Raw genomic sequence first — 72,089 nt, forward strand, 5'->3', positions numbered from 1 at the left:
GAAGATAACAAACATGAAAGACCGTGAGGATCAAATCAATATGCCAACAAAGAACTGCAATGAAGAAAATCATCTAGTCAAGATGAAAGCCAATGACTTTGAGGGTCAAAGTGGGAAGAAGCCATCTAGGAAGAAGGTGCCAATGAAGAAATCAAAGGTGGAAGATGATAAAACCAAGATGAATACCAATGACGCTGATGGTCAAAGCAAGAAGCCAACCAATAAGATGCTGACGAAGAAATCAAATAAAGAAGATGCCAACGAAGAAGAACATAAGATTGAGTCTCTTATCCCAGCTATGACTTTAGATGAATTCTTCGAAAAATATGGGATATCGTTGGATGAAAATGATGAAGAATATGAATATGATTATGATGATCACAATCCAAGTGTTGGTGATAGTAGTGACAGTCAACTCGGTAATGCCTTTATCCTTTTTTTTTCAATAGCAAATAGTGAAAGACATCAACCTAACTCTTGTATTTAGTTGATTACTCTTTTATTTACTTTATTAGTATTCTTGTTAATATTCTCTAGTAATGACATTGGAAATAGGTACCAAAAAGAAAAAAGTTCGTGGTCCCACCCAACTCAAGCATATTCATGCTATGGAGACACAGATAGAGTTAACATGGTGCAACGGCAGACCTATAGGCCCAACAAAGACACAGGTTCAATTGTTTAGTCGATTTTTAGGTACACTTGAAAGAAACTCTAATTTGGTAACGTTATTATATACTAGTTGGCAAGCTGTGTCAAGTGAGACTAAAACTTCAATGTTGGATTATGCAAAGGTAACTAGACCATTCTCCTTTTTAAATTATTTACAATTAGGCTTAGCATTGTATGGTAAAATAACATAATTCACTGTTTATTCATAGTTTAAATATAAAATTCCAAGTGATGCTGAGCCTTGGGTGATAGATACCATTGGAGAGTCATGGAAGCAATTTAAGAAACACATAAAAAATATCACTATACACCGTACAGCTCATTCAGAGAGATGATGAAAAATCGTCCGATTACCGTACCTGAACTATATTTTAGAAAATTAGTTCACTTTTGGAGTCTTGATATCATCAAAGTAAGTTATTTTCACAACTTTCTTGGCTTTATTAATGGTATCGTGTATTTAACTAACTTTATGTATTTTTACATTACAACAATATGTAGGTTATTTCTGAAAAAAATCGTGAAAATAGATCCAAACAAAAATGGAATCATCGAATGGGTCCAGTTAGTTTTGAATTAGTACGAGCTGAATTGGTATTATATTTGTGCTTTGCATTTAAGTATCTTTGCATCTTTCATGTCATCTGTGTTGACTTTGAGTAATCTTGATGGTTTCTTTGTAGCGTGCAAAAAAAGAGGGCAATGAAGATCCATCACAGTCTGAGATGTTTGTTGTAACTCATACTAACAAGAAAGGAGAGACTGATTCGGGAACACAAGAGACGATTGTGAGTTGTTTAGTTTCGTAGAAATGTACACTAAAAGAAATGTGTAAATCATTTTTTATATTTTCAGCATATGCGCACATGAACTTATTTCAATTTTCCTTCTGTGTAATAGGATCATCTTCAAAATTTGAAGCAAGCTGGATACAGTGATGATGAAGCGCTTCAAACAGTTTTTGGAAAGGAGAGACATGGTAGAGTTCGTTTCTATGGTCGATCAGTCACAAAATCCTCTCTTAAAAAGGATAAGCAAATCCGACAAATGCAACAACAACATGCTGAAGTGGTTTCAACTATGGAGAAAAATCAAAATAACTTAACTTCCAAGTTAGATGGTTTAACGAGCTTGATCAAAACGGTGTTGCAACAAGTTAATCCTGGTATGAGTGCGGAACAAGTGCAAGTAATGATAGAAGCTGCCCAACAATCTCCACCTGATGCAAGTAGTGCACCAAATGATGCGAGGTGAAGCATTCCTCCTTCACTGGGATCGAACCATGTGTCAAAAGATATGGAAGTAAGTACTGTCAAAATTAGTAGTTAAATTAATAGTGGCTGATTGCTGTTGATGTTAATTTTATTGTTGATTTTATTGGCTAATTGGCTCCATGAGTACGTATTGAATAGAAGGGTAAGAAACTAATTACGAACTAAGATACATAACCTACCATTGTTTCTCTTCAGAAGGTATAGAAAAATAGATAAAGCAATAATAATACATGAAGGTGAGGGGGTAGCAATCGGCATTTAATTAGTACTCAGTAATATATAGCAATCAGCATCATTATTATTTTAAAATTTACTTTGTCTATTGATTTCACACTCAATCTGGTTTTTCTGTTTCGCTGGTATTGATTAATTGATTCGTTTGATGGGTTGGAAGCTAATAATAGTATTTCGGTATTACCTTGTTTTTTAAGCTTCTATTTTGGTTGTGGTTGTTTCTTTGTGCTGGATTTTTTTCAATTTTAAGCGACTTCAACAGGGGACTTGAAGTTCCACTCAAAGATAGATTAAAAACATATAGACATTACCAAATGGCTCAAAACCACATGCAAATGCTCCTTGTTATTTAGTGGTTGAAATTTTCATATTGATTGACTTACTTAACTTGTGCTCCATATTCATTACTCAACTGCACTGCATGCATCATCAAAAACATTTGTTGTTCTGTTCTAACTTCTTTATTTCTTTTGCTAGCAAGAGGACATGATGTGAAGAAAATATGTTCTATACAAATATAAGATAGGATAGGTCTTATAGTGATTTTGGTTATCTAAATGTATTATTTTGATGTGTTCTTTACATTTTGATAAGAGACTTTATCTGATAATACATGTAATGGATAAATTACACCCTATTTTGATTAGTGTTGTAATGGATATCTACTTTTTAATGAAACTTTTATGATTTACATTTATTGAATTCTCATTCTTAGATTTATTTTGTGACTATCATCATTTTGGAATGTGATTATGCTTTAAAAAAATTCATACGAAAAAACAGGTTACCATAGATAAGTTATGGCCATGGTTTTAAGGAGGAGTGACCATAGATAAGCTAAGGCCACGGTGAAAACAATGACTATAGATAAGGTTATGGTCACGGTTTTAAGGTGGGGTGACCATAGATGCTATGGTCACGGCAAAAAACCGTGACCATAGATAAGGCTATGGTCACGGTTTAAGGAGGGGTGACTATAGGGGCTATGGTCACGGCTAAAACTGTGACCGTAGATAAGGCTATGGTCACAGTTTTTAGGTAGGGTGACCATAGAGGCTATGGTCACGGCCAAAACCGTGACCATAGATAAGGCTATGGTCACGGTTTTGGGAAGGAGTGACCATAGAGGCTATGGTCACGGTCAAAACCGTGACCATAGATATGGCTACGGTCACGGTTTTAGGTGGAGTGACCATAGAGGCTATGGTCACGGCCAAAACCGTGACCATAGATAAGGCTATGGTCACGGTTTTGGGAAGGAGTGACCATAGAGGCTATGGTCACGGTCAAAACCGTGACCATAGATATGGCTACGGTCACGGTTTTAGGTGGAGTGACCATAGAGGCTATGGTCACGGCCAAAACCGTGACCATAGATAAGGCTATGGTCACGGTTTTGGGAAGGGGTGACTATAGAGGCTATGGTCACGGTCATAGATATGGCTATGGTCACAGTTTTTGGTGGAGTAACCATAGAGGCTATGGTCACGGCCAAAACTGTGACCATAGATAAGGCTATGGTCACGGCCAAAACTGTGACCATAGATAAGGCTATGGTCACGGTTTTGGGAAGGGGTGACCAAAGAGGCTATTGTCACGGTCAAAATCGTAACCATAGATATGGCTATGGTCACGGTTTTGGGTGGAGTGACCATAGAGGCTATGATCACGGCCAAAACCGTGACCATAGCCTTATCTATGGTCACGGTTTTAGGAAGGGGTGACTATAGAGGCTATGGTCACGGCCAAAACCGTGACCATAGATAGGCTATGCTCACGGTTTTATTGCGTGACCATAGATTAACCTATGGTTACGGTAAAAAAACGTGGCCTAAAGTGCCCGAATTTGAACATTACAACCGTGACCATAGATAAAAAAACCGTGACCATAGACCTATGGCCACGAGAGAATAGGCCACGGCGGAAAAACCGTGACCATAGGTCAAAAACCGTGACCATAGACCTATGGTCACCCTTTTCACTAGCTATGGTCACGGTTTTTCACCGTGACCATAGACCTTTTTTTTTTGTAGTGATTTGATAAGTATTAATTGAAAATTAGGTATATTTATTTTAGAACACCTTAGAATTTCTTTTATTTCTTATAGGTATATTATTTTTTTAATTACTCTGTTGGTCCCTATAGTTTCGCGAAATTTTCAATTAGATCTCTATATTTTTTTCCTTTTAATTGAGTCATTACACCAAATTTTTTTTAATTGGGTCCCTATACTTTTTTTCCTTTTATTTAGGTCCCTATACCAATTCTTTTTTTATTTGAATCCCTATAAAATTAAGCCAATTACTACTAAGAAGGACTTTATTAAAAAAAAAATAGTGTAGGGACTCAATTAAAAAGAAAAAAAAGTATAGGGACCTAGCTAATTGAAAAGTTCACGAAACTATAGGGACCAACAAAGTAATTAAACCTTATTTTATCTATATAAATAATATACTTTTATTATTATGTCTTTCTTTTTCAGTACAATAGATATTCAATTTGTGTATTTTAAAATTATATTTTATTATTAATATTATATATATAAATATAATTTTAATATATTAAAACAGCTCAATTAGCCATAATCAAATTACAATAAAGACTATAAATTTAAAAAAAAATTCAAGTTAGCTACATAAAAAATGTAATTAATTAATATATTCATTGTGTTTAAAAGTGTGGTTAATAGTCCTAAAACTATGACAAACTGAGAATATAATTCCTTTATTAGTCACAAATGTTTTCATGCCAATGTATAATTGCTTCAGTTTTATGAATTTTAGCCACAATTTTTTTATAGCTAGATTTCTTATTTCTTGAAGTGATATTAGCTAAATATTATTTAATTTAAACGTGAGAACCTTGGACAATATATATATATATATATATATATATATATATATATATATATATATATATATATATATATATATATATATATTGCATCTCCCAACCAATAGAAAGGTGAACTTGGACCACGCTAAGAATCAATAGTTGACTTCCAATCGCATATATACTCGAAAATTTATGTCTAGTGACCTAAAAAATTACTCTGTAATCTATTTATTAAAGCTAAAACTTTATCTATTAAACTTTATGTAATATTAATTTATCAAAATAATTTGACTTTTTTATTTATTATTCATGACAACAACACCATATACCGTAGAATATTTGTTTGAAAATTTCAAAGTTATCACGTATAATATAAAATATGGCAACATAGCATTTGAGTGTTTTTTTTTTCTATATATATAATCAACAATATATTCCTTTTGGACTTTTGGTACTGTAAATAGAATAAAGTGAAAAGTAGTGGACATTCTTTAAAGGACGGTATCTTCTAAATAAAATTGATATATAACTGGATAACACTCACAACCACAAATTCAGATATTGCGGTTGGGTATGTGATTCTGGATATAAATGCCGAGACCCAGAGGCACAAGCTAAATCTTTGTACTACATATCATTTGCAATAACGTTATGGTCAATCATTTTTCAGAAATTAATTTATCAATGAATGGAAAAATGGTGATATACAGCTTAATGGATGTATGACGTGTAATTTATATATGTGAATCTGCTATAGCCTGTAATATAAAAAATGTAGATTACGTTTTGACTGAGACAGAAAAAAACAAAAATAGAAACACTAAAACGCAAGTTGCGTTTGTCAATATGGGACATTCAAGCCTCAAAACCTGTTACAGCTTTTTACATGAAGACAGACACTTGCTGTGTGTTGACCGCTTGGAGCTCAACAAACGCAGGTTGGTTTGTCAGCGAGTAGACATAAATCACAAGATGCTATTGTCAGAGAGCTATGCTGCACGCGTGACACATTTTGAAGGAGGATGTTGAGCATACATTTATAATGAAAAATGCAGGAAGGGAGGCAACAAAGAAAGCCAAAAAAAAAGGTAAGGGTGGGTTCCAAAGGGTGGGACATTGCGGGACATTGCATTGCAGGAGGGGAGGGTAGTGAGCTGAGAGGTTGGAGAAAGAGTGGGAGGAAGAAGAAGGGTAGAAGATTCAGGGTTTAAAATAGTTCATAAAAAAAATAGTTTGTGATTTTAGTTATCCGAAGAACACATTATTGAGTATTTGGATCATTTTTAATGGATAAGTTTTTTTTTATTTTGTAAAAAATAATATATTTATTTTTATTTTATTTTATTTTTATTTAAACAGTTTTATTGTTATTATTATTATTATTATTGGTATTATTATTACGGTTAGTTGCAATATTATTATTATTATTGTGATTATTATTATCATTAGTAGTAACCATATTATTATTATTATTATTAGTAGTAGTAGTAGTAGTAGTAGTAGTAGTAGTAGTAGTAGTAGTAGTAGTAGTAGTAGTAGTAGTAGTAGTAGTAGTAGTAGTAGTAGCAGCAGCCATAGCATCATTGTTGTTGTTGTTGTTGTTGTTGTTGTTGTTGTTGTTGTTGTTGTTGTTAATTTCAATAAATATTATCTTTCTTTTTGCAGACGATCAGAAATTTGTTGCCTAGAAAACTTGATCTGCCGGATACTTTTAATGAGAGAGTTGTGGCAGCACTAGCATTAACTGAGTTTCAACACGTTTCACAAATAGGCGAAATGAGAGGTCATTCTGCACTCTTAAGTGTCTTGGTGGAACGATGGAGGCCAGAAACCCACACATTCAACCTTCCAGTGGGCGAGGTGACGGTGACATTGGAAGACGTGATACATATACTTGGCTTCCAGGTTAACGGAGAACCCGTCACTAGTAGATCGGATAGCAGTTACTAGTTTTTGGTGGATAACTGCATCGCTTGTTTTGGTCGGCAGCCGGGTCCGGACGATCACGTGTTGGGCAAGGTAAATCTTGCATGGGTCTGACGGTGCAGAGACACTGAACCGTGTGACACGTAGGAGTCGATTGAGCGATACGTTAGGGCTCACATTTTCTGCGTGCTTGGTACAGTGGTGTTTCCAGATAAGTCTACCACGTCTTTGAACTCGAAACTTTTGCCTCTACTTTGAGATTTTCACTGGATTCCACAATACAATTGGGGGCAGCTAGTCTGGCACATCTATACAGATTTTTGTGTTGTGCATCACGGTACAACTGTAAAGAGATGGATGGGCCACTCGTTCTGCTTTTTTTTGGGCGTGGAAGCGTATGCCGTTCATGGCCCCTATACCGCGCAATGAGCTCCTGGATGTTGGTATTCCACTTGCGCGACGGTATTGTATTTTACTATTATTATTGTTGTTGTTGTTGTTGTTGTTGTGTTGTTGCTGTTGCGTTCATCCTACTCGTACTTAGGTGGAGTCATTGGCGTCAGCATACAAGATATACACGGAGGTCTACGACGCAGTTTGGCGAGGACCCGATGACATGAGACTCAACGATGTAAGTTTTAACCATTTATGTTAGCGTGCTTATTTAGAATAATAATGTTACTAATAGGTCTCGTGGTTACTGATGTGCAGTTTATATGGCGGCCGTATATTGGAGTGGTTGTTTTGGACGACCTCGCCCCAAATTTGTTTATGTGCTCCACAAAGTTGTCGTTAGTATCGTTCGAATGTATAGAGTGGCATCCAACAGATCAAGTTTGACGATAGTTCGGGTTGCAGCAACTTCTACCAGACCCAGCATTTTAGATTGGTGATGCTCATTGCAAGCGTTTGCATCCTTCAAAATAAAATTTGACAACCTAAATAATGCAGGCTGCGTTTGTTGTTTTGAAAAAAAATAAATTTGCCCATCCATAAAACACAGGATGCATTTGGGCTAAAAGGAAATTAAAAAAAAATTAAAAACGTTAAATTTATAAAACAGAGGTAAGTTTTATTACTTTGATAAAAAAACTATAAAAATTTATAAAACATAACTTACGTTTTATTCTGACACTATAGTTGTGAAATTTTTTTCCATTCCTCCATTTCATTGCACTTCACGATTTTTGTTTCTATAAAAGAAAACATGAGCCATCATTTTCTCATGAGTACACTATTTGTCTATTTCTACACTGAATGCATATATGTTGTTCTCTCTTTTTTTATAATATAATTTTTTTAATTATAGAGTAAAGTATCGTTTATGTTTCAACGCTTGGGGTAAATCCTAAAGTTGTCTCTAACGTTTCAATAATCCTATTTAAGTCCTTAACGTTTCAAAATTGACTCAATGTTGTCCTGCCGTTAGAGATCCGTTAACAGAATTGACGGCGGGACAAAATTGAGACGATTTTGAAACGTTAAGGACTTAAATAGGACGAAAACATTGAGGACAAAAACGATACATAGAAATAAATTTTAATTTTATCTTTCAATATATAATATCAATTTTTTACTATATATAGTATTCAATTATTTTTTAATCACATCTAAGTAAATTACACTTAATCATATTCAGTGACCAAAAAAATATTACTTTCATTCGAAATAAATTAATTTTTTTATAATTTTACTCTTAAAGAATTTTAGTTATCATGAAATGTTTGTAGAATGACTAGTATATAAGCTTGCGGAAAAGAAAAAAATATTATATATAATAAAATATAAATTATACATTTTATCTCTAATGTATCAAAATTCTTTAAAATTATGAAAAAATAATTTTATTTAAAATGAAAGTAATGTGATTAAGTATAATTTACTTAGATGTAATTAAAAAATAATTGAATACTATGTACAGTAAAAAATTGATATTATTAAAAAATAAACTAAAATTAAAATTTATTTTTATGTATCGTTTTTGTCCCCAATATTTTCGTCATATTTAAGTCCCTAACGTTTCAAAATCGTCTCAATTTTGTCCCGCCGTCATTTCTGTTAACGGATTCCTAACGGCAGGACAACATTGAGTCAATTTTGAAACGTTAGGGAATTAAATAGGACGATTAAAACATTAGGGACAACTTTAAGACTTACCCCAAACGTTGACTATAAAAACAATACTTTACTCTTAATTATAAATGTATTTTGTTTGAGAATAATGTTTTTTTTTTGTAAATAAGAGTCACATCATTAATTGAAAGTGACAATATCTAACTCCCAAAACACACTATTTTCATCTCAAAATAATTACTCCATTTATTTTAAAATAACTAGTAAAGATAAATACATATATATGATTCAATTATTAAATTTAACATATTATTAAAATGTAAATAATATTATTTCTATTATAAATAGATAACTATTTTAAAATATCAAATTTATTTTTGTTACATATGTCAAAATAATAATCTTTTCATTAATTAAAATAAATATTTTAAAATTAATATTTACATTAAATATAATAATCTTACTATTTATTAATAATTTAAGAAAAATAGTCACCACTACTTTACGAATAAATTTTGCATTCAACAAAAAATTGTGTTACTAAAAATTAAGTATTCCAGATAAAATGTTTTTTTTCAACCTTTTATATTTGTTTTCGATTTTATGTTAACGTTTAGTTTTAATTTTATTCATAATAATATATTTTAAATATACCCGTCAATATTGGGATTTTTTATTTTAATAAATAAAATAAATATAATATTTATCAAAATAAATATTTTTACGAATATTTATCGCTTTAAAATTTTTTTTGCCATATTTCGTTTATACTGTAGACGAGATAATTTTTTATGTATCTCGTTTACAGTGTAAACAAGATATGACAAGTCAGGGTGACACGTATATATCTCGTTTACATTATAAACGATATAATAAAAGACAGATATTCAGCATCTATAAAAAGATGTGTAATATTTGGTATTTTTCACATACATTTCATATTCTTTTTCTGTCTCATTTTCCTCTCAAAAACAAAGCTGAATGGCCAGTAACAATCCATTTATAGTTGTGCTTGTTTCTCCCAATTGTCGTATGAGAAATGGCGACAACGGAATGACATTTGAGTGTCAGGATCCGATATTGTTTCGCACTCAATGTGTGGAGACGTTGTCGGATTTAAAGAGATTGATATTGAGCAAGCGAGGGAGATGAAACGTGTGCGTCTCTGGACGCCATCGCTCCACTAGTGCCAAAATCAGGGAATTGTCAAAAGTAAAATCCCTGAGGGGCACTGTGTCGTCGAATCTAGCCTGATATGGGACGATGTAGGGGTGGCAATGGGGCGGGTAGGAGCGGGCTTTTGCTCTACCCGACCCCGCCCCGCCAAACAAAAACCCGCATCGAACCCGTCCTGCCTCTACTCGCGAGTAGTAAAATGTTAAATCTTAACCCGTCCCTGCGGGTACGCACCCCGCCCTTACCTGCCCCTATAATTATTAAATATAATAAATAAAATAAAATTTTAAAAATTATATAACCATTATTTACATACATAACATAAATTAAAATAAAAATTTAAATATGATATAATATTGTTAATCATTTTACTAATTATTTTATATATATTACATATATTATCTATTAAAAATATATATATTTATATATATTATATATACCGGGGCGGGTAGGGGCGGGTTTAACCTAAACCCGACCCGCCCCGCCCGCCCAAGAACCCGCCCCGGTGCGGGGGCGGGTAATTACTCGCCCCGAACGGGTAGGGGCGGGGTGGGTACCCGCGGGTTCGGGTAGTGTTGCCACCCCTAAGACGATGGCATCCGGTGGAGGTAAAGTATGGCTCACTCGCCGGAGCAGTAGAAGGCGAGACCTCTGAAACATGAAAAAAAATTAGCCTTACAAATACAATATTTTAACTTTCTAGCCTACACATGTCTCTACATTACATATTCGAAATAGGCAAATTCTAACTACAGCGTTATAAATACTAACAACATAGCACAAACATTACAGAGTTCCAAACTAATAATTATGTCATACCAACCTAACACAAGCGAATAGAGTTCTAAATTCAGTCTACAGATTTAACTCCTAACTCATATAATTACGTTCCAGATCTTCATGACTACCTTAACAATGGCCACATCCTTAAATTTAACAATCATAACGAAACTAACCTCGAAGTCGGCCGTCTCGGAGTAATGTGCTATCTCGTTCAACCTGTTGATATCTCCGTCATTCCCTGCTTATCACGTCATCACCGCTTCAGTCAAAGATATAGTCAGAAAAGTTTAAAAGATGGAAGAAAGATGTTGACAAAGTTAAACTGAAGTTCATAACTAAACTATAAACGACTTCTATATATAGACGCGAACGGACCATATCTTATTTACAGTGTAAATAAGATATGACAAAAAAATTTAAATCAATAAATTTTTGTAAAAATATTTATTTTTATTAATATTATATTTATTTTATTTATTAAAATAAAAAATCTGTCAACATTGGCATCGTTTGACGGTTTAAAAATCATATGCCAAAGTTTTATTCACACATCATGTGGCATTGTCATTTTTGGATTGCCAAGTACGTCAGCTTCTCCATTGACAGTTTTTTAACTATCAATAATTAAAAATATTTAAAATATTTTAAAATTTTTAAAAACAAAAATATACTTTTTTATATATAATTTTGAAACAACAGAATCTTATATAATGGTAAACTCATCAACAAATATTATAAGGGTTTTTTACTTAAATAAATTGTTTGGGGTTTAAAATTACCTGATTCTCCTGAAATAGATTCTGCAACGTGATTACCCCTTTGGTATATATAAATCATCCTAAGCTGCTTAGGGTTATATAAAACATGAATCATCTCAACCTAGGACGATTAATGCATGAACTTGTAAGCCAAATTAAACATAAATTGTGGCAGGGCCTCTTGGGTTAGAAATAGAGTATAAATTATTCCAGAGTTGTAGGTTTCACGTGTTTATAGGCTAAATCACACTGGGCTGTCACGATTTATACATTATCGGGACCCTCTTTAGCCTGGCACGATTTATGTGTTAGTTTGTAACACTAATTGGGCTGGGACGATTTATGCCCAAGTTAGTAACCCTAAGGACCCAAGGACGATTTATGCAAGCAAAAACTCTATAAATAAACGATTTTCAAACGGATGAGCCACACGGGACATTTCTTGAGGGTGTGAGAGATGGCGGAGAATATTTTCTTGTTAGTGCATCACCGGGAAAAAATTGATGAAAACACAAGTGAGGGTGTAACTTTTTCTAGCAAAAAGCAGATATGTGTGTTTATAACTTCATCAACGACGTCGATGGATTTGCATAATAGTATATTAGAGAAGATTGGAAAGTGTGGTAAAAAACGCGTGAAGCAATTATTTTTTCGTATTTCAATATCATTAAAGCAAGGTTATGTTAAGTTTGGGAGGTACGCGATGTTGGGTGATGACGACATGTGAGTTATTTTTCACAATCAATCAAGATTTTCCGACTTAGGCGCGTTGGAGTTGTTTGTCAGAATGGTTGACGTGGAGGGCAGTAGCGGGGGATTTGCTCCGAATCTGCCCACTGACGTCATAGAAGGGACTTCCACCGCCGTTCCAACAGGGCAACCGGCACTCCACTTGTTTTGTCCCCATCTTTTACTGCTGATTTGCCTGTCTCGGGTGATGACTTGGGTGATGGGCGTAGCTTTGGCTAGCTTGCAGCTGCGATGGGATCTGCACCTGTAGTGGACGGTGCACCCGCATTCATAGAGGTAAGAGAGAGAGATCCGTTTGCGGAGGCTATAGGTGATGATGGGTCAGATTCGGAGCCACCAATCATTGGTGACGAGAGCGATGGCGAAGAGGACACCGCAGTTGTCGTGGGAGCTCAAACCCATGGTAGCAGTGGTACACAGCAGTACCCTCGACACTTTACCACATTGGACCTTGAAGCAATGAACAAGGCCGCAAATGTAGATCAGCATCACCCGGTGATTCACGGAGAAAGGCCTAGCGTGATTGGCACAGACGAGTTTGAGGTCGGACAACGGTTTGAAACAAAAGAGGAAGCTGTACTGACAATCAAGAGTTATAATATTCGGCGGGGTGTAGAGTATAAAGTGTTTGAGTCCGACTAGTTGAAGTATCATGGGAAGTGTGTCCAGTTCAGAAATGGTTGTAATTGGCTGATCCCTTAGGGTTACTAACTTGGGCATAAATCGTCCCAGCCCAGTTAGTATTACAAACTAACACATAAATCGTGCCAGGCTAAAGAGGGTCCCAATAATGTATAAATCGTGACAGCCCAGTGTGATTTAGCCTATAAACACGTGAAACCTACAACCCTGGGACGATTTATACTCTATTTCTAACCCAAAAAGCCCTGCCACGATTTACGTTTAATTTGGCTTACAAGTTCATGTATTAATCATCCTAGGCTGAGATGATTCATGTTTTATATAACCCTAAGCAGTCTAGGACGATTTATATAATAATACCAAAAAGGTAATCACGTTGCAGAATCTGTTTCAGGAGAATCAGGTAATTTTGAACCCCAAACAATTTATTTAAGTAAAAAACCCATATTATAATTATTATAACAAATTAAAATCTTGAATCATTTTAAAATGATATATATATATATATATAAAATTAAGATTTAGTCCATTTATGTTTTAAAAATATATTTTACAAGTATAACAATAAAATTTTTTAAAATTTTTGATATATTTAATACATTATAAATGTAAAAAACTTTTTCAATAATTTTTAATAACATTTTTTTACAATATTCTAAAAATATACCTTTTAAATTAAAAGTAATTTTTTGAAAAAAAAAAAACTAAGGGAAAAGAGGTAGGGCTATTGTCCGGGGTCAAGACAAATTCTCATCTCAAATTTTTTGTCTGTTTTTTATTATTTATTAATAGACGAATGGTCCACGAGGACTATGCTGATTTCAAGAGAAAAAAAGTATTTTAAACGTGCATCATATTGAAAAAACATATATATATATATATATATATATATAAACTTTTTCCCCATTTTAACAATATGAAAAAGAAATTAAAATAAAAGAAAAAGTAAAAATGGGTTAACAATAATTTAGTCCTCCTCATTTTATAGAGTGAAATATAAAAATTATACACAATTGCTTTTATAAAGAGTAGTAGATTAATGAATACTAATACATCTATTAATTTATTTTTTATTAATTTAAATTACTGTGTAAAATAATGATAAACAATTAGTTAAAGATACTAAATATTTTGTTACGTGAAACATATTACAATGTACACTACTTAATTGAAGATAATTTATTTATTGTTTGTAAATTGGTTATTTATTTGACACATAGCTTATTATATATGTAAGTAAATAAGTATGATGATTTAATAAACCATTTGTGGTTTTGGGTTTTATAATTTTTTTTTAGTTAAAATATTTTTGAACTTAAGTAAATTTATTTTTAGGGTTTAGTTAACGATAAGCTTATTATTAATAAAAAATTTTAAATATTTTTATTTAATAATACAAAATAAATATACTAAAAATTTAATTTTTTTATATTTTTAATAAAAAAATTTTGTAATCTTAACATGCGTGTATTGTTACGGTACAAGATAAATAAACTCTTATTTTTATATTAACTTTAAAATGAGCTTGTGTCTTATTTGGAAAAATAATATTAAATTTTATTTTGACATTGATAAATAAGATTAGAAGTGGAATTGAAGGTTGTGGTAGGCTTAGAGAAGGGGAGGTTGAATCTATGCCTTCCTTTAAGTTGCTGTTTTCACCCCTTTTTTTAAGCGAAGTTACAAATCTGATTCTGTTTGAACTCAGCAGCGGAAATTTATGAGACAAATTATTTTTGTCTCATGAATATCAGAAAACAGAACATGACAGAGAAGAAAAAGCTAACACCAGCATATATCCTGGTTCGGTTGCTTTGTGCTATGCAACCTACATCCAGTCTCCTCCACAACTATGGAAGAATTTCACTATAGTTAACAGTATTACATACACCAATTTCACACTCAAGTTCTAGCCTAACTTGACATTGGCTATGCTAACACTCAACTATTCACTCTTAGTGCTATCCCAACTAAGAAAGGGGTACCAAACAGGTACAAGATACAAGACACTTAATCAACCTATAGAAATTTGAAAATAACTCTAGGCTTTTCTCTAAAGTGTATCTCTCAGCCTTTTTCAACTCTTGGCTTTTTCTCAAGCTTTCTCACAATGCCTTTTCTCTCAAGAAATTACAGAAAGATAAGCTTAGAAAAATACATCACAATCAGTAAAAACATGAAGGAGATTGACTTCATCAACAGCCTCTGTGTTATGTGAAAAACCAGATTAGCAAGCCTCTGATTCAGTTCTTCATACTGGCGGAATGCACCTTTGATTAGGTTACACTGTCCAGTTAGTTGAACTTCTTCAAAGAGCTTTCTCAGAACAAACACCTCAAGTTCACTGGTTATCTCTCCTTGCTTCAGAATGAACAACAAGCTTCTTTTTATCTCCTTGCATGTTCCTTGGTTCTTCTTCCAAGGTCAACATCTTGAGCCTTAAGCTTCACCAACCACAGATTCACTTTTTCTCCTTAATCCTCAGAGTAGAAACTTTCCCTCTGACTTCCTCATCTTGACCGAAAGCCACAAAGCAGTAACCATAGAAATCTTCTCATGGTCAGCTTGATCTTAGCCATAGAAAAGCTACTTGGTCCCCAAGTATCACTTGTGACCGTAGATGTGAAACAGAATAGGGCAGAGAACCACTTTCCCTTGAATGCCATTTTCGGATATTGCAGAGAGTTGAGAAGAAGAGAAGAGGATTTTATGTAAGCAAGATGAGATGGAATACCTTTAACCTAAGCTTGATTTGGTTTGAATTTTGTGATTAAATTTCTGTGTATCAAGCTTAACCTTTTCTCTCTTGCTTCTTTGGTGTTTTGCTTGGTGAAGAAGCTATTTCTCTCTTTCTCTTTCTTACTTTTTCTGAAGCTGATTTGACTTGATCTTAGAGGAGGGTAATGTTGCTTTGGTTGGAGCAACATGGAGGGAATTGAAATTAAGAAGCCAGATCGGGCTTGGATCGGGTGTTGGTGTGCTTGGCCCGATTTGATTTCTTTGGCTTCCTTCTTTGCTTTTGCTTGGGCTTTTTATTTTTGCTTTCAGCCCAATAAGCTTGCTGATTGCTTTTAGGCTATTAACATTTTGGCCTGCAACAAATACTAAATAATTAGCAACATATAATTATTGACACTTAACATTAATTATTTATTTTGCCCAAAAATAATGTTTATCATCACTAATTAATTTAGTTAACTTCTTAACTCAACAGGAATGAGTTGAGTAAAACGGAAATGAATTCTCTCTAATGGAAAAAAATTAGATAGTGTCATCTCACCATTTATTATTCTCTCTCTTATGAATTTCTGGTCCCACTTATAAAATTAAAGATGAGAGATTACACTTTATTTTCTCTAATAAAAAAAATGAAGGGGATCTATTTTCGAGTAAAACTAAATCAAGCTCAACTTTAACTAATGAAAATTGAATTTAACTTATGATTTCACATATTAATAATCAAACATATTTATAAAATTTAAACTCGACTCCGATGCTCACTAACTAAATAATTTATGTCTATGAAAATTATATATAAAAGAATGACTATAAAATTTTATATCATAGCATGAATAGATATATTGTTTTCTTTTATAATAAATAATTTAATTAGCCATTTCTAATTCATCATCCATCTAACATATAATAAAATAAATAAAGATATTATACTTTAGATATGACAAAAAAGAAAAAATGTGTAGAGTTTTTTTTTTTTTTGGCAATTAAAATGTGTAGAGTTAGTCTAGCGACGGAGGTTGGGAAAGAATTGGGGTACACAGTACTTTGGCAACAGCAACTGTTATGACATTGATGGACTACAAAATTCTGATCTTCGGTGCTTCAAAATATTTTGGAGGGACTACTGCCCCCTCTTACCACATTCCATCACTGTTAGGTCGGTCCTACACTTGTGGCTGTAGGGAGTAGGGACATTTTGTCCTTGTTGACTTTTAAGTAATTTTTTTTAGCAAAGGTGAGTGAGATAAGAAAATATATCATTTATCTATTTGTTCTTTTTATTTAAGTTAGTTTTAGTCTTACATATGTATAATTATTTCAAATGAAAAAACTTTTACCGTAAATATTATAAAATATCAATTCTAAAATTAAATGGATAAAATTTGTTGAATAATTGTTAATAAGAAGAGTGTGTGAGAGAGATGTTTGATTATATTAATTGTAAACAATTACAACATTATTGCCAAAATATTGAAATAATGGAGAAAACACTTTTAAATTAATATATTATTGATGCATCAATTAAATTATTAGAAACTAATATACTTTAAATTTTAGATATATAAATATATTCATTTCAAAATTATTAACTTTTGATAAATATTTTAGACTTGAAAAAAAGAAACAAACATTTTTGTTTCTAAAAGTTTTTGGACAAGAAAAGAAAGCAAGATCTCCTGCGTTACAGAAAATTAATAGTAAAAGATCACAAGTCATTAATTTTGTGATATGCCAATTACTTATTTAATAAAAAAATTAAAAATAATATTATGTATATATTAAAATTAATTATTAATATAAAATATATATTAAAATATAAATATATATTAAAAATAAATTAAACTATATATATTTATATAAAAAATATTAATAATTAATTTTAGTGACCAATTTTAATAACATTTTTAAAAAATAAATAAGAAGGGTAAAGAAATAAAAAAACAAAAGAAAACCTCGTTTCAAACACGGTATAGTCGGCTATAAATAAAGGGTCTTATAACAACATCATCACCATCATCACCAAACAACAGAAAACAAAGCAAAACATCTTTCTAGAATTCTAGCTACTTCCGAGAGAAAGGAAGAAAAGATGGTTCTCCAAAAGCACAACAACGTCCATGTCCTACTCCTACCATACCCAGCACAAGGCCACATCAACCCACTGGTCCAGTTCGCAAAAAGATTAGCCTCAAAGGGCGTTAAAGCCACCATAGCCACCACTCACTACACGGTCAACACCATCAACGCCCCAAACGTCGGCGTAGAAGCAATATCCGACGGCTTCGACAACGGCGGCTTCGCGCAAGCCAAGAACGTGCAGCTCTTCCTAACCTCCTTCAGGACCGTTGGCGCCAAAACTCTCTCGCAACTAATCGAACGGTTTCAACAAACTACCACGCCAGTCACGTGCATTGTATATGACTCATTTTTCCCGTGGGCGCTTGATGTTGCCAAACGACACGGCGTTTATGGTGCCGCTTTCTTTACCAATTCTGCTGCCGTTTGTAACATATTCTGTCGTATACACCATGGCCTTCTTGAGCTTCCTGTGGAGAAGGAGGATTTGCCGTTGTTTGTTCCCGGGATTCCGCCGTTGGATTTGCCGGATTTGCCTAGCTTCATTAGGTTTCCGGAGAGTTACCCTGATTACTTGGCCATGAAATTGAGCCAGTTCTCTAACTTGAACAAGGCTGATTTTATGTTTGTCAACACTTTTGAAGCTTTAGAAAGTGAGGTATGTAGAAACTTATTAAAATTGTCATTCAGCAAATTGCCTTTAATACGAAGATGATATTAAATTTTTTTTAGATAATTTAATATGTTTAATTAAATTATTATTTAATAATTTTTAAATATTAATTAACATATAAATAAAATTTTTATTTATTTTTAATTTATATTATACATAAGAAAAATATTACATGTGTATATTAAAATTAATTATTATATATTTATTTATAAAAATAAAAAATATTAGAACATTAAAAATAATAAATTTTAATATTTTTTAAAAATATATATTAATTAATTTATTTTTAATGTATATTATATACATGTATGCGTGCGGGGGGCATTTATTGCCACGTTTTGGAAAATAGAAAATAAATATAAATAATTTTATTTCCAATAAATGTTTTACGAATTTCATCAAAATATTATTTCTTATCCGATCTCTATGCTATTCAAAAGTCAAATAGAGTTTCGTGCCATGGATATCATGTTCTGCATTTCCTAAATGATGATGAGTTTCTGACATGGCTGTTGATAATTTCTAGGCGGTGAATGGCATAAGAGAGTTATGTCCAGCAAAGTTGATAGGGCCAATGGTCCCTTCTGCATACTTAGATGGAAGAATCAAAGGTGACAGAGGCTATGGAGCAAGCTTATGGAAGCCATTAAGTGAAGAATGCTCTGATTGGCTTGAAACAAAGGCATCAAAATCAGTAGTATACATCTCATTTGGAAGCATGGTGTCACTCTCAAATGAACAAATTGAGGAAGTGGCATTGGGGTTGGAGCAAAGTGGCATGAATTTCATTTGGGTCCTAAGACAATCTGAACACGCAAAATTACCAAAAGGGTACGAAGAAATGGTCAAAGAGAAGGGCATAATTGTCACATGGTGTAACCAACTTGAACTGCTGGAACACCAAGCCATAGGGTGCTTTGTGACACATTGTGGTTGGAACTCAACTCTGGAGACGTTGAGCCTCGGCGTGCCGGTGGTGTGCTTGCCGCAATGGGCCGACCAATTACCGGATGCCAAGTATTTGGAGCAAGTTTGGGAGGTTGGTGTGAGGCCCAAAGAGGATGAGAGTGGTGTTGTTAGGAAGGAAGAGTTTGTTAGAAGTTTGAAGATGGTTATGGAGGGTAAGAGGAGTGAAGAAATTAGAAGCAATGCTAGCAAGTGGATGAAGTTGGCTAGGGAGGCAGTTGGTGAAGGTGGGAGCTCTGATAAGAACATCAATGAATTTGTGGAACATTTGAGGGGTGCACATGTGACTGCAAATTTGAATGACTACTAGCTAAATTAGCCATAGTTTCTCTCAGAATAATTGTTTGTTAGTTGGTTTTACTAGTGCCGTGATCTCACTTTAATGTTAAGAATGTGAAATATAGTGAGTAAAATGATATCTTAATTCCTAAATTGGTTTTGTTTCAAGGGAACAATTATGATCACTTTTTTTATTTGTTGTTTTTCCCTCTTACTTTTGCTTTTTAATGAAAAATTTGTTAACGTGTAATGTATGACAATTTTTGTCATTTTCAATCTTGTGTGTGCTCAATGATGTATTACAGTATTAGCAAGGTGCCTGATGCGTAACGCGCGTGCGCGCTCTCTTTCCCGATAAGGAAACCAAGCAAAAAGCCTCCTTCTTTTGCTCTCTCCCCTTAAATCTCCTTTCTTTCTCTTCTTTCTTTTTTTTTTTTTTTTTCGTCATTTAGGCTTTGTTTGGATATAGAAAAGAAAATGAAAAGAAAGAAAATGAGAGAAAAAAAAATGAATGAAAAGAAAATAAAAGAAAAAGTAGAGTTATTTGTATGTTGTTTGAATTAAGAGAAAATGGATGAAAAAAAATAGAGAAAAAATTTTCTTTTGTTTGGATAGAAAGAAAAGTGAGAAGAAAGAAAATCATAATAGTATAAAATTATATTAATACCCTTATATATATTATATATAAATTATAATTTATCAATGATAAGGATAAATGTGTAATTTTATTCATATTGCTCCCATTTCTCTTCATTTTCTTCTCATTTGTGGAGAGAAAATAATTTAATGGGTCCCACACTATTTTTTTCTTTCCTCTCTATTTTTTCTTCTCATCCAAACAACAAAAACTTTCCTTTTCCATTCATTTTCTTTCCTCTCATTTTCTTTCCCTTCAAAATCCCTCAATCCAAACAATGTGTTATATCCTCCCACCATTCTTTCTTTCTCTCACCCGTTTTTTCTCCCCCTCATCCTTATTCCTTTCGTTTTTTTGTGGTTGTGTTTTGATTTTTCTGTTTGTTGAGATTTAGATTTGAGATTCAGATTTAAATCTATTTTTTACAATTTTTATTTATAAACTGTGTTTTGAACATGAGCTTAGCTCTTTGTTCTTATTTCAATAATTTATTTATAATATATATATTTTTTATGATAGTATTCTTAGTTTCTCTTTATAGTTGGTAATGGTAGTTAATTGTTACAGATTTTTTCAAATTTAAAAAGAAATATCTTGAGAAAATATTGTTCCTAAAAAAATGTTTAGATCTAAAAATGATCCAAACTTATGTGGAGAAAAAGAATATATATTTTATTATCTTGTAACATGTATGTATAGATTTTGAAATAAGAAACTCAGTTTTGTTTCTCTTTCTATCTTTTAAGATTTTTAGCATAGAATATTTATCTTTTTTGTATCAATGTAGAATTGATATTTATATGATCCTTATAAGTGTCGTTTGTTTTTCTATGAATGAAATATAGTTATCTTTTAAAGAAAAAAAAAAAAAGAGGTGCCTGATGCTGCTGAAAGAATTACAAAATTTTCTTTCTTTAGTTTTAGTAAAAGTTGAATCACATAGGATGATAATGGGGCAAGGAAGTAGCTAGGTAAGGGTAGCTTTTCTCCTATTCCATTCCATCTTATTCTACGATAACTTACGTAAAATTCGTTTTTTTTTCTACTTGTGGATAATAAAGAATTGAATCCTAACTCGCTCCTATAAGTAGTCGTTCCGTCCTTACTAACTTTTATAATGATTAAAATTCAACATATAAAATTAAATTTTAAAATTTATATAATTATCATCGCATACATTATATAAATTAAAGTAAAAATTTAAAAATAATATAATATTATTAATCATTTTATATATATTACATGTATTTATATATTATATAGATTGAGGCGAGTATTATCTAAATTTGATCCCGTTCTACTTCATCTAAGACTTCACTCTACTAAAAACTCGTTCTATATTAAAACAAATAATTATCTCTTTCGAACAGATAAAAACAAAATGAATACCCACAAATTTAAATAGTATTATCGTTTCGTTTGAGTTTCTTTTTTAATGCTAATAAAAAAGAGCTAGAGAAAAATGTTCTTTGTCATCAATCATCATGACATCTCTGGGCATTTTAATTCTTTAATTGCTTTTTTTTTTTATCAATTTATGCCAGAAATATTTTGTAAATTCATTTGAAAATATATTAAAGACTACTGTCCATTATTATATAAATTAAAAATTATATTTATATTTTTTTGTGTATATTTTTTATATAAAAAATAAACTTTTATCTTCTTTTACTTCTTATCGATCACTTTAATATAAAAATAAATAATGTATACTTTTAATACTAAATGATGTATACAAAATTATCCAAAAAAAACATTCCTCTTGTTATATTTTTTATATATAACACATCTCTTTAGATATTAATCAATCCAAGCATGTAGCAGGCCGTTATATTATATAACACAACTCTCTACATATATTAATCAATTCAAGCATGTAGAATGAACATAATCTATATACATTAGTTTAATTAATTAACTTGAACTACCTACCTTAGCCAATCCTTTTTGGCCAAATGCATACTTTTGAATCTAACAACCCGTAAAGTAAGCATACAGCATTGCTTTTCAAATTAGGTTTTATTAAGAATAAAGAAATAGAGTACTATTAATCAATTGAATTTCAGATTTCAAACTAAACAAGCCACATTACTTTAGACTTCAGTTCCCATTCATGCATAATTTATTTGGGTCGACTCCGTTAAAAGACAAATAGTAGCTGTGTCTGTATCTTTCAACCTTAATAATTGTTTCCAATGAAATTGGAGCCTTAGTAGTTGTAAATTTTGGACAAAGAACAAGCAGAACATCACTACTCAGACACTTTTTATAAAAGTAATCTTTTACTCAATATAAAAATGTTTTATTTTCAATGAGTAATGATGTGATTATTCAATTTCAATGTCATATCTGGTAAAAAAATATAGAAAATAGTATAATAGATCTACTAATAAAATAAATAAACAATATCTAATACTATACCATTAAAAGAGGATATGAAGTAATTAAAAATCTAATGTGTCTCACCAAAAATCTTGAGGATTGAATTTTTTATAGTATTTTTGTTGTGATAGCAAGGGTTATTAGAGTCGTTTTACCTATTAACATAGGTGAAGGAAAAGAAAAATGAACAGAAAATTTAAACCACATGACAAAAAGTGATAAAAATGAGAAGAGTGAAAAATAATACAGACAAAAGAGGACCAATTTTCAATTGAAAAATGATGTGAATGAAAGCTATAAACCAAAGAAAGGCATATGTTGACACCATGACTCGTATGACTCTTAATTCCTAATTTTAGAAATACTTCTTCCTTCCTTCTAGCAATGACACCAATATTTTTGCCAATTGTATGGCTTGGAAGTCGATGGTGCTTTGATTTCTTACCTGTTTTTTCTTTTTTATTTGGTCATAAACTCTTGACTATACTTATCTCTTTTCTTGTGAGTATTATTTGAGTCTATGTATACTCTTGTTGTTGAGTTTTTTTTAGTACTCACCAAATATATGTTAAGATACTGGTTTATCAGACTTTATACTTGTGAGATAATACTATTTGAAAAGTTTTTATAATTATTGTACTAGTGGGTGCTACATTTGGTGCTCTCGTCAACACCAAGGCTGAAAATTATAAGACTTAAGGACCTACTTGCAAAAATGGATACAGTGACTAGTGAACTTTCTCGTTTAATTGATATTTTGAACCAAAAAGAACCTGCAATTGATGCCCGTTTTTCTCATTTGGAGGCAACAATTGATAATTTACAACAACCTAAGAACACAAACATTTTAGCTCATGGTGGTAAAAATCCTCAGGAATAGAATCATACACAAAAATTGGTGGTCCTATTTGTAGCATCCCTGTTGAGTTTCCAAAGTTTGACAATTCTAATGTTCTTTATTGGTTATTTCATGCGGAGCAATTAATTGAGTTCTACCAAACCCCCAAAGATCAGAAGGTAAACTTGGCAGCATACATTTTGAGAAAGAGGTGGTCTCTTGGTTCCAAATAATGCACAAGACATACCCATTTCATTCTTGCAATTATTGGCTAGAGCCATTAAACCACAGTTTGGTCCCTCACCATTTGATTACCCAAGGTTTGATTTATTTAAACTCAAGTTGGATCTGTTCATTAATATTATATGAAATTTTTTGCTTTGGCAAATCATTCTTACGATTTGAGCCCAGATGCTATTTTGGATTATTTTATTGGTAGATTAGAACCGAAAATTCGAAAAGAGGTGATAGCACAAGTCCTAGGTAATTTGATTCGTGCCAATTCTTTTGCCAAATTATATGTAGATAAAGTTGAGACCAAACCAAGAAACAGCAATTGGTCAAATAAAAATTATACACAATCTCGATATACAACTCTCACCACTCAATCAAACACCACTCCTCTCACAAACCTTCCTCCTTTATTAAATTCACCAATTGCTAATACACCCGTCAATCAAAAAAATCTCGCCATTAAAAAGATGTTTCCCACAAAAGTACGTACAAAGGCATAGGGAGAATGGTCTTTGTCTCACATGTGATGAGAAATATAGCTTCAGTCATAAATGCCCGAATAAACAACTTTTACTCTTGCAAATTGAGGATAAAGTTGATGAAGAAGTGCGACTGGTATAGACTATTATAACTGAAGTTGCTGCTTTACCCGTTGATTCCTTAACAGAAAATGTTCAACATCCTGAAGCGTACCAGCCTTACATTTCTATGAATGCATTTACATAGGAGTATAGGAGGGAAAACTATGAAGTTTGAAGGAACAATACATGGAATGAAGATACATATACTACTTGATAGTGGGAGTTTAAATTGCTTTATGATCCCACGAATTGTACAATTTCTTAAGTTACCAAGTTAGCATCAACCTACATACCAAGTGATGGTGGGTAATGGCCATACCATAGCTATAAAGGACTTCATAGCTAATGTGCTAGTGAAAATTCAGGAAAATGATCTTAATATTCATGTATTCTTGCTACCGGTGGCTTCATTTGATTTGGTGCTAGGTGTCTCTTGGCTCAAATAATTAGGAACACATGCAGTAAACTATGTTCATATGTTATTTCATTACTATGACCAAGGGAACTTGGTTACTTTGAGAGGGTTGCAAACCTTCGAACTAATAACTACACAACACTATAACATTTATGCTTTTTTATGGGAGTTTTTTTGTGAGAATTTTAGAAACTTCCACAATATATTTGATTTCTAACAATTTAAAAAACTTCCGCAGATATAATTAATAAAGACTCCACTATTAGTTCGAAATTAAAAATAAAACTCCCTTGCTTCACCCCCGAAAAGAAGAACTCCCACTCAAACAGGGGGAGAATGAGATCTGAGTGTTAGCAAAACAGAGATTCAGAGAGAAGACAAAGCTCGCCACCAAAACCCTAAGTTTGCCGCCGTAGCCATTGCCGCCTCTATCGCCACCGCAGTTCATCTCCTCTCCAGATCTAGTTGATCGCAACGTCAAAGCCTTCGCGTACTATTGTCTTGACCTAATTGCATCTTTACATTTCATGCTATTCGAGTATTATGCTCTTCTCCAATTTCTCATTGATTTTTCTTATTCTTTTGTAAACGAAAATTCGGACAGGTTATTCAATTTCAATGTTCTTGTGCCTTTGATGCGTCTTAAATCAGTGAGTAGTCTATAACTTATGTTATGTGTGCCTTCAATGTCGTGTTCTAGGGTTGAGGATGGAGAAGTTTTTATTTATTTACAGTAGATTATAACTGAAAATTAGAAACTGAAAGTTTATGATTTCTGCATGCTCATTGAGATTTTGATCTGGTTCATGAAAGCTCAAGTTCTGGACTAGTTTTACTGAAGTATCTTAAACTTAAATGTGCCTAATTTTCTTTTCTCTTAGTATTTCAATGTTTATAATATTGAGTTTCATATTTGTAATTATGGCGAGATTCATTTTTGATTTAACATCACTTTACTAATCCTCGAACACTCTATATCATATCCTTGAGTCTATATATAATGATTCATGATCTTAAGGTATTACATTAATTTCGTCTTTCATTAATGACTTGATCTCGAATACTCTCAGTGAAGGATTATGTTTTCACTCTTTCAAGGGTTTTTAATTTTGTTTACATGGTTTATGTAAAATTTTTAATTGCTTCAAGTTGTTTTGCAACTATATAGGCACTTCAAAATACAAAAACTTCTTTTGGAACAGAACAGACCACATGTTGCAATAGTCTCAGTATGTGAGGTTTGTTATAAGAACCTTTTTAGTTTTTTTTTTATTTAATTATCCTTTACATTTGGGATGTCTTTCTGCTTCATTTCAAATATATATATATATATATATATATATATATATATATATATATATATATATATATATAGGATTCCAAATGATTTGTTTTATGATATACTAGATGAGCTTATCAAGGATGCTAAGTACATAGCATCCACAAATACTTCAATTTTTCTCTCATGTATGCATATTTTATTGTATACTTATATATGTGAGTAACTTTTTGAACCTCTATTATATGCTATATTCAAATTCACTATTGACAAATTTACTATAAGTATTTAATCTAAAATAGTAATATATTTTTATGAAATTGATGTATTCATATGTTGTATTGAATGCTAAGTGTGCTGCTGTTACTAAATCTATTCTTGTTGCTGTTTACAAGGCACCCAATGATCATTATATTCTTCTTGAGGGAACCTTCCTCAAGCCTAACATGGTTACCCCTGGCTCTGATAGCCCAAAGGTAATAATCTTCAAGATGATTGTAAAAAACCAAAATGAACTTGCAAGAGTAATTAGTAATTACCACTTAGAATAGCAGTTTAAGGATCACTGGTTAGTTAGGGAGTTAGTTTGCTATAAATAAATGAAAGAAGAGATTAGTTACATTCTTTTTAGTCTTGGCATTTGTTAGAGTCTTGAGAGTTAAATGTGTCTCTAACATTGTGCTTAAATAATTTGCTTGTGGTCCTAACTTAGTAACCTTCTGAGTTTGAAAAGTGAATATGAAAAAGCTTATTGTTCACCTACTTGACACTCTTACTATTTTTCTATGTTTGGGTTGAAACTAGAAACTTGAAACAACGTGTTAAAGATATCCTTAGTTTTGTGGATATTATATATTACTAAATGAATGACCTTTATTTTGTTCTACGTGATTGCAATATTTGTAGAACACCTTGCACATATCTAGGCAAAAACATTACATTCTGTGTCAATGAAGGTTCTACACCCTTTTGGCTATCACTCTTGGCAGAGTGGGAGGATGGAGATGGAGACATCAGCTCCATGTATTTATAAGAAGTATGCATTTTGCTCTTCCTCTTTATATTTGTCTGCATAATCTTTACTGAATTACTAAATCTTTAATTGATATGAATATATAAGAAAGTGATGTGATTTTTATTAATGTGTTATATTGGTTTAACACATTTTAATTTTCCATTATACTTTGCATCTGTTGTTTGAACAATGTTATGTGAAAATCGGTGCCAATTATTTGAACAATGTGCCAATTCTTAAACCACTACAAAAATTCTCAAGTTCATTATTTATTTATTTATTTTTTTCCTTTATTGCATGATATGGCCAATCTTTAGGTACTTATTTGGAGAGATTTTTCACGGAAAAGGTCTTGATTGGCAAGAGTTTGTCAAAATTTTAGGTTTACTAGTAATAAACTCAACAAAATGCTTCATAGAAAAAAATAATGCTGATAATGCTGCAACAACACTAATGGCTCATTTAGCTCCTAAAATAAAGGTATTATTCTTTCTCTTTGACATATGTTTCTAGAATTCATTAGCTATATTATATGCATATGCTACATAGACTAATTCCTTGCCATTAATGAGTACGATTATATTATATACAATTTTGCAGGTTTTAAGGGATGGGCAGTGGCAAGAGCAAAATGCAGCCATAATTTAAAAGGGTGTAATGATGACCACTTGATCCTTGTTAATTTTCATACGAGAATTCTATTTAAATATTGTATGAGTATTAGAAAGGTATTTTTTTTAGTGCATATTTGCATTCAATGTTGATCATCCTTAGATTAAATAATTATGAAATGAAAGAGATTTATGATCTAATAGAAGGTTGTGAAATAGAAGAGTATTTTAGGAGGAATAATAATGAGGGGTTGAATTTTGGGGCATCGATAAAAAATTTTATTAAAGGTTTATTAGGGCGTTTGAAACTAACACATGTGACTAATTTTTTTTAATTGAAAAATGAATTTTGTGGGGGGTTTTAAACTGCCACAAAAATAGTAAAAAATGCCACAATACATCAACTCAAAACCCCCCAAAAAACTCACAAAAATCGCCACTAAATGATGTCTTAGCGGTTTACCAACACTGCCACAAATAAGCTTGTGGCACCTCAAATTTTGGAGGTTTGTGAAACTGTCACGATTCTTTTTGTGGGGGTTTGAAACCTCCACAAATCTAAAAAAAAAACCACCACAAAATAATAAAAATTTTGTAGTGTAACTGCATCATTTCTGGAGGCTATGCATGACAAATGCAATTGAAGAAATATATACATTGAAAGCTGCTCCAACTGTTGAGAACCCAAAACTTCTAAATTTTCCAAAGGAGATGGAACCAAAGATGCAATCATTGTTGCAATGTTACAATTCTGTATTTACTAAGCCAACCAGACTTCCTCTGAGAGAGCATTCAATCATCACATTTCATTGATTGATGGTTTAAAACCTGTCAAATCTAGACCATACAGACAACCACATAGCCAGAAAATACAGATAAAGATGATGGTAAAAGAAATGATGTAAGAAGGGATCATACAACCTAGTAATAGTCCTTTTGCATCACCAATTATTTTGGTAAAGAAAAAGGATGGGACATGGTGATTCTGTACAGATTACAGAATTTTGAATGCAATTACAGTGAAAGATAAGTTTCCTATGCCACCAGTCGATGAACTCCTTAATGAACTCCATGGCTCTAAATTCTTTTTGAAGTTGGATTTGAGATCTGGGTACCATCAGATTTTAGTGCAATCAGAAGATAGACATAAAATAGCTTTCAAGACTCACCAAGGGCTATATGAATGGCTGGTAATGCCGTTTGGGTTAACAAATACGCCAGTAACCTTCTAAGCACTAATGAACTTAGTCTTCGAACAGGTTCTGCAAAAATTTGTCTAAGTTTTTTTTATGATATATTAGTTTATAGCCCAACATGGATAGCTCACTTAGGACACTTAAAAATTGTGCTACAATTACTCAAAGAAAATCAATTGTTTGTCAAGTTGTCGAAATGTTCGTTTTGTATGAAGAGTATTGATTACCTTGGACATGTCGTATCTAGTAATAGTGTAGCTATGGATCAGAATAAAGTTCAAGCAGTGATGGAATGGCCAGTTCCTAACAATTTGAGGCAGTTGCGAGCCTTCCTGGGACTTACAAGATATTATAGAAGATTTATTTAGCAATATGCTTCTTTTGCAGCTCCATTGACATATTTATTGAGGAAAGACCATTTTAATTGGTCCAATGTAGCACAAGAAGCTTTTGACAGGTTGAAGAAAGCATTGTCCCAAAGGCTAGTGCTAGCATTACTAGATTTTTCATAGCCTTTTGTGTTGGAAATTGATGCTTCTGGACTTGGTATAGAGGCTGTTCTAAGTCAAACGGGTCACCCAATTGCATATTTTTCAAAGAAACTGACTCCTTGCATGTAGAAAAAAGGTCCTTATGTTCAAGAATTATTTATAGTTATAAAGGCACTAGCAAAGTTTAGAACTTGATGGGACATAAATTTACAATTAAAATAGATCAACAAAGTTTAAAGCATTTATTAGACTACTCCAAACACCAGAACAACAAGCTTGGTTACATAAATTCTTGGGCTATGATTTCAAAATAGAGTATAAGGTAAGAAAGGATAATATCCCTGTAAATGCATTGTCTCAAACTTGTTACATAGCATGGAGCTAACCAACGTGCCGGCTCTTTAAGGAGATTAAGAAGGCTCAAGGTGTAGAACAACTATTACAAAGAATTATTATGGGGAATGAAGATGCAAGGGACATGTCAGTGAGAAGAGGGATGGTATACAAGGGTGATAGATTGGTAGTTCCTACAAAATTTGAATTGATTCAGCAAATTTTATATGAATTTCATTCATTTCCAATTAGGGATCGTGTGGGAATTAAGAGGACAACAACTCAAATTGCTAGCAGCTTTTATTGGGATCATATGATGCAAGATATTAAGAAATTTATAACAAATTGTCATATTTGTCAAAAGGTTAAGTCACTAAACACCTCTTCTGTTGGTTTATAACAACCATTGCCAATACCAGAGAAGGTGTGGAAAGACATAAGCTTGGACTTCATCACAAGTCTGCTGAATTCTTCAGGCTATACATTAATTTTTGTGGTAGTTGATAGACTATCAAAGTATGCTCACTTCATCCCTATAAGAGAGAATTTTAATGCGAAACAAGTGGCTGAATTATTCTTCAATTAGGTAGTGAAGTTACATGGCATGCCCCAACTGATGGTCTCCGACAGAGACAAAATTTTTACCAGCAAGCTATGGCAGCAATTGTTCAAGTTACAAGGGACAACCTTATCAATGTCTTCTGCATATCACCTACAATCCGATGGCCAAACATAAGCTGTCAACAAAATCTTAGAGATGTTCCTCATATGTTATACATATGAGAGCCCAAAGCACTGGTCAAAAGCTCTTACTTGGGCTGAATTGTGGTATAATTCTGCTTACCAAACAAGTGTAGGCATGTCGCTGTTTGAAGCGGTTTATGGAAGAAAAACTCTGACTATTACCAAATATGCTATGAAGGAAATTGATTCACCATAAGTACAAGAGATGCTATCAGATAGAGACCACATTTTGCAACAATTGAAAACAAACTTGGATAAAGCTTAAAATAGAATAAAAATATTGGCAGATAAATAGAGAATCGATAAGAAGTTTGCAGAAGGAGAGTTTGTCTTGGTTAAGCTTCAACCTAATAAACTTTTAACACTCAGTGCAGTTGAGAAAAAAAATTAAAAATTGAGCCTAAGATATTTTGGACTATTTCAGATTTTCAAAAGAGTAGGAAAAGTTGCTTACAAAGTGAAACTACCACCAGGATCTAAAAAATATCCATTTTTTTATGTTTCCATGTTGAAGAAATTTCAGGGAGACCATTCAGCCCAATATATTTGCTTACCAATTCTCTCCATAACGCAAGAGCTATTACTGCAACCAATTGCTATATTAGATAAGAGAATTGTTGGAAATAGTTCAAATGAGGTTATACAATTACTAATTTAATAGGAAAGCATGTTTGAATCTGAAGCCACATGGGAGAAGTATGATTGGCTGGCAACTCACTATCCTCAACTCAACCTTGAGGACAAGGTTATTTTCAAAGAGGGGAGTAATGTTCTGATACCAAGGGCTATTGGAGTCATTTTATCCATGGACATAGGTGAAAAAAAGAAAAATGGGCTGAAAATTCAAACTACGTGAAAAAATGATAAAAATGAGAAGAGTGAAAAATGTTATAGACAAAAGAGAGTCCATTCTCAATTGAGGGATTATGTGATTGAAAGCTATAAGACAAAGAAGGAAATATGTTGACACCATTACTGGTATGACTCTTAATTCCTAATTTTGGGAATGCTTCTGCTTCCTTCCTTCTAGCAATAACGTCAATTTCTTTTCCAATTTCAGGTGTGGCTTGGAAGTTGATAGTACTTTTGCTTCTTACTTGTTTTTTCCTTTCCATTTGGTCATAAACTCTTGGCTATACCTATCTTTTTTCTTGTGACTATTTTTTGGGTCTATGTACTCTTGTTGCTGAATTTTTTTTAGTACTCACCAAATATATGTTAAGATACTGGTTTATCTGACTTTATTCTTGTTAGTTAATATTATTTGAGAAGTTTTTATAATTATTCTACTAGTGGGTGCTACAATTTTCTTTTGACTAGAAGTTCATTTGTGATCTTCCATTCAATCATTTGTTTTTTTATTAAGTACCATTTTGATTCATGTGACTTGGAGTAAAAATTGAAATATTTTCTAATGTTTTTCTTATTCAAAATGGTTCTCAATGTTAAATTTTGTAACACCCTAATTATCCTAAGCCTTATCTCGCGTTGTAAAGCAAAATTTAATCAAAGGTTACGACAATTCTAAGGCTTATACATATTATATACCGAAGAAGAAATATATTCTAGAAGCCCGATGATGGATACAACTCAAAAACAGGATTTGAAAAGCGCAAAACGTACTCACAAAGCTACAAAATTAACGCACAAGATATAGATATAATATAACAAAATATCAGAGTATAATAGTATAAAGATCTAGCCACGACTCACGGAGTTTAAGCCGGCTAGCTATACACAGGCAATACATAATTCTGAAAGTTAAAACAACTTATACAAGTTTTTCCCTCAAAATAAGCCTCTAGGCAAAAGTAAATACAAAAGATGAGAAAACTAAGCAAAATAATCAAAAGACTTCAAAATATATCCAGGATCCTCCGCTCTGTCACCATCGAAGCAACTCACCGAGGCGGGGGTTGCGACCTGCATTTGAAAACAACAACAGAATATGGTATGAGAACTGGGGGTTCTCAGTATGGTAGCAGTGCCCAGTGATGTAAGATATAAGACCCCATAAAACTAGAGGCAATCCTAGAACTTCATATCCATCACAAGATTCATCTTAAAGCATAACTAAAACAGTAAAGCGTAACTTAAAATCATAACATTATAAAAGGGTAATATAACTTAGGGGATTTTCTAGTCTAACAGTTCTCCGTTGTCCCACAGCCTTCACCAACCTATCCTCAATGAGATCCCATTGCTAGCACCTTCCAAACCTCCTCAATCCCAGTAGAAAACACAATTAATATCAATGCAAGTAAAACACAAGTATAGGCATATATGGCAAGTAATTCAAGTAGTAAATTAGGCATGACAAGTCGGCAAAGCAAACAATCAGATAGAAGATGCACATGATGAATGCCTGTCCTATTGGCTATGATATCACATTATCGGTTCAACTGCCAACCCGACACATCTCCATGGAGATGTCACTCTTCAGAATCATAATTTGGAACCCCCGAGATATGGTGCTTAGAACACCGTCCAGAATTTTGTGCCTACACACCCTAGTGATCCGAAGGGATGTGAGCGAGATACTCTTGCCACAGACCTCATATCGCAACGTAAGCGGGACAAACCACTGCCCTTACGCTGCCGCTACTACCTCGACAGGCGGGATCCAACCACCGTCCCTTACGGGTGCATAACGTCTCAACAGTCTCAGTATGAAACAGTAATTCAGTGGATTTTAGAAAACATTTTTCAGTATATCATGGATCCATCATTCCATTTCGAGTCCTCAACTCATCTCAAACCACTATCAGTTCAACATTTCCATTCCGAACTCATTAGTTCATCATTTTCTCAATTCATATATCTTTCTCCCTTCTCACTCCACCAAACTCATCCTCAATACACCAGAAACCTAAGCCACCGTTCTCTAACTTTTCAAGGTATACCCTAATTAATTCTGCTACGACCTTTCCCATGTTTTAATACCCGAAAATAAGCCCAAGAGTATTAAATAGATGTCATAGAAGTTTACAAGCTTATGGGGAAGGTGAAATAGTTATAAACAAAGTTTTAGTTGAAAAACAGGGCATGTGCGTACGCACAGCGGTGTGCGTGCGCACTTCCAAGAGTATTTCAATATGTGTGCGTACGCACATGTGTAAAATTTCACCAAAATTCACAAATTTCTCAATTCCTTGAAAAATATAACCAAAACCAAATCAAATCCTTCCAAACTCCAATTTACATAAAAATCTACCCTTTTGTGTCATAATTCACCCTTCATTCAAATTCTCCACCTATTTACCATATCATCAACCTCAACATCACATATATCATACTAAACCATTTTTCAATCCACACAATCATCCATCATCATCATATCATTAAGAATCATCATGATTAAACTCATTCAACCTCAATCTCACTCTCATCATTCTATCAACATTAACATCACAATTCATCAAAATAGCCAAAGCTCAACAATTCATCATCCATCATATCTTAACAAATCAAACAACCAATACAATCCAATCCTATTCTATGGGTCACTAGCCTAAGTGTCCAGAAATATTATATATTACATAGAGAAAACAGAAACCATACCTTGGCCGATTCTCAATATGCCAAAAACCCAAAATTGAGTGTAATTTAAGCTTCCAACCACAATCCAAGCCACCAACTAACTCCAACAAGCATCAACAATCACTACAAAGCTCTAATCAATTGCCAACAATCACACTCTCAATCTATATACACATAATTTACAACAATTCAACCTAGGGTTCATCAAATCCACAAAACCACAAGAGATTTGAATTGCTCACCTTACCCAATGTTGATTGAGTCCAAACCCAATAGGAATCAAAGGCTAGAGTGTACCTAAATACCCACAATCACAAAATTTCACTCAATACAAAACCCTAAAAATTCGAATTTTTGGAAGGAATAACTGAGAGAGGTTTCGAGATTTTCTTACTAGTTTCTTGGGTGGGTTTTGTAGAGCTCTTCGCGAGGATCGTGTGGCCACAAACGGTGCGGCGATCGGAGTTCTGTAGCTCAAGTTACAAGCGAAAGAAGTTGTAGGTGAATAGTGCTCTCTCTTCTCCTTTTCCTCTCAATGCAGCTGGTGTGTGTTGTGTTTATGAGAGTGTATGGATTCATTAATTATGTTATATATATTGAGCTTGGGTCCAACTTGGGTCCGGTCCAATTTGTTAGCATTTTTAGCCCGTTTGGCCCAAATTGGGCCAAACCTTTAAAATTAACGCCCGGTTTTTTACTTTAAATATTTTTTCTAAGGTTTTCTAATGTTTTTAATTTTTCTCACACAGTACCGGACAGACTTAAACCGGTTCAACCGGTTAGGCTACCAGTTCGTGATTTTACTCGGTTTTTCGCAGAAAATACATTTTAGAAAATACATTTTCTGACTTAGAAAAATCTACTGAGTCCAAAAATCATATTTAAATCCTCAAATTCTCATTTTAAATTTTTTGGAACCTAATTTGGGCAATATTAATTATTTAAATAAACGGTTAATTAGTCGCGGTTCTTACATTCTGCCCACCAAATAAAAAATTTTTCCCTCAAAATTTAGTGATTACCTGAGAATAACTCGGGATAATCCTTCCGCATCTCAGACTCCAACTCCCAAGTATGCTCTTCAACTGCTGCTCGCTTCCAAGCAACTTTAACCAACTGAACTTCTTTCCCGTGTAACTTCTCCACTTTAGTGTCATCAATTCTCATTGGTGTTACTTGAAATGTTAAGTTCTCCCTCAACTCGACAGATTCAGGCTCTAACACATGAGCCGCATCCGATGTGTACTTACAAAGTTGTGACATGTGGAATACGTCATGCAAGTTAGACAAGTGAGGCGGCAAAGCTACTTGATATGCCACCGGCCCGAATCGCCTCAGAATCTCAAACGGTTCAATGAACCTCGGATTCAACTTCTTTGTTTTGATTGCTCTTCTAATTCTAGTTGTCGGTGTAACCCTCAGAAATACATGCTCTCCCGCTTGAAATTCTAATGGTTTCCTTCTCTGATCCACATAACGTTTTTGTCGGCTCTGCACCATTAGAATTCTCTTCCGAATCTTCTTAATCTTCTCAGTAGTCTCTACTACCAAATCAAGACCCAATACACTTGCTTCACTAGTCTCATACCAACAAAGATTGGCATTTCCGTCCATACAAAGCCTCATACGGAGCCATCCCAATGCTCGTATGAAAGCTGTTGTTGTATTCAAACTCCACCAATGGCATGTAACGGTCCCAACTTCCAGGTTGATCCAAGACACACACACCCTTAGCATATCTTCCAAGGTCTGAATAATCCTTTCCGATTGGCCATCCGTTTGTGGATGATAGGAGGTGCTAAGACATAGCTTCATACCGAAAGCCCTTTGAAAAGCTCCCCAAAACCTTGTTGCGAATCGGGAATCATGGTCTGACATTATGCTTGGTGGCACACCGTGCAACCTTACAATCTCCTTGGTGTACAATCTCACTAACTCCTCCATAGAATAGTTTACTCGGATAGGCAGAAAATGAGCAGATTTGGTTAAGCGATCCACGATCACCCAAATCGCATCAAATTCTGACCTAGTCCTCGGTAAACCGGTCACAAAGTCCATTGCAATTCCTTCCCATTTCCACTGAGGAATCTTAAGTGGTTGTAGCATTCCCAACGGGTTTTTATGCTCTATCTTCACCTTCTAACAAGTCAAGCACTTAGACACAACTGTAGCTACATCACCTTTCATCCCAGGTGATGAGCGGATATTTTATACGCTTTTTGGGGGTAATTTCATGTAGATTTTAGTATGTTTTAATTAATTTTTAGTAGAATATTATTAGTTTTTAGGCAAAAATCATATTTCTGGACTTTACTATGAGTTTGTGTGTTTTTCTGTGATTTCAGGTATTTTCTGGCTGAAATTGAGGGAGCTGAGCAAAAATCCGAGTTAGGCTGAAAAAGGACTGCTGATGTTGTTGGATCCTGACCTCCCTGCACTCGAGATGGATTTTTTGGAGCTACAGGAGTCCAATTGACGCGCTCTCAACGGCGTTGGAAAGTAGACATCCAGGGCTTTCCAGCAATATATAATAGTCCATACTTTGCATGAGGATAGACGACGTAACTTGGCGTTGAACGCCAAGTTCATGCTGCTGTCTGGAGTTAAACGCCAGAAAAACGTCATAATCCGGAGTTGAACGCCCAAAACACGTCATAACCTGGAGTTTAACGCCAAGAAAGGCCTCAACTCGTGGATAGCTTTAATCTCAGCCCCAGCACACACCAAGTGGGCCCCAGAAGTGGATTTCTGCACCAATTATCTTAGTTTACTCATATTCTGTAAACCTAGGTTACTAGTTTACTATTTAAACTACTTTTAGAGATTATTCTTGTACCTCATGACATTTTCAGATCTAAATTACATACTTTGTGACGGCATGAGTCTCTAAACTCCATTGTTGGGGGTGAGGAGCTCTGCAGCGTCTCGATGATTTAATACAATTCCTTTGTTTTCCATTCAAACACACTTGTTCTTATCTAAGATGTTTATTCGCGCTTAATTGTGAAGAAGATGATGATCCGTGACACTCATCACCTTCCTCAATCCATGAACGTGTGCCTGACAACCACCTCCGTTCTACATCAGATTGAATGAATATCTCTTAGATTCCCCAACAGAATCTTCGTGGTATAAGCCGGATTGATGGCGGCATTCATGAGAATCCGGAAAGTCTAAACCTTGTCTGTGGTATTCCGAGTAGGATTCCGGGATTGAATGACTGTGACGTGCTTCAAACTCCTGAGGGCTGGGCGTTAGTGACAGACGCAAAAGAATCAATGGATTCTATTCCAACCAGATTGAGAACCGACAGATGATTAGCCGTGCTGTGACAGAGCATAGGAACGTTTTCACTGAGAGGATGGGAAGTAGCCACTGACAATGGTGACACCCTACATAGAGCTTGCCATGGAAGGAACTTGCGTGTGAGAAGAGGGTTTCAAGGAAGAGTTGAAGCTCAAAGGACAAAGCATCTCCAAAACTCCAACATATCTCCCATTACTGCACAACAAGTAACGCTATTACTCTCTATTATTTTAACTTACAATTTTAAGTAGTTTGTAGTTTGGCTTTTTACAAATAAATCCAATTAACTTTATTAGCCTCCTGACTAAGATCAATAAAATAACATTGATTGCTTCAAGCCAATAATCTCCGTGGGATCGACCCTTACTCACGTAAGGTATTACTTGGACGACCCAGTGCACTTGCTGGTTAGTTGAACGGAATTGTGAAAAGAAAGTAATCAGTTAGTTAAATTAGTTCTCTTTGGCACAAGCCAAAGAGCCATTAATTAAGGATCACAATTTCGTCCACCAAGTTTTTGGCGCCGTTGCCGGGGATTATTGAGTTTGAACAATTGAAGGCATATTTTATTTCTTAGATTAGGAATATAGTATTGATGTTACAGAGTCATTAAATCAGAGTCCTTTATTCCCTTTTCAAAAATATTTTTCAAAAAAAAAATATTATTTTTCTTTATTAATTGTTAATTTTTCGTGAGTCTAGTGTCTTGTTCTAAGTTTGGTGTCAATTGCATCTTTTATATTTTTCTTTAAATTTTTGACTTATGTTCTTTGTTCTTCATTGATCTTCAAGTTGTTCTTGGTTATTTTTCTTGTTTGATCTTGAGTTTTTCTTGTTTTGAGTCTTTTCTTGTTTTTCTTGTGCTTTTTCAAAACATTAACTTTCAAAAATAATACATCTTTAAAATACATTACATTTTTGACTCAGTTGGTTATAGCGTTGGCTTATTCTTGATAAGGGAGCACCAGTACTTTTGGAAATCTTTTTCAAAAATAATTTTTCTTTGATTTAATCTTGTGTCAAATTTTAAGTTTGGTGTTTTCTTGTTAATCTTTTCATAAATTTCGAAAATTTATTTTGATTTTCTAAAAATTTTAAGTTTGGTGTTCTTTCTTTTGTTCTTGGTGTTCTTGTGAATCTTCAAGGTGTTCTTGAGTTTTTCTTGTGTCTTGATCTTAAAATTTTTAAGTTTGGTGTTCCTTGGTGTTTTCCCTCCAAAAATTTTCGAAAATAAGGAGCACTAGATCTAAAAATTTTAAGTCTTGTGTCTTTTGTGTGCTTTTCTCTTTCATCATAAAATTCAAATTCAAAAATTTTATATTTTCTAACTACTTTTTCGAAATTTTTCTTAAAATTTTTAGATTTTAATTTCATTTCTTTTCGAAAAAAAAAAATTTCTAAAAAAAAAAATTTTAAATAAATATATTTTTAACTTCTTTTTATATATTCCATTTTTATTTATTCCACTACTATAAAATAAATAATAGCAACATACATATCATCTCTTTTATTCCATTATGGAATTAAATGGGAATGATCAGTCTAAGAGGACTCTGGGGTCATATGCTAACCCCACTACTGCTTCATATGGGAGTAGTATCTGCATACCCTCCATTGGAGTTAGTAGCTTTGAGCTGAATCCTCAGCTCATTATCATGGTGCAGCAAAACTGCCAGTACTCTGGTCTTCCACATGAAGAACCTACAGAATTTCTGGCACAATTTCTGCAAATTGCTGATACAGTACATGATAAGGAAGTAGATCAGGATGTCTACAGATTATTACTGTTTCCATTTGCTGTAAAAGATCAAGCTAAGAGGTGGTTAAATAACCAGCCTAAGAACAGCATAAAAACATGGAAACAGCTGTCAGAAAAATTCCTGAATCACTATTTCCTTCCAAAACGGATGACACAGCTAAGGCTAAGCATCCAAGACTTCAAACAAGGAGATAATGAATCCCTTTATGATGCCTAGGAGAGATACAGAGAGATGCTAAGAAAATGCCCCTCTGAAATGTTTTCAGAATGGGTGCAATTAGACATCTTCTATTATGGGCTTACAGAAAAAGCTCAGATTTCTCTAGACCACTCAGCTGGTGGATCTATACATATGAGAAAAACAATTGAAGAAGCTCAAGAGCTCATTGATACAGTTGCCAGAAATCAGCATCTGTACCTAAGTAGTGAATCTTCCATGAAAGAAGAAGCTAAAACAGTGACTGCAGAACTCAGTCCGGTGGATCAGGCTAATGAAATTAATCAACAACTGGACTTTCTAACTCAGCAGCTAGCCGAATTCAAGGAAATATTACAGGAAACAAGAATGGCTAACAGGAATATGGAAGTGCAATTGAAGCAGACAGAAAAGCAACTGTCAAAACAAATAGCAGAAGAATGCCAAACAGTTCAATTAAGAAGTGGGAAACCATTAAATACCTCACTTCAAAGCAACAGGAAGCTAAGAAATGAACAGATGGCCAATCAAAATCCCTCTGAGGACAATCAGAGCCCAGAGAGGAATAATGCTGGCGCTGAATGCCCAGCCCATGCTCATTCCTGGCGTTCAACGCCAGAAACAAGCATGGATCTGGCGTTGAACGCCCAAAAAGAACATGGTTCTGGCGTTCAAACGCCAGTAACAAGCAAGGAGGTGGCGTTTAACGCCACTCCAGCTTCCACACCTGGCATTCAAATGCCAGTGGGTGATCAGTCACATACAAGTACTGATAACAACCCTTCTAAAAAGGCTTCCCAACCCACTTCTGTAGGTAATAAACCTGCAGCAACTAAGGTTGAGGAATACAAAGCCAAAATGCCTTATCCTCAAAAACTCCGCCAAGCGGAACAGGATAAGCAATTTGCCCGCTTTGCAGACTATCTCAGGACTCTTGAAATAAAGATTCCGTTTGCAGAAGCACTTGAGCAAATACCATCTTATGCTAAGTTCATGAAAGAGATCTTAAGTCATAAGAAGGATTGGAGGGAAACTGAAAAAGTTTACCTCACTGAAGAATGCAGTGCAGTCATTCTGAAAAGCTTACCTGAGAAGCTTAAAGATCCTGGGAGCTTTATGATACCATGCACATTAGAGGGTGCTTGTACCAAGCAAGCTTTATGTGATCTTGGGGCAAGTATCAACCTAATACCTGCATCTACTATCAGAAAGCTTGGTTTGACTGAAGAGATCAAACCAACCAGGATATGTCTTCAACTTGCTGATGGCTCCATTAAATACCCATCAGGCGTGATTGAAGACATGATTGTCAAGGTTGGGCCATTTGCCTTTTGGTGCGCGAAATTGTGAACAATACATTTTCACAACTCTCATAATCCCCGGTAATGGCTCCAAAAACGTGGTAGCTCAATACCATGGCATTACACAACTTCGCACAACTAACCAGCAAGTGCACTGGGTCGTCCAAGTAATAAACCTTACGTGAGTAAGGGTCGATCCCACGGAGATTGTTAGTATTGCAGCAAGCTATAGTCATCTTGTAAATCTTAGTCAGGCAAACTCAAATGGATATAGTGATGAACGAAAATAACACAAAGGTAAAGATAGAGATACTTATGTAATTCATTGGTAGGAACTTCAGATAAGCGTATGAAGACGCCTTCCCTTCCGTCTCTCTGCTTTCCTACTGCCTTCATCCAATTCTTCTTACTCCTTTCCATGGCAAGCTCGTGTAGGGTTTCACTGTTGTCAGCAGCTACCTCCCATCCTCGCAGTGAAAACTAATGCTCATACACTCTGTCACAGTGCGGCTAATCACCGGTTTGGTTCCCTCCCCTACCGGAATAGAATCACTCTTTTGCGTCTGTCACTAACGCCCAGTAGGTTACAGGTTTGAAGCACGTCACAGTCATTCAATCATTGAATCCTACTCAGAATACCACAGACAAGGTTTAGACCTTCCGGATTCTCTTGAATGCCGCCATCAGGTCCTGCCTATACCACGAAGACTCTGATCTCACGGAATGGTTGGCTCGTTTGTCAGGCGAGCACTCGGTTGTCAGGCGATCAACCATGCATCGTGCAATCAGGAATCCAAGAGATATTCACCAAGCCTCAAATGCTTGTAGAACAAGAGTGGTTGTCAGTCACTTTGTTCATGAGTGAGAATGGTGATGGGCGTCAATCATCACCTTCATCAAGTTGAAGAACAAGTGATATCTTGGAACAAGAACAAGCGGAATTGAATTGAAGAACAATAGTAATTGCATTAATACTCGAGGTACAGCAGAGCTCCACACCTTAATCTATGGTGTGTAGAAGCTCCACCGTTGAAAATACATAAGCATAAGGTCTAGGCATGGCCGAATGGCCAGCCTCCCAATGATCTAAGAACTAGATGTCCAAAGATGAAAAATACAATAGCAAAAGGTCCTACTTATAGAAACTAGTAGCCTAAGGTGTACAAAGATGAGTAAATGACATAAAAATCCACTTCCGGGCCCACTTGGTGTGTGCTTGGGCTGAGCAATGAAGCATTTTCGTGTAGAGACTCTTCTTGGAGTTAAACGCCAGCTTTTATGCCAGTTTGGGCGTTTAACTCCCATTTGGGTGCCAGTTCCAGCGTTTAACGCTGGAATTTCTTGAGGTGACTTTGAACGCCGGTTTGGGCCATCAAATCTTGGGCAAAGTATGGACTATCATATATTGCTGGAAAGCCCAGGATGTCTACTTTCCAACGCCGTTGAGAGCGCGCCAATTGGGCCTCTGTAGCTCCAGAAAATCCGCTTCGAGTGCAGGGAGGTCAGAATCCAACAGCATCTGCAGTCCTTTTCAGTCTCTAAATCAGATTTTTGCTCAGGTCCCTCAATTTCAGCCAGAAAATACCTGAAATCACAGAAAAACACACAAACTCATAGTAAAGTCCAGAAAAGTGAATTTTAACTAAAAACTAATAAAAATATACTAAAAACTAACTATATCATACTAAAAACATACTAAAAACAATGCCAAAAAGCATACAAATTATCCGCTCATCACAACACCAAACTTAAATTGTTGCTTGTCCTCAAGCAACTGAAAATCAAATAAGATAAAAAGAAGAGAATATACTATAGACTCCAAATTATCAATGAAACTTAGCTCCAAATTAGATGAGCGGGACTAGTAGCTTTTTGTCTCCGAACAGTTTTGGCATCTCACTTTATCCTTTGAAATTCAGAATGATTGGCTTCTTTAAGAACTCAGAATCCAGATAGTGTTATTGATTCTCCTAGTTAAGTATGATGATTCTTGAACATAGCTACTTATTGAGTCTTGGCTGTGGCCCAAAGCACTCTGTCTTCCAGTATTACCACCGGATACATTCATGCCACATACACTTAATTGGGTGAACCTTTTCAGATTGTGACTCAGCTTTGCTAAAGTCCCCAATTAGAGGTGTCCAGGGTTCTTAAGCACACTCTTATTTGCCTTGGATCACAACTCTTATTTCTCTCTTTTTTTTTCGTTCTTTTTCTTTTTCTCCCCTTTTTTTTCTTTTTTTTTGTATTCACTGTTTTTTCTTGCTTCAAGAATCATTTTTATGTTTTTTCAGATCCTCAGTAACATGTCTCCTTTTTCATCATTCTTTCAAGAGCCAACAATTTTAACATTCATGAACCACAAATTCAAAAGACATATGCACTGTTCAAGCATACATTCAGAAGACAAAAAGTATTGTCACCACATCAAACTAATTAAGCTAGTTTTAAAGATGAATTCGAAATCCTGTACTTCTTGTTCTTTTGTGATAAAAACAGTTTTCATTTAAGAAAGGTGATGGATTCATAGGACATTCATAACTTTAAGGCATAGACACTAAGACACTAATGATCATAAGACACAAACATAGATAAACATAAGCATAAAATTCGAAAAACAAGAAAATAAAGAACAAGGAGATTAAAGAACGGGTCCACCTTAGTGATGGCGGCTTGTTCTTCCTCTTGAAGATCCTATGGAGTGCTTGAGCTCCTCAATGTCTCTTCCTTGTCTTTGTTGCTCCTCTCTCATGATTCTTTGATTTCATGATGAGTGGGATCTCTTGTTGCTCCATCCTTTTCTTAGTGATGGGCTTGAGGTCATGCCTTCTCAGTTGAACCGGCTTCCCTCTTTGAATTTTTCTTTTATTGAACGCCCTCTTCACAAATGTCTATGAGGACTTGGTCCAACCTTTGATCAAAGTTGACCCTTCTTCATGGCCACAACTTCATGGAAGTGGTCTTGATGCACCCTTGAGATGAATCTCTCCATCTCCCATGACTCGGAGGTGGAAGCTTTTGCCTTCCCTTTCCTCTTTCTAGAGGTTTCTCCGGCCTTGGATGCCATAAATGGTTATGAAAAAACAAAAAGCAACGCTTTTACCACACCAAACTTAAAAGGTTTGCTCGTCCTCGAGCAAAAGAAGAAAGAAGAGAGTAGAAGAAGAAGATATGGAAGAGAGGGAGAGTGGTAGAGGTGATTGGTGAATGGGTGAAGAAGAAGAGAGGAGGTGGTGAGGTAGGTGGGGAGTCTGTGTGGTCCACAGATCCTTAGGTGTCAAGGAGAAGTCATCCCTGCACCAAATGGCATTCAAAAACACGTTTTGAGCCAATTCTGGCGTTAAACGCCGGGCTGGTGCCCATTTCTGGCGTTTAGCGCCAGGTTCTTGCCCTTTACTGGCGTTTAACGCCAGTCTGGTGCCTCTTTCTGGCGTTAAACGCCCAGAAGGGTGCCAGACTGGGCGTTAAACGCCCAACTGCTAGGCTGACTGGCGTTTAAACGCCAGCAGCATCTTCCTCCAGGGTGTGCTGTTTTTCTTCCTGTTTTTCATTTTGTTTTTGCTTTTTTCATTGTTTTTGTGACTTCTTAAGATCATCAACCTACAAAAAAGATAAAATAACAAAAGAAAATAATTAATTATAAAACATTGGGTTGCCTCCCAACAAGCGCTTCTTTATTGTCATTAGCTTGACAGAGGACTCTCATGGAGCCTCAGAAATGCTCAGAACCGTGTTGGAACCTCCCAACACCAAACTTAGAGTTTAAATGTGGGGGTTCAACACCAAACTTAGAGTTTGGTTGTGGCCTCCCAACACCAAACTTAGAGTTTGGTTGTGGGGGCTCTGTTTGGCTCTGTTTTGAGAGAAGCCCTTCATGCTTCCTCTCCATGATGACAGAGGTATATCCTTGGGCCTTAAACACCAAGGATTCTTCATTCACTTGAATGATCAACTCTCCTCTATCAACATTAATCACAGCCTTTGCTGTGGCTAGGAAGGGTCTGCCAAGGATGATGGATTCATCCATGCACTTCCCAGTCTCTAGGACTATGAAATCAGTAGGGATGTAATGGTCTTTAACTTTAACTAGAACATCCTCTACAAGTCCATAGGCTTGTTTTCTTGAGTTGTCTGCCATCTCTAGTGAGATTTTTGCAGCTTGCACCTCTAAGATCCCTAATTTCTCCATTACAGAGAGGGGCATGAGGTTTACACTTGACCCTAAGTCACACAAGGCCTTCTTGAAGGTCATGGTGCCTATGGTACAAGGTATAGAAAACTTCCCAGGATCTTGCCTCTTTTGAGGTAGTTTCTGCCTAGACAAGTCATTCAGTTCTTTGGTGAGCAAAGGGGATTCATCCTCCCAAGTCTCATTTCCAAATAACTTGTCATTTAGCTTCATGATTGCTCCAAGGTATTTAGCAACCTGCTCCTCAGTGACATACTCATCCTCTTCAGAGGAAGAATACTCATCAGAGCTCATGAATGGCAGAAGTAAGTCCAATGGAATCTCTATGGTCTCAGTTTGAGCCTCAGATTCCCATGGTTCCTCATTGGGGAACTCATTGGAGGCCAGTGGACGCCCAGTGAGGCCTTCCTCAGTGGCGTTCACTGCCTCTTCTCCCTCCCAGGATTCGGCCAAGTTGATGGCTTTGCACTCTCCTTTTGGATTTTCTTCTGTATTGCTTGGGAGAGTACTTGGAGGGAGTTCAGTAATTTTCTTGCTCAGCTGACCCACTTGTCCTTCCAAATTTCTGATGGAGGACCTTGTTTCAGTCATGAAACTTTGAGTGGTTTTGATCAGATCAGAGACCATGGTTGCTAAGTCAGAGGTATTCTGCTTAGAACTCTCTGTCTGTTGCTGAGAAGATGATGGAAAAGGCTTGCTATTGCTAAACCTGTTTCTTCCACCATTATTGTTGTTGAAACCTTGTTGAGGTCTCTGTTGATCCTTCCATGAAAGATTTGGATGATTCCTCCATGAGGGATTATAGGTGTTTCCATAGGGTTCTCCCATGTAATTCACCTCTTCCATTGAAGGGTTCTCAGGATCATAGGCTTCTTCCTCAGATGAAGCCTCTTTAGTACTGCTTGGTGCATTTTGCATTCCAGACAGACTTTGGGAAATCAAATTGACTTGTTGAGTCAATATTTTGTTCTGAGCCAAAATGGCATTCAGAGTGTCAATCTCAAGAACTCCTTTCTTCTGACTAGTCCCATTGTTCACAGGATTTCTTTCAGAAGTGTACATGAATTGGTTATTTGCAACCATTTCAATCAGTTCTTGAGCTTCAGTAGGTGTCTTCTTCAGATGAAGAGATCCTCCAGAAGAGCTATCCAAAGACATCTTGGACAGTTCAGAGAGACCATCATAGAAAATACCTATGATGCTCCATTCAGAAAGCATATCAGTGGGACACTTTCTGATCAATTGTTTGTATCTTTCCTAAGCTTCATAGAGGGATTCTCCTTCCTTCTGTCTGAAGGTTTGGACTTCCACTCTAAGCTTACTCAATTTTTGAGGTGGAAAGAACTTTGCCAAGAAGGCATTGACTAGCTTTTCCCAAGAGTCCAGGCTTTCTTTAGGTTGAGAATCCAACCATGTTCTAGCTCTGTCTCTTACAGCAAAAGGGAATAGCATCAGTCTGTAGATCTCAGGGTCAACCCCATTAGTCTTGACTGTGTCACAGATTTGCAAGAACTCAGCTAAAAACTGATGAGGATCTTCCAATGGAAGTCCATGAAACTTGCAATTCTGTTGCATTAGAGAAACTAATTGAGGCTTAAGCTCAAAGTTGTTTGCTCCAATGGCAGGGATAGAGATGCTTCTCCCATAGAAGTCGGGAGTAGGTGCAGTAAAGTCACCAAGCACCTTCCTTGCATTGTTGGCATTGTTGTTGTTTTCGGCTGCCATTTGTTCTTCTTCCTTGAAGAGTTTGTTCAAGTGCTCTAAAGAGAGTTGTGCTTTGGGTTCTCTTAGCTTTCTCTTCAAGGTCCTTTCAGGTTCAGGATCAACCTCAACAAGAATGCCTTTGTCTTTGCTCCTGCTCATAAGAAAGAGAAGGGAACAAGAAAATGTGGAATCCTCTATGTCACAGTATAGAGATTCCTTGAGGTGTCAGAGGAAGAAAAATGGAAGACAGAGGTAGAAAATTCGAACTTATCAAAGAAGATGGAGTTCGAATTTTGCATTAAGGAATAGTGTTAGTCCATAAATAGAAGGATGTGAGAAGAAGGGAAGTAATTTTCGAAAATTTAAGTAAAAGATTTTGAAAACATTTTGAAAAACACTTAATTGATTTTCGAAAATAAGAGTGGAAAAGAAATCAAGTGATTTTTGAAAAAGATTTTGAAATTAGAAATTAAAAAGAATTGATTGAAAACTTATTTTGAAAAAGATGTGATTAAAAAGATATGATTTGAAAACAATTTTAAAAGATATGATTTGAAAACAATTTGAAAAGATATGATTTTAAAAATTAATGACTTGCCTAACAAGAAAAGATATGATTCAAACATAAAACCTTCCTCAACAGAAAAGGCAAAAAATGTTCAATCAAATCATTAATTGTTAGTAAGTATCTTTGAAAAAGGAAAGAAATTGATTTTGAAAACATTTGATTGAAAAGATATGATTTGAAAAAGATTTGATTTTGAAAAACTTTGAAAACTTGAAAAAAAATTGATTTTGAAAACAAAATCTTCCCCCTTTGCCATCCTGGCGTTAAACGCCCAGAATGGTGCACATTCTGGCGTTTAACGCCCAAACTACTACCCTTTTGGGCGTTAAACGCCCAGCCAGGCACCCTGGCTGGCGTTTAAACGCCAGTCTGTCTTCTTCACTGGGCATTTTTGAATGCCCAGCTTTTTCTGTGTGATTCCTCTGCAGTATGTTCTGAATCTTCAATTCTCTGTATTATTGACTTGAAAAGACACAAATTAAAAATATTTTTGGATTTTTAATAATAAGGAATAATCAAAATGCAACTAAAATCAAATGCATGCAAGACACCAAACTTAGCAGTTTGTATACCATTGACACTAACAAAATGAGAATGCATATAACAAAACACTCAAGTCAATAGAATTCAAAGATCAAAACAAAGAAATCATCAAGAACAACTTGAAGATCAATGAGGACACATGCATGAATGCAATAAGAATAGAAACATGCAATTGACACCAAACTTAACATGAGACTCTAGACTCAAACAAGAAATATTTTTGGATTTTATGATTTTGTGATTTTTTTGTGCTTTTTCGAAAATTAAGTGAAAAGGAAAATAAAGGTATCAAAATTCTTAATGAGAATTCCAGGAATCATGCAATGTTAGTCTAAAGCTTTAGTCTAAAGGAATTAGACATGGCTAGCCAAGCTTCAGCAGGACATTGCATTCAAGAGCTAAATTGATGAGGATCAATCAGCTTTGGTGATGATAAGAGCATCACCTTGAAACACTAGAATTCATTCTTAAGAACTCTGAAAAAAAAAATACCTAATCTAAGCAACAAGATGAACCGTCAGTTGTCCAAACTGAACAATCCCCGGCAACGGCGCCAAAAACTTGGTGCGCGAAATTGTGAACAATACTTTTTCACAACTCTCATAATCCCCGGTAATGGCTCCAAAAACGTGGTAGCTCAATACCATGGCATTACACAACTTCGCACAACTAACCAGCAAGTGCACTGGGTCGTCCAAGTAATAAACCTTACGTGAGTAAGGGTCGATCCCACGGAGATTGTTAGTATTGCAGCAAGCTATAGTCATCTTGTAAATCTTAGTCAGGCAAACTCAAATGGATATAGTGATGAACGAAAATAACACAAAGGTAAAGATAGAGATACTTATGTAATTCATTGGTAGGAACTTCAGATAAGCGTATGAAGACGCCTTCCCTTCCGTCTCTCTGCTTTCCTACTGCCTTCATCCAATTCTTCTTACTCCTTTCCATGGCAAGCTCGTGTAGGGTTTCACTGTTGTCAGCAGCTACCTCCCATCCTCGCAGTGAAAACTAATGCTCATACACTCTGTCACAGTGCGGCTAATCACCGGTTTGGTTCCCTCCCCTACCGGAATAGAATCACTCTTTTGCGTCTGTCACTAACGCCCAGTAGGTTACAGGTTTGAAGCACGTCACAGTCATTCAATCATTGAATCCTACTCAGAATACCACAGACAAGGTTTAGACCTTCCGGATTCTCTTGAATGCCGCCATCAGGTCCTGCCTATACCACGAAGACTCTGATCTCACGGAATGGTTGGCTCGTTTGTCAGGCGAGCACTCGGTTGTCAGGCGATCAACCATGCATCGTGCAATCAGGAATCCAAGAGATATTCACCAAGCCTCAAATGCTTGTAGAACAAGAGTGGTTGTCAGTCACTTTGTTCATGAGTGAGAATGGTGATGGGCGTCAATCATCACCTTCATCAAGTTGAAGAACAAGTGATATCTTGGAACAAGAACAAGCGGAATTGAATTGAAGAACAATAGTAATTGCATTAATACTCGAGGTACAGCAGAGCTCCACACCTTAATCTATGGTGTGTAGAAGCTCCACCGTTGAAAATACATAAGCATAAGGTCTAGGCATGGCCGAATGGCCAGCCTCCCAATGATCTAAGAACTAGATGTCCAAAGATGAAAAATACAATAGCAAAAGGTCCTACTTATAGAAACTAGTAGCCTAAGGTGTACAAAGATGAGTAAATGACATAAAAATCCACTTCCGGGCCCACTTGGTGTGTGCTTGGGCTGAGCAATGAAGCATTTTCGTGTAGAGACTCTTCTTGGAGTTAAACGCCAGCTTTTATGCCAGTTTGGGCGTTTAACTCCCATTTGGGTGCCAGTTCCAGCGTTTAACGCTGGAATTTCTTGAGGTGACTTTGAACGCCGGTTTGGGCCATCAAATCTTGGCCAAAGTATGGACTATCATATATTTCTGGAAAGCCCAGGATGTCTACTTTCCAACGCCGTTGAGAGCGCGCCAATTGGGCCTCTGTAGCTCCAGAAAATCCGCTTCGAGTGCAGGGAGGTTAGAATCCAACAGCATCTGCAGTCCTTTTCAGTCTCTAAATCAGATTTTTGCTCAGGTCCCTCAATTTCAGCCAGAAAATACATGAAATCACAGAAAAACACACAAACTCATAGTAAAGTCCAGAAAAGTGAATTTTAACTAAAAACTAATAAAAATATACTAAAAACTAACTATATCATACTAAAAACATACTAAAAACAATGCCAAAAAGCATACAAATTATCCGCTCATCACCTTTCCTACAGACTTTGTGGTGCTGGAAATGGAGGAGCACAAGAGTGCAACTCTCATTCTAGGAAGACCTTTCCTAGCAACTGGCCGAACCCTCATTGATGTCCAAAAAGGGGAAGTAACCTTGAGAGTCAATGAGGAGGAGTTCAAGTTGAATGTTGTCAAAGCCATGCAACATCCAGACACCCCAAATGACTGCATGAGTGTTGATCTTATGGACTCTCTGGTAAGAGAGGTCAATATGGCTGAGAGTCTCGAATCAGAGCTAGAGGACATCTTTAAAGATGTTCAGCCTGATTTGGAGGAATCAGAGAAGATAATAGAACCTCTGAAAATCCCTCAAGAAGAGGAGAAACCTCCAAAACCTGAGCTCAAACCATTACCACCATCCCTGAAATATGCATTTCTGGGAGAAGGTGATACCTTTCCTGTAATTATAAGCTCTACCTTAGAGCCACAGGAAGAGGAAGCACTAATTCAAGTGTTAAGGACACACAAGACAGCTCTTGGGTGGTCCATCAGTGATCTTAAGGGCATTAGCCCAGCCAGATGCATGCACAAGATCTTACTGGAGGATGACGCCAAACCAGTGGTCCAACCACAAAGGCGGCTGAATCCAGCTATGAAAGAAGTGGTGCAGAAAGAGGTCACTAAATTACTAGAGGCTGGGATTATTTATCCTATTTCTGACAGCCCCTGGGTAAGCCCTGTCCAAGTCGTCCCTAAGAAGGGAGGCATGACAGTAATTCATAATGAAAAAAATGAACTAGTTCCTACAAGGACAGTTACAGGGTGGCGTATGTGCATTGATTACAGAAGGCTCAATACAGCCACCAGAAAGGATCATTTTCCTTTACCATTCATAGACCAGATGCTAGAAAGACTAGCAGGTCATGAATACTACTGCTTCCTGGATGGATATTCAGGTTATAATCAAATTGCAGTAGATCCCCAGGATCAGGAGAAAACGGCATTCACATGCCCATCTGGAGTATTTGCATACAGAAGGATGCCATTTGGCCTGTGCAATGCACCTGCAACCTTTCAGAGGTGCATGCTCTCAATTTTCTCTGATATGGTGGAAAAATTCCTGGAAGTCTTCATGGATGACTTTTCAGTATTTGGAGACTCATTCAGCTCCTGCCTTAACCATTTAGCACTTGTTCTGAAAAGATGCCAAGAGACCAACCTGGTTTTAAACTGGGAAAAATGTCACTTTATGGTGACTGAAGGAATTGTCCTTGGGCACAAAATTTCGAACAAGGGGATAGAGGTGGACCAAGCTAAGGTAGAAGTAATTGAAAAATTACCACCACCTACTAATGTTAAGGCAATCAGAAGCTTTCTGGGGCATGCAGGATTTTATAGGAGGTTTATAAAGGATTTTTCAAAAATCGCCAAACCTCTGAGCAACCTGCTAGCTGCAGACACGCCATTTATCTTTGATAAAGAGTGTCTGCAGGCATTTGAGACTCTGAAAGCTAAATTGGTTACTGCACCAATCATCTCTGCACCAGACTGGACATTACCATTTGAATTGATGTGTGATGCCAGTGACCATGCCATTGGTGTAGTGTTGGGACAAAGGCATGACAAGCTTCTGCACGTCATTTACTATGCCAGCCGTGTTCTAAATGATGCACAGAAGAATTACACAACCACAGAAAAAGAGCTACTAGCAGTGGTTTACGCCATTGACAAATTCAGATCCTATTTAGTAGGATCAAAAGTGATTGTGTACACTGATCATGCTGCTCTTAAATATCTACTCACAAAGCAGGATTCAAAACCCAGACTCATCAGATGGGTGTTGCTTCTGCAAGAGTTTGATATAGAAATAAGAGACAGAAAAGGGACAGAGAATCAAGTGGCAGATCACCTGTCCCGAATAGAACCAGTGAAAGGGGCGTCCCTCCCTCTCACTGAGATCTCTGAAACCTTTCCGGATGAGCAACTGTTTGCCATCCAGGAAGTGCCATGGTTTGCAGACATTGCAAACTACAAGGCAGTGAGATTCATACCCAAAGAGTATAGTAGGGTGCAATCAAAAAAATTAATCACAGATGCAAAGTACTATCTTTGGGATGAACCATATCTCTTCAAGAGATGTGCAGACGGAGTAATCCGTAGATGTGTGCCTAAAGAGGAAGCACAGAAGATCCTTTGGCATTGCCATGGATCACAGTATGGAGGACATTTTGGAAGTGAGCGAACAGCCACAAGAGTCCTCCAAAGTGGCTTCTACTGGCCTACTCTCTATAAAGATTCCCGAGCGTTTGTGCTTAATTGTGACAGTTGCCAGAGATCAGGAAACCTACCTCACAGTTATGCCATGCCTCAACAAGGAATCTTGGAGATTGAGTTGTTTGATGTATGGGGGATTGACTTCATGGGACCTTTCCCACCCTCATACTCAAACACTTATATTCTGGTGGCAGTGGATTATGTATCCAAATGGGTGGAGGCTATTGCAACACCCACTAATGACACTAAAACAGTGTTAAAATTCCTCCAGAAACATATCTTCAGCAGATTTGGTATCCCTAGAGTGTTAATCAGTGATGGGGGCACTCATTTCTGTAATAAACAACTTTACTCTGGTCTGGTGCGTTATGGAGTCAACCACAGGGTAGCTACTCCATATCACCCACAAACTAATGGACAAGCTGAAGTCTCAAATAGAGAACTTAAAAGAATCCTGGAACGGACTGTAATTAACCGTAGAAAGGATTGGGCAAGAAGCTTGGATGATGCTCTGTGGGCATACAGAACAGCATTCAAGACCCCCATAGGGACCTCTCCATACCAGCTTGTGTATGGAAAGGCATGTCACTTGCCAGTGGAACTGGAACACAAGGCCTACTGGGCAACCAGATTCCTGAACCTTGATGCCAAGTTAGCTGGAGAAAGACGATTGCTCCAGTTAAATGAGCTAGAGGAATTTAGACTCAATGCTTTTGAGAATGCAAAAATTTACAAGGAAAAAGCAAAAAGATGGCATGATAAGAAATTTTCATCCAGAGTCTTTGAGCCAGGGCAGAAAGTTCTGCTATTTAATTCTAGGCTCAAATTATTCCCCGGGAAATTAAAATCCCGGTGGAGAGGTCCATATGTAATTACAAGTGTATCACCATATGGATACGTAGAGCTTCAGGATAATGAATCTAACAAAAAGTTCATTGTTAATGGACAGAGAGTTAAACATTATCTTGAAGGCAATTTTGAGCAAGAATGCTCAAAACTGAGACTTGATTAAAAGCTCAGTAATAGTCCAGCTAATGACATTAAAGAAGCGCTTGCTGGGAGGCAACCCAGCCAATCACAAAATTTAATTTTATTCGTTAAAGTTTTACAGGTAGATGCTACAGTATCTTCAAAAGGTGAAATAGCAATTGGTTGAAGTCATAGAGTTACAGGGAAATTTGGAAGCTCACTGGCGTGAAAAAGCCAGTAAGAAACATTTTGGGCGTTGAACGCCCAAAAGAAGCACCCACTGGGCGTTCAACGCCAGTAAGGGTAGCCATCTGGGCGTTAAACGCCAGAAAGGAGCATCTTCTGGGCGTTAAACGCCAGAAAGATGCACCTTCTGGGCGTTTAACGCCAATCTGCTAGCATTCTGGGCGTTTAGAAAAACGCCCAGTAACGAAGGACTTCCTGGCGTTCAACGCCAGAAAGAAGCACCACATGGGCGTTGAACGCCCAGGAGAAGCAACATTTGGGCGTTAAACGCCCAAACCATGCACCATATGGGCGTTTAACGCCAGGATGGTGGGAGGAGGTACAATTTCATTTTTTTCAAAATTTTTATGTTTCAATTCATGATTTCTTGCATAAACATATTTTAAATTATCACTTTCAATTCCAAATGTTTTTATCCTAATTTCTAAAATCCCTTTTTCAAAAATATTAAATATACCTTGGTCCATAAAGCCAAATGGCTTTCCAATTCAATCCATCATCTTTTCAAATTTGTTTCCAACACATCAATAATTCCTTTTAAAAATCCTTTTCAAAATTAAATTTCAAATTTATCTCTTAAATTATGCTTCATATCTTTTCCTTTCTAAAATTATATCTTTTACTCATCATATCTTTTGAATTTTGAAATTGCCTCTCCCTCTATTCCTCTCCTGTCCTTTCTTTTGCTTGAGGACAAGCAAACCTCTAAGTTTGGTGTGAGTTGCCATGATCACTGAGCTAAAACTCATCAAGATCATGGCACCCAAGGGAACAAGAAGAACAAGGATGTGAACTTAAAGGAGCTGAAGCGTCAAAAATTAATTCTTGAAGGCACCCCACAGACTAGAGGAACATCCACTTGCCAAGACACAGGTCGTTGAGTTCTAATCTTTGCCTTAACTCTGTGATAACTGTTCTTATTAGAAATTTACCTTAGAAGTTATATATTAGTAGTAGTAATTAGTATCTCTACTTTGATTTTAATTCCAATTAAGTTATAATTTATTTTTCTCATCATCATTAAACATGAATAAAATAGTAGATTTTTAGAATAAAGAGGCAATATTTTTTCGAGTTCTTAATAAGAAAAATTCTAATTAATTATATGTGGTGGCAATACTTTTTGTCTTCTGAATGAATGCTTGAACAGTGCATATTTTTGATATTGAATTTTATGAATGTTAAAATTGTTGGCTCCTGAAAGAATGATGAACAAGAGAAATGTTATTGATGATCTGAAAAATCATGAAAGTGATTCTTGAAGCAAGAAAAAGCAGTGAAAAAGCAAAAGCTTGTGCGAAAAAAAAGGGGGAATAAAATAGAAAGAAAAAGAAAAAGCAAGCAGAAAAAGCCAATAGCCCTTAAAACCAAAAGGCAGGGGTAAAAAGGATCCAAGGCTTTGAGCATCAATGGATAGGAGGGCCCAAGGAAATAAATCCAGGCCTAAGCGGCTAAATCAAGATGTCCCTAACCATGTGCTTGTGGCATGCAGGTCCAAGTGAAAAGCTTGAGACTGAGTGGTTAAAGTCGTGATCCAAAGCAAAAAGAGTGTGCTTAAGAACTCTGGACACCTCTAATTGGCGACTTTAGCAAAGCTGAGTCACAATCTGAAAAGGTTCACCCAGTTATGTGTCTGTGGCATTTATGTATCCGGTGGTAATACTGGAAAACAAAATGCTTAGGGCCACGGCCAAGACTCAATAAGTAGCTGTGTTCAAGAATCAACATACTAAACTAGGAGAGTCAACAACACTATCTGAATTCTGAGTTCCTATAGATGCCAACCATTCTGAATTTCAAAGGATAAAGTGAGATGCCAAAACTATTCAGAGGCAAAAAGCTACAAGCCCCGCTCATCTAATAAGAATCTGAGCTTCACTTAAAACTCTGAGATATTATTGCTTCTTAATTTCTTTTCATCCTATTTTATTTATCTAGTTGCTTGAGGACAAGCAACAGTTTAAGTTTGGTGTTGTGATGAGCGGATATTTTATACGCTTTTTGGGGGTAATTTCATGTAGATTTTAGTATGTTTTAATTAATTTTTAGTAGAATATTATTAGTTTTTAGGCAAAAATCATATTTCTGGACTTTACTATGAGTTTGTGTGTTTTTCTGTGATTTCAGGTATTTTCTGGCTGAAATTGAGGGAGCTGAGCAAAAATCCGAGTTAGGCTGAAAAAGGACTGCTGATGCTGTTGGATCCTGACCTCCCTGCACTCGAGATGGATTTTTTGGAGCTACAGGAGTCCAATTGACGCGCTCTCAACGGCGTTGGAAAGTAGACATCCAGGGCTTTCCCGCAATATATAATAGTCCATACTTTGCACGAGGATAGACGACGTAACTTGGCGTTGAACGCCAAGTTCATGCTGCTGTCTGGAGTTAAACGCCAGAAAAACGTCATAATCCGGAGTTGAACGCCCAAAACACGTCATAACCTGGAGTTTAACGCCAAGAAAGGCCTCAACTCGTGGATAGCTTTAATCTCAGCCCCAGCACACACCAAGTGGGCCCCAGAAGTGGATTTCTGCACCAATTATCTTAGTTTACTCATATTCTGTAAACCTAGGTTACTAGTTTACTATTTAAACTACTTTTAGAGATTATTCTTGTACCTCATGACATTTTCAGATCTAAATTACATACTTTGTGACGGCATGAGTCTCTAAACTCCATTGTTGGGGGTGAGGAGCTCTGCAGCGTCTCGATGATTTAATACAATTCCTTTGTTTTCCATTCAAACACGCTTGTTCTTATCTAAGATGTTTATTCGCGCTTAATTGTGAAGAAGGTGATGATCCGTGACACTCATCACCTTCCTCAATCCATGAACGTGTGCCTGACAACCACCTCCGTTCTACATCAGATTGAATGAATATCTCTTAGATTCCCCAACAGAATCTTCGTGGTATAAGCCGGATTGATGGCGGCATTCATGAGAATCCGGAAAGTCTAAACCTTGTCTGTGGTATTCCGAGTAGGATTCCGGGATTGAATGACTGTGACGTGCTTCAAACTCCTGAGGGCTGGGCGTTAGTGACAGACGCAAAAGAATCAATGGATTCTATTCCAACCTGATTGAGAACCGACAGATGATTAGCCGTGCTGTGACAGAGCATAGGAACGTTTTCACTGAGAGGATGGGAAGTAGCCACTGACAACGGTGACACCCTACATAGAGCTTGCCATGGAAGGAACTTGCGTCTGAGAAGAGGATTTCAAGGAAGAGTTGAAGCTCAAAGGACAAAGCATCTCCAAAACTCCAACATATCTCCCATTACTGCACAACAAGTAACGCTATTACTCTCTATTATTTTAACTTACAATTTTAAGTAGTTTGTAGTTTGGCTTTTTACAAATAAATCCAATTAACTTTATTAGCCTCCTGACTAAGATCAATAAAATAACATTGATTGCTTCAAGCCAATAATCTCCGTGGGATCGACCCTTACTCACGTAAGGTATTACTTGGACGACCCAGTGCACTTGCTGGTTAGTTGAACGGAATTGTGAAAAGAAAGTAATCAGTTAGTTAAATTAGTTCTCTTTGGCACAAGCCAAAGAGCCATTAATTAAGGATCACAATTTCGTCCACCACCAGTCCACCAGAACATCTTCTTTAAATCATAGTACATCTTAGTACTTCCTGGGTGAATAGAAAACTCACTGTTGTGAGCTTCCGACAACAAGTCTTGCCTCAAACTCCCGACATCCAGTATACAAATTCTCCCCATATATCTCCACAACCCTTCATCATCCTTAGTAAACTCTCCATGCCTCTTCTTGCCAACTGGTTGAAATAGTTGCTGAAGCTTTTCCTCATCTTGCTGAGCCCTCTGAATCTCTATTTTAAACTTACTTGAAATTTACAACTGATTCAAGCAAGCTCTTCCGGCAACTTCACCAATATCTAGCTTAAGATCCACAAACTTATCCACTAACTCCTCTTCCTTGATTCTCATCCAAGCTATTGTTAAAGACTTCTGACTCAACGCGTCCGCTACAACATTCGCCTTTCCAGGGTGATAACTTAGTTCAAAATCATAATCTTTTAGCAGCTCTATCCACCTGCTCTGATGCCTATTAAGCTCTTTCTGATCAAAGATGCACTTGAGACTCTTATGATCAGAAAAGACGCTAAACCTCAGTCCGTACAAGTGGTGTCTCCAAATCTTCAATGAAAACACAATCGCTGCTAATTCCAAGTCATGAGTTGGGTAATTTACCTCATATGGTCTCAGCTGACGCGATGCGTAAGCCACCACGTTTCGGTGTTGCATCAACACGCAACCCAAACCCTTCAAGGAAGCATCATAGTATACTTCAAATGGTTCATGCGATTCCGCTAAGATTAAAACAGGCGCTGAAGTTAACTTTTGTTTCAACATCTGAAAACTTTCTTCACACTCCGACGTCCACACAAATGGCACCTCCTTCCTTGTCAACTTTGTCATCGGTAGTGCAATTCGGGAAAATCCTTCAATAAATCTCTGGTAATACCCGGCTAAGCCCAAAAAACTTCTGACTTCCGTCATTGTCGTTGGTCTTTTTCGTTCCATCACCGCCTCTGGTAATACCCGACTATTCCTCCATTGCTTACCACATGACCTAGGAACTTTACTTCCTCCTTCCAGAACTCGCATTTGGACATCTTAGCATACAATTTCCGCTCCTTTAAGATTTGCAACACAATCCTCAAGTGTTCCTCGTGCTCCTTCATTGTCTTAGAATAAACTAAGATATCATCTATGAAAACGACCACGAATTTGTCAAAAAGGGAGGAAATACTCAGTTCATGTAATCCATGAACACAGCATGTGCATTCGTTAACCCAAAGGACATCACTGCAAACTCGTAGTGCCCATAGTGCGTCCTAAATGCAGTTTTCAGAATATCCTACTCTTTCACCCTTATCTGATGGTAACCGGATGTCAAATTGATCTTGAAAAATACTCCAGCTCCTTACAATTGATCCATTAAGTCATCAATCCTAGGCAACAGATACTTGTTCTTCACAGTCACTTTGTTCAACTGTCGATAATCCACACAAAGTCGCATTCCTCCATCCTTCTTCTTCACCAATAAAACTAGAGCTCTCCATGGAGATACACTCAGTCGAATAAACCTCTTGTTCAGAAGCTCTTTGATGAACGGATAATTTATACGCTTTTTGGCATTGTTTTTAGATAGTTTTTAGTAGGATCTAGCTGCTTTTTAGTATATTTTTATTAGTTTTTAAGCAAAATTCACATTTCTGGACTTTACTATGAGTTTGTGTATTTTTCTGTGATTTCAGATATTTTCTGGCTGAAATTGAGGGACCTGAGCAAAAATCTGATTCAGAGGCTGAAAAAGGACTGTTGATGTAGTTAGATTCTAACCTCCCTGCACTCAAAATAAATTTTTTTAAGATACAGAAACCCAAATGGCGCGCTCTCAATTTTTTTGGAAAGTAGACATCCAGGGCTTTCCAGCAATGTATAATAGTCCATACTTTGCTTGAGTTTTGACGACGCAAATTGGCGTTCAAACGCCAATTCCTTGTCCTATTCTGGCGTTAAACGCCAGAAACAAGTTACAAGCTAGAGTTAAATGCCCAAAATAGGCTGCAAACTGGTGTTTAACCCCAAGAGAAGTCTCTACACATGAAAACTTCAATGCTCAATCTAAGCACACACCAAGTGGGCCTGGAAGTAGATTTCTGCATCATTTACTTATTTTTGTAAACCCTAATAACTAGTCTAGTATAAATAGAACTTTTTATTATTGTATTTTCATCTTGGATGCTGGGATCTTTGATTAGTTTTATGCTATCTTAGACATTAGGGGCTGGCCTCACAGCCATGCTTGGACCATTATTACTTATGTATTTTCAATGGTGGAGTTTCTACACACCATAGATTAAAGTGTGGAGCTCTGCTGTTCCTCGAGTATTAATGCAAAGTACTATTGTTCTTCTATTCAATTCATGCTTATTCTTATTCTAAGATATTCATTCGCACACAAGAACATGATGAATGTGATGATTATGTGACACTCATCACCATTCTCACTTATGAACGCGTGATTGACAACCACTTCCGTTCTACATGAAAACAAGCTTGAATATATATCTCTTGGGTTTCTAATCAATGATTCACATCGACTCCTCTCTGAAAATGGGGCATCTGAATCCGAGATTAGAATCTTCGTGGTATATGCTAGAATCCATTGGCAGCATTCTTGAGATCTGAAAAGTCTAAACCTTGTCTGTGGTATTCCGAGTAGGATCTGGAATGGATGACTGTGACGAGCTTCAAACTCGCGACTGTAGGGCGTAGTGGCAGATGCAAAAGAATAGTAAATCCTATTCCTACACGATCGAGAACCAACATCTGATTTGCCATACGATATCTGTGCATGGTATTTTTCATCCGAGACGAGAAATTTGACAGTTGATTAGCCGTACAGAAATCGTAGAGGACCATTTTCACTGAGAGGACGGGAAGTAGCCATTGACAACGGTGACACCCAACACACAGCTTGCCATAGAAAGGAGTATAAAGGATTGGATGAAGGCAATAGGAAAGCAGAGATTCAGAAGGAACAACGCATCTCCATACGCTTATCTGAAATTCCCACCAATGAATTACATAAGTATCTCTATCTTTATATTTCTTTATCTTTTAATTATCAAAACTTTATAACCATTTGAATCCGCCTGACTGAGACTTACAAGATAACCATAGCTTGCTTGAAGTCGACAATCTCCGTGAGATCGACCCTTACTCACGTAAGGTTTATTACTTGGACGACCCAGTGCACTTGCTGGTTAGTTGTGCGAAGTTGTGAAAAAGAGTTGAGATTACAATTAAGCGTACCAAGTTGTTGGCGCCATTGAGATCACAATTTCATACACCACTCTTCCAACTGAGTCTTTAATTCTGCCAGCTCTATCAGAGCCATCCTATACGGCACAATCGACACTGGTCCGGCTCCTGACACCAATTCAATCGCAAAATCAATCTCCCTTTGGGGTGGGAACTCAAGAATATCTTCCGGAAACACTTCCGAAAACACTTTTGGAAATTCTCTAACTATCGAGATTTGATCTAACTTCTGATTATCACCTAACGTATTCGCAGTCAACAGTATATAACCCTGATACTCTTCCCCACTACAGTGCACTATTACAGAGTTCAGGTAATAACCCTTAGCTATCACTGCTCCATTTTCTCCTTTCGGCATAAACTGAATTGACCGCTCAAAGCAATCCAATAAAACTCGGTTCTTTGACAACCAATCAAACCCTAAAATCATCTCCAACCCAACCATTGGTAAGCAAATCAAGTCATGCACGAAGTCTCTACCCTCAAGCTTGAAACCTACTTGCCTACAACCTGACCAAGTCATAACCGTCTGATGCGGAGTATGTACATGCAATTCAAATGCTAATTCCGACACTTTCAAGCCTAGCTCCTCAACTTTGTCAAATAAAATAAATGAATGAGAAGCTCCAGTATCATATAATGCAACTAAGGTTTTATCACCAATTAAACAGTTACGTCTCATTAGAGGATTCGCCTTAGTAGCATCCTTGGCATTCACATCATATACTCGCCTTTGGTGTTGACTCTGACCTACATTTGGGTTCTTCCCACGAGTGCAATCCCTTGCAATATGACCAGGCAAACCACAGTTAAAGCAACCACCTATACCAATCTTGCAAAAGTCATATGGATGAAAACATCCACAACGATCACAAGCTAAATCTAGAGAAATGTTACTCTGATTCCCTCTCCCTTTGCCACGCTGGAACTGATCATAAGTGTTCTTTTTGAAGCCTCCTTGACCTTGAGGTGCATGTCCTTTTTTTGAAATTCTGACCCCTTGGCTGAAAGTACTTGCCACGTCCACGACTATTGTTTCCTCTATGAGTGTCCCTTGATGAGGCTACTATCTTTGCATATTCTTTAATGACTCTCTCCTTGTTCACAAGATTGGAGAAGATCCGAATCTCCAAAGGAGCCACAGCAGTCATAATGTTATCCTTCAAGCTCCTTTGATACTTAATGCATTTCCAACTCTCATAGGTCTCCGAGGTACTCTGACACACCCTAGAGAACCTATAAAGCTCCTCAAATCGGCTAGTATAGTCCGCCACAGACAAGGAACCTTCCTTCAACTGCATTAGTTTCATCTCTTTTGCTTCCCTTGCAGATTCAGGAAAGTACTTCTTATAGAAAGCCGTTTGGAATACATCCCAAGGGATATTGGCATTCTGAAGCTGTAGCAAGCGGCATTCTCCTTGCCACCAATCTTGAGCCTCTCCCAAAAGCTTATACGCAGCAAACTCTACATACTGGTTGTTCAGAACATGCTGTGGTTGTAAAGTACGCTCCATAGCCTAGAACCAATTATTCGCTTGCGTAGGATTGGTTAAACCTCTGAAACTTGGAGGATGAACCTTGAGAAAAGTAGCCAAGGTCATCGGAGCACCTCCCATGTTATCACCATTTCCTTCCGCATTATCATTCCCATTTTTGTCTCTGTTTCCATTTCCAATAGGTTGGCCTAACCTCTGCACAGCTTGTAGAGTCCCAGCAGCATTCGCCTCTATAGTGTTCGCAAGATTCACCATTACCGCCATGAACTCAACATGGTTATCAGCCGGTTGCTCATTTCTACTCTTTGCTCATGAACGTGTACGACCTTGTCAGCGAGTGGCCATTAGGGTTCCTGTCTACACCAAACAATCGATATCAAGGTGATCATTCTCAATATCAAAAGCCTAGTGCTTCAATTATCCCAAAAGGCACTCACAAACATGCATGCTATGCAATATCAATGAGATAACCTAAATAGCATCAAAGAAAAAGACACAGATTTATGCATTGAGCAAAATCGGTCCATCCCTCAGGCTCACGAGAACGAACCACTCTGATACCACTAAATGTAATACCCTAATTATCCTAAGATTTACCTCGCGTTGTAAAGCAAAAGTTAATCAAAAGTTACGACAATTCTAAGGCATACACATATTATATACCGAAGAGGTAATATATTCTAGAAGCCCGATGAAGGATACAACTCAAAAATATGATTTAAAAGTGCAAAACGTACTCACAAAGCTACAAACTTAACGCACAAGATATAGATATAATATAACAAAATATCAGAGTATAGTAGTATAAAGATCTAGCAACGGCTCGCGGAGTTTAAGCCGGCTAGCTATATACAGACAATACAGAATTCTGAAAGTTAAAACAGCATATAAAAGTTTTCCTCTCAAAATAAGCCTCTAGGCAAAAGTAAATACAAAAGATGAGAAAACTAAGCAAAATAATCAAAAAACTTCAAAATATATCTAGGATCCTCCGCTCTATCACCATCGAAGCAACTCACCGAGGTGGGTTGCGACCTGCATATGAAAAATAACAACAGAATATGGTATGAGAACCGGTGGTTCTCAGTATGGTAATAGTGCCCAGTTATGTAAGATATAAGACCCTGGGATGCCAGAGACAATCCTAGAACTTCATATCCATCACAAGATTCATCTTAAAGCATAACTAAAACAGTAAAGCATAACTGTTTCGAGGGTTACCTGAAACTGTAGGTCGATCTCGGACTAGATCTTCTGTACTAGTCGGAGTTGTCGTGTCCGACTTAATGATGGTGGCTGGAGTCACTGTGTCCGATTTGTTGGACTTGGTGGTGGTTCTGATCCTGCATCACCGGAGGGTGGTGGTACCTGCAAGAGACTCTGATGCTTAAGTTAGCAAGGGTATTAAGCAGGTTTTCAGTAGAATTCCAGTATGAGTTATACCTGGGTACTCCAGTGTATTTATAATGGTGTAGAGTGACTGTTTCGAGGGTTACCTGAAACGGTAGGTCAATCTTGGATGAGATCGTCTGTGTTGGTCAGAATCGACGTGTCCGGCAGGCGGGTGTCGGCCGGAGCTGGTGTGTCCGACTTGTTGGACTTGGTGGCGGTGCTGATCCTTCGTCCTCGGAGGGTGGGGGGTACCTGCAAGAGACTCCGATGCTTAAGTTAGCAATGGTATTAAGCAGGTATTGAGTAGAATCAGAGTATGAGTTATATCTGGGTGCTCCAGTGTATTTATAATGGTGAGATGTGGCCTCCTGTGGATAAGATAAGTTAGTTATCTTATCTTATCTTTATCTTTAAGTGAGGTCATCTTTAAGGGAACCGCCTTTTTCCCTATGGGCTTTGGGCTGCCCTTGGATTTGGGACGTTTTCCTCTATTTGGGCCCTTTGTTTGGGCTTTCCTGTGACTTTGGCCGAACTCTTTGAGAAGAGGTCGGGTTGTCCTGACCTGAAGAGGTCGGTCGCTTTGTCTGTAGAACATCCCGGGTCAGACATTTCGACCCAGGGTATGAACAGTGCCCCTGCTTGAGCTCGGTCTTCTTTTTTTCTGAGGCCGAGTCTTTGACTTTGGTCCTTCTTTGGTGAAACCGATCTCAAGCATTTTGTCGATTCCTTTGTATCAGCTTTTGAATGTAGAATGTTTCCTCTAAGAGCGCGCGCTTTTATATCGGCGCTTTGGGAACGTGCGAGGGTTTAATGCTTTCCTTAATTTTAGCATTAATTTTCCCGTTTCCCTTTGGTTCTTTATTTCGATTTCGAAAGCCCAGAAACGGTTTCTCTCCTTTTGCCCTTTTCATAACTTCTTTTCTCCGTTCTCTCCGCTTTTCTGTTTTTTGTTTTGCGCTTCTCCTTTTTCTGTGTTTGCAGCGTCATTTTGGCGTTTCTGGAGCTTCTTGTTTTCGCATGGAATTTTGCATTTCTCTCTTCGACATCGCTCTTTGTTCGCGTTCTTTGTGAGAAGGCTTTCCCAGATTTCGTCTTCTATCTTCAGTTTCTTTGAAGCTTGCTGCTCATTCCAGGTTGGTACTAGCTTTCTTGCTTCTTTCGTAGCTTCGTCTTTAATTTTTTGGTGAAGCTTCTGATTTTGCATGTTTGAAAGCTTGAACCTTGATCTTGTGTTCGTTCGTCACTGTAAATGTGTTTTCCTTGGCTTTCTTCTTTGCGATTTTTCTTGGAATTTACTGTTGCTTTCTGGTTGCTTTTGATACTGGTTTAGAAAATCTGCATCCGTTTCTTACCTTTTTTGGAGATTGCTGATCTTTTTGAAAAAAGGTTGCATCTTTAACGATCCCATGCTTTGTTGCTGTGTTTTTCTTTGATGAAAAGTGCTTTGTTGTTTTGGTTCCTTTTTTGAGAAATGCTAGGATGTAAGCTATAGAGTATTTCTGGAAACCTTGCTTTATTGCTGCCTCCAAAGGATGCCCCAGGACTTTGGTTTGAGTCTTGGGGTTTTCCTTTTCGTGGTTTCATCGTCTGAGAAGTTTTGACCGAGTTGTTTTCTCCCTATCCGAGATGTTTGTAGTAACCCCTATCTTTTTTCTTACTTTGTAGGATTTAGTTGGCCTCATGTCTTCTCGCAATAACATTGTAGAGATGTCTTCCAGAGTTCCCGAGGGGATGTCCGATTGGCTGGACTCCTTTGTTTTGTTGTGTGTTTCTGTTGTGGATGCTGAATTTTGCACAGAGCTGAGGAAGCGTCATAGGATTTATGGGAACAATGCTCGCGAGGGGGATTACGAGCTTGTTGCTCCTGATTCTGATGAGAGGGTTTGCTTTCCGACTTCCATCGAGAGGGAGCGTCCTTTCTTCTATGCCTATGAATACTTTTTCAGCCAATTGAATGTTACTTTTCCTTTTACTTCTTTTGAAACCGACCTGTTGTGGTCGTGTAATATTGCTCCATCCCAGCTTCACCCCAATTCCTGGGGTTTTATTAAAATTTTTCAACTTCTCTGTCATGAACTAGATGTAACACCTTCCCAGACTCTGTTTCTTTACTTGTATGTTTCTGCCAAGCCTGGCGGCTCTTCAAAAAAGAAAGCTTCTTGGGTTTCTTTCCGGTCCGCCCAGGGCCATAAAGTGTTTGCGATGTATGATGAGTCCTTTAAGGACTTCAAGAATTATTTCTTTAAAGTTTGAGCTGTTGAGGGGGCCCGCCCCTTTTTTCTTGATGAAAATGATGAGCCCTCTTTCCCTCTAGAGTGGCAGAAGGATGTAAGAGTGATGAGCGGATAATTTGTACGCTTTTTGGCATTGTTTTTAGTATGTTTTTAGTATGATCTAGTTAGTTTTTAGTATATTTTCATTAGTTTTTAGTTAAAATTCACTTTTCTGGACTTTACTATGAGTTTGTGTGTTTTTCTGTGATTTCAGGTATTTTCTGGCTGAAATTGAGGGACCTGAGCAAAAATCTGATTCAGAGACTGAAAAGGACTGCAGATGCTGTTGGATTCTGACCTCCCTGCACTCGAAGCGGATTTTCTGGAGCTACAGAAGCCCAATTGGCGCTCTCTTAACGGCGTTGGAAAGTAGACATCCTGGGCTTTCCAGCAATATATGATAGTCCATACTTTGCCCAAGATTTGATGGCCCAAACCGGCGTTCAAAGTCACCCTCAGAAATCCCAGCGTTAAACGCCGGAACTGGCACCAAAATGGGAGTTAAACGCCCAAACTGGCATAAAGGCTGGCGTTTAACTTCAAGAGGAGTCTCTACACGAAAATGCTTCATTGCTCAGCCCAAGCACACACCAAGTGGGCCCGGAAGTGGATTTTTATGTCATTTACTCATCTCTGTACACCCTAGGCTACTAGTTCTCTATAAGTAGGACCTTTTACTATTGTATTGGAGAGCTTTTTGATCATGTTTTTATGATTGAACCCTCTTTGGGAGGCTGGCCATTCGGCCATGCCTAGACCTTGTTCTTATGTATTCTCAACGGTGGAGTTTCTACACACCATAGATTAAGGTGTGGAGCTCTGCTGTACCTCGAGTATTAATGCAATTACTATTGTTCTTCTATTCAATTCCGCTTGTTCTTGTTCTAAGATATCACTTGTTCTTCAACTTGATGAATGTGATGATCCGTGACACTCATCATCATTCTCACCTATGAACGTGTGACTGACAACCACCTCCGTTCTACCTTCGATTGGGTGAATATCTCTTAGATTCTTTAACCGGAGTCTTCGTGGTATAGGCTAGAACTGATGGCGGCATTCAAGAGAATCCGGAAGGTCTAACCTTGTCTGTGGTATTCTGAGTAGGATTCAATGATTGAATGACTGTGACGTGCTTCAAACTCCTGAGGGCGGGGCGTTAGTGACAGACGCAAAAGAATCACTGGATTCTATTCCGGCCTGATTGAGAACCGACAGATGGATAGCCGTGCCATGACAGGGTGCGTTGAACATTTCCACTGAGAGGATGGGAGGTAGCCACTGACAACGGTGAAACCCTTGCTTAAGCTTGCCATGGAAAGGAGGAAGAAGAATTGGATGAAGACAGTAGGAAAGCAGAGAGACGGAAGGGACCAGCATCTTCATACTCTTATCTGAAATTCCTACCAATGAATTACATAAGTATCTCTATCTTTATCTTTATGTTTTATGCATTTATCACTATACCCATTTGAGTTTGCCTGACTAAGATTTACAAGGTGACCATAGCTTGCTTCATACCAACAATCTCTGTGGGATCGACCCTTACTCGCGTAAGGTTTATTACTTGGACGACCCAGTACACTTGCTGGTTAGTTGTGCGAAGTTGTGTTTATGCCATGGTATTGAACACCAAGTTTTTGGATTCATTATCGGGGATTATTTGATTTATGAAAAGTATTGATCACAATTTCGCATACCAAGTTTTTGGCGCCGTTGCCGGGGATTGTTCGAGTATGGACAACTGACGGTTCATCTTGTTGCTTAGATTAGGTATTTTTTTCTTCAGAGTTCTTGAGAATGAATTCTAGAGTTTCATGATGATATGTTGAAATCTGGCTGGCTGTGAAGCCATGTCTAATTCCATTGGACCGAGGTTTCAACTTATCATCACAAGAGCTTATTGATTTCTATCAATCTTGCTTTTGGAGCAGTGATCTGCTAAGGCTTGGCTGGCCATTGGCCATGTCTAGTGTTTTGGACCGAAGCTTTCTTTGAAAGCTTGGCTGGCTGTGAAGCCATGTCTAATTCCTGGACCGGAGTCTTAGACTAAACATTGCATGATTCCTGGAATTCTCATTAAGAATTTTGATACTTTTTTCCACTTAATTTTCGAAAAACACAAAAAATTTACAAAATCATAAAATCCAAAAATATTTCTTGTTTGAGTCTTAAGGATCTTCAAGTTGTTCTTGATGATTTCTTATTTTGATCTTTGAATTCTCTTGGTTTGAGTGTTTATGTGTCTCATATGCATTTTCATTAGTGTCAGTAGTATACAAACTGCTAAGTTTGGTGTCTTGCATGCATTGTTATTTGATTTTAGTTGTATTTTGATTATTCCTTATTATGAAAAATCCAAAAATATTTTTAATTTGTGTCTTTTCAAGCCAATAATACAGAGAATTGAAGATTCAGAACATACAGCAGAGGAATTGCATAGAAAAAGCTAGGCGTTCAAAACGCCCAGTGAAGAAGGACAGACTGGCGTTTAAACGCCAGGCAGGGTACCTGGTTGGGCGTTTAACGCCCAAAAAGGTAGTGTTTTGGGCGTTAAATGCCAGAATGTGCACCATTCTGGGCGTTTAACGCCAGGATGGCACAAGAGGGAAGATTCTATTTTTCAATGCAATTTTTTTCAGGTTTTCAAAGTTTTTCAAAATCAAATCTTTTTCAAATCATATCTTTTCAATCATGTGTTTTCAAAATCAATTTCTTTCCTTTTTCAAAGATACTTGCTATCAATTAATGATTTGATTCAACATTTCAAGTATGTTGCCTTTTCTGTTGAGAAAGGTTTAATGTTTGAATCATATCTTTTCTTGTTAGCCAAGTTTTTAATTTTCAAAATCAAATCTTTTTAAAATGTTTTTCAAATCATATCTTCTCAATCACATCTTTTTAAAACTAATCATATTTTCTTAACCACATCTTTTTCAAAATAATTTTCAATCAAATCTTTCTGATTTCTAATTTCAAAATCTTTTTCAAAAATCACTTGATCTCTTTCCCACTCTTGGTTTTCGAAAATTAATTAGTGTTTTTCAAAATGTTTTCAAAATTTCTTACTTAATTTTTGAAAACCACTTCCCTTCTTCTCACATCCTTCTATTTATGGACTAACACTATTCCTTAATGCAAAATTCGAACTCCATCTTCTTTGATAAGTTCAAATTTTCCACTTCTGCCTTCCATTTTTCTTTTCCTCTGACACCTCAAGGAATCTCTATACTGTGACATAGAGGATTCCATATTTTCTTGTTCTCTTCTCTCTCATATGAGCAGGAGCAAAGACAAAGGCATTCTTGTTGAGGATGATCCTGAACCTGAAAGGACCTTGAAGAGAAAGCTAAGAGAAGCCAAAGCACAACTCTCTGTAGAGGACCTAACCGAAATCTTCAAAGAAGAAGAACCTATGGCAGCCGAAAACAACAACAATGCCAACAATGCAAGGAAGGTGCTGGGTGACTTCACTGCACCTACTCCCGATTTCTATGGGAGAAGCATCTCTATCCCTGCCATTGGAGCAAACAACTTTGAGCTTAAGCCTCAATTAGTTTCTCTAATGCAACAGAATTGCAAGTTCCATGGACTTCCACTGGAAGATCCTCATCAGTTTTTAGCTGAGTTCTTGCAAATCTGTGACACTGTCAAGACTAATGGGGTTGACCCTGAGGTCTACAGACTTATGCTATTCCCTTTTGCTGTAAGAGACACAGCTAGGACATGGTTGGACTCTCAACCTAAAGAAAGCCTGGACTCTTGGGAAAAGCTAGTCAATGCCTTCTTGGCAAAGTTCTTTCCACCTCAAAAATTGAGTAAGCTTAGAGTGGAAGTCCAAACCTTCAGACAGAAGGAAGGAGAATCCCTCTATGAAGCCTGGGAAAGATACAAACAATTAATCAGAAAGTGTCCTTCTGATATGCTTTCTGAATGGAGCATCATAGGTATTTTCTATGATGGTCTCTCTGAACTATCCAAGATGTCTTTGGATAGCTCTGCAGGAGGATCTCTTCATCTGAAGAAGACGTCTACTGAAGCTCAAGAACTGATTGAAATGGTTGCAAATAACCAATTCATGTACACTTTTGAAAGAAATCCTGTGAACAATGGGACTAGTCAGAAGAAAGGAGTTCTTGAGATTGACACTCTGAATGCCATATTGGCTCAGAACAAAATATTGACCCAACAAGTCAATATGATTTCTCAAAGTCTGTCTGGAATGCAAAATGCACCAAGCAGTACTAAGGAGGCTTCATCTGAGGAAGAAGCCTATGATCCTGAGAACCCTTCAATGGAAGAGGTGAATTACATGGGAGAATCCTATGGAAACATGATGAGCGGATAATTTATACGCTTTTTGGCATTGTTTTTAGTATGTTTTTAGTATGATTTAGTTAGTTTTTAGTATATTTTTATTAGTTTTTAGTTAAAATTCACTTTTCTGGACTTTACTATGAGTTTGTGTGTTTTTTTGTGATTTCAGGTATTTTCTGGCTGAAATTGAGGGTTCTGAGCAAAAATCTGATTCAGAGACTGAAAAGGACTGCAGATGCTGTTGGATTCTGACCTCCCTGCACTCGAAGTGGATTTTCTAGAGCTACAAAAGCCCAATTGGCGCGCTCTCAACGGCGTTGGAAAGCAGACATCCTGGGCTTTCCAGAAATATATGATAGTACATACTTTGCCTAAGATTTGATGGCCCAAACCGGCGTGGCAAATCAGCCTCAGAAATTCCAGCGTTTAACGCTGGAACTGGCATAAAACTTGGAGTTAAACGCCCAAACTGGCATAAAAGCTGGCGTTTAACTCCAGAAAAGGTCTCTACACGAAAATGCTTCATTGCTCAGCCCAAGCACACACCAAGTGGACCCAGAAGTGGATTTTTACGTCATTTACTCATTTCTGTATACCCTAGGCTACTAGTTTACTATTAATAGGATCTTTTGACATTGTATCAGTATCTCATGACACTTTACACGTTTTCTTTGTGTATCTTCCACGGCATGAGTCTCTAAACCCCATGGTTGGGGGTGAGGAGCTCTGCTGTGTCTTGATGGATTAATGCAATTACTACTGTTTCTCATTCAATCATGCTTGCTTCCATTCTAAGATAATACTTGTTCTTAACCCGGATGAATGTGATGATCTGTGACAATCATCATCATTCTCAACTATGAACGTGTGCCTGACAACCACCTCCGTTCTACCTTAGATTAAGTAGTTATCTCTTGGATTCTTTAACCGGAATCTTCGTGGTATAAGCTAGAACTGATGGCGGCATTCAAGAGAATCCGGAAGGTCTAAACCTTGTCTGTGGTATTCTGAGTAGGATTCAATGATTGGATGACTGTGACGTGCTTCAAACTCCTAGCAGGCGGGGTGTTAGTGACAGACGCAAAAGAATCATTGGATTCTATTCCGGCCTGACCGAGAACCGACAGATGATTAGCCATGCTGTGACAGAGCATAGGAACATTTTCACTGAGAGGATGGGAGGTAGCCATTGACAACAGTGAAACCCTACATACAGCTTGCCATGGAAGGAGCCTTGCGTGTTTGAAGAAGAAGACAGTAGGAAAGCAGAGATTCAGAAGATGGAGCATCTCCAAAACCTCAACCTATTCTCCATTACTGCAAAACAAGTAATCATTTCATGTTCTTTTGTTCTTTTTCACAATCAATCCTGATAATTTCTGATATCCTGACTAAGATTTACAAGATAACCATAGCTTGCTTCAAGCCGACAATCTCCGTGGGATCGACCCTTGCTCACGCAAGGTATTACTTGGACGACCCAGTGCACTTGCTGGTTAGTTGTGCGGAGTTGCAAAAGTGTGATTGCAATTTCGTGCACCAAGTTTTTGGCGCCGTTGCCGGGGATTGTTCGAGTTTGGACAACTGAAGGCTTATCTTGTTGCTTAGATTAGGACTGTTTCATTTTTGTTGGTTTAGAGTCTTTTAGTTGAGTCTAGTTTCACATTTTAAGTTTGGTGTCAATTGCATGCTTTTAGTTTTTCAATTTTGCATGTTCTTAGTTCCTTTTTGATTCATAAAAATTCTAAGTTTGGTGTCCTCTTTGTGTTTTTCCCTTAAAGATTTTCGAAAATTAGTGTTTGATTTTCTAAAAGTTTTAAGTTTGGTGTCATTTTGTTGTTTTTCTCTTTCCTCTTTTCAAAAATTAAATCTTTTTTATAAAAACTTTTCAATCATATCTTTTTAATTGCTCTTTTCAAAATCTTTTTAATTAACTAATTGATTCAGTTCTTAATTTGCTTTTATCTTATTTTCTTTTTGATTTTCGAATTTTTATCTTAATTTCCTTTTATTTTATTTTATTTTTTTCGTTTAATTCAAAAAATAAAAAAAAATAAAATAAATATATCTATTTGCAATCCATTATGGATCTAAGTGGGATTGATCAGTCCAAAAGGACTCTGGGGTCATATGCTAACCCCATTACAGCTGCATATGGGAGTAGCATATGTACACCTCCCATCAAAGCAAGCAGCTTTGAGCTAAATCCTCAACTCATTATCATAGTGCAGCAAAATTGCCAGTATTCCGGTCTTCCACAGGAAGAGCCTACTGAGTTTCTGGCACAGTTCTTAC

General features: G+C 36.6%; 2 protein-coding genes, 1 long non-coding RNA gene and 1 other non-coding gene across 4 annotated transcripts; 2 read left to right on the forward strand and 2 right to left on the reverse strand.

Annotated features, from left to right (window-relative positions):
- Nucleotides 1-17,824: 17,824 nt before the first annotated feature.
- Nucleotides 17,825-20,133, forward strand: LOC112801049 (UDP-glycosyltransferase 74B1). Its single transcript, XM_025843575.3, has 2 exons — nt 17,825-18,597; nt 19,139-20,133. The coding sequence occupies exons 1-2, from the start codon at nt 17,953-17,955 to the stop codon at nt 19,886-19,888; spliced, it is 1,395 nt and encodes a 464-aa protein (XP_025699360.1). The 5' UTR covers nt 17,825-17,952; the 3' UTR covers nt 19,889-20,133.
- A 4,740-nt stretch (nt 20,134-24,873) lies between these two features.
- LOC112801050 (uncharacterized) lies at nt 24,874-28,050 on the forward strand. The gene is made up of 7 exons (XR_003201718.3): nt 24,874-25,434; nt 25,549-25,594; nt 26,113-26,182; nt 26,619-26,699; nt 27,130-27,259; nt 27,556-27,718; nt 27,839-28,050. It is a non-coding gene; the product is annotated as an uncharacterized lncRNA (long non-coding RNA).
- A 7,114-nt stretch (nt 28,051-35,164) lies between these two features.
- LOC112803360 (uncharacterized) lies at nt 35,165-35,779 on the reverse strand. The gene has a single exon (XM_025846859.1). The coding sequence runs from the start codon at nt 35,777-35,779 to the stop codon at nt 35,165-35,167; it is 615 nt and encodes a 204-aa protein (XP_025702644.1).
- A 33,518-nt stretch (nt 35,780-69,297) lies between these two features.
- LOC112804978 (small nucleolar RNA R71) lies at nt 69,298-69,405 on the reverse strand. Its single transcript, XR_003203594.1, has one exon. It is a non-coding gene; the product is annotated as a small nucleolar RNA R71 (small nucleolar RNA).
- Between the last annotated feature and the right edge of the window lie 2,684 nt (nt 69,406-72,089).

Source organism: Arachis hypogaea, chromosome 5 (assembly GCF_003086295.3).
Source record: "Arachis hypogaea cultivar Tifrunner chromosome 5, arahy.Tifrunner.gnm2.J5K5, whole genome shotgun sequence".
Lineage (NCBI taxonomy): Eukaryota > Viridiplantae > Streptophyta > Magnoliopsida > Fabales > Fabaceae > Arachis > Arachis hypogaea.

Bases quoted from the DNA above. Each gene is read 5' to 3' on its own strand.
- LOC112801049 (XM_025843575.3), top strand. From the start codon at position 17,953: ATGGTTCTCCAAAAGCACAACAACGTCCATGTCCTACTCCTACCATAC. The intron at 18,598-19,138 runs GTATGTAGAAAC...GATAATTTCTAG, and splicing joins TTGAAGCTTTAGAAAGTGAG to GCGGTGAATGGCATAAGAGA.
- LOC112803360 (XM_025846859.1), bottom strand. From the start codon at position 35,779: ATGAGGCTTTGTATGGACGGAAATGCCAATCTTTGTTGGTATGAGACT.